The sequence below is a fragment of the Apodemus sylvaticus genome, chromosome 7 (assembly GCF_947179515.1).
Source record: "Apodemus sylvaticus chromosome 7, mApoSyl1.1, whole genome shotgun sequence".
NCBI classification, from domain to species: domain Eukaryota; kingdom Metazoa; phylum Chordata; class Mammalia; order Rodentia; family Muridae; genus Apodemus; species Apodemus sylvaticus.
This window is the reverse complement of record NC_067478.1, coordinates 77,833,701-77,894,648: the sequence shown is the minus strand read 5'-3', so window position 1 is coordinate 77,894,648 and position 60,948 is coordinate 77,833,701. Positions and strand designations below refer to the sequence as shown.

At 42.5% G+C, this 60,948-nt stretch overlaps 1 protein-coding gene across 1 annotated transcript; it reads right to left on the bottom strand.

Annotated features, from left to right (window-relative positions):
- Positions 1 to 1,396: 1,396 nt before the first annotated feature.
- On the bottom strand, positions 1,397 to 42,068 carry Pou2af2 (POU class 2 homeobox associating factor 2). The gene is made up of 5 exons (XM_052189480.1): positions 41,986 to 42,068; positions 31,516 to 31,625; positions 6,709 to 6,751; positions 3,222 to 3,520; positions 1,397 to 2,129 (listed from the first exon to the last, which is right to left on the bottom strand). Exons 1-5 carry the CDS (start codon positions 41,993 to 41,995, stop codon positions 1,728 to 1,730), a joined length of 864 nt encoding a protein of 287 aa, XP_052045440.1. The 5' UTR covers positions 41,996 to 42,068; the 3' UTR covers positions 1,397 to 1,727.
- Between the last annotated feature and the right edge of the window lie 18,880 nt (positions 42,069 to 60,948).

The window sequence follows — 60,948 nt, the reverse complement described above, 5'->3', positions numbered from 1 at the left end:
ATGCATATATACATACATATACACATAAGTGCTTGCACCTGCATGTGTGTGTGTGTGTGTGTGTGTGTGCGTGTGTGCGCGCATATCTAGAGCTGCCTAAAACTGGCTGTTGAGAGGAAGTCACCAGTGAGAGGTGGCTACACACCTCTCATTTATCCTTTGCTCCTACATGGGTACTCTCAGGGCAGGTGCTTTGAGCACAAGAAAGAGGGAGGCTCTTAACTTTAACATTTATGCTGGTATTTCATAAGCTAGGAGTAGTTTGCTGGGACTGAAAACCCCACCAGAAGATGAGAGGAGACATGCCCACTATTTGCATCTAAGTATGAGTTACTACCCATATTAGGATTTGTACACCCTACCTTCCTAGCTGAGGTAAGCAATAAGAAGACAGCAGAGGACATTTTGGGGACTCTCTTGAAGAACTGGGCCAAACTGGAACCTTAGAGCCCTTGGCAGAAAACAGGAGTCTTGGCTTCTAGGAGACAGGAGGGTCTAAAAGGTATGAGAAGGAAGTAAAGAAAGAGGTGTGATAGGAGATTGTAAGTGTCACCTACCGGCCTTGGTTTATGCATCCGCAATGTCAAGGTATGTGCAGGTCATTCATGATGGGCATAACCAGCAGGTAAGCACATACCAGCAGATAACCAGCAGGTAACCCGGGGAACATAACTCAACTCAGCAAAGGAATCCATACTGCCCAGACTTTCCTGTTTCTGATGGCAGTTTGCTTTCTTGTTTTTGTATATGGTAAGTGCTATACATCTCTTCCCAATAAGCCACAGAGTCTTCCTTTGCATAGCTGGAAAATATTGAGTATATTGTTGATGACCATTGCCTGGCAATATGTGCTTTCTCAATGTCCCTTTGCCTCTTGGTGCCCTGTTTGCTGCCCGCAACAACCTAGTCCAACATGTTCTTTGAAATAAATGAAGTGTTTTTCTTTGATCATTGAATGTCCATTGTATTCAGACACTTTGGTAGCTGTGATATTATTCCATTAGTCAGATACTGCCTAGTTTAACTGAACCTACCATTGATCAACTTTTATGGGGTGGAGGGATTCTGAAATAACATTTGGACATCTTGGATAAAACTTTACCTTTACAAAGCCAATCTCCTGACCTCATACTATTTTATTGACAATAAAGCACTTGAACCGGGTGCTATAGTTTTTTTTTTTTTTTTTACAGGGCCTTTACAAGTCCCTGTAATAAGGGAAATGTGTATAAACTGCACACTTTAAAGTCATATGATATATAAAATGAGTTTTGTTTTACATGCTCCAAACTGCATATACCATTTCCTCTTTCTCTTGCTAAATACACATAGTTTATAACTAATAAAAATTAGACAGGAAAATCATTATGTTTTATGATCTGCATAAAGTTTTTAATGCAATATAAGAAAAATAACCAGTGCCAAAAAATGATGCTTAAAAGGTAACAGAAAATTTAGAATTAAATGGGCTACCAAAGTTCTAAAGTGGCCTCCTTGTAAAGGTTGTCTCATTAGGATGGGATCCACAATATATTTGATTGGTATTGTAGTGTTTTGTAGAGATTTTACAGTGGATAGGAACAGTGATGAGAGCCATTGTCAACTAGCACTGACAGAATTGTGGCATAAACTGAAAATCCAGTTCTGGATGAGCTAGCACACCTAGAAGAATCTCTGGACACAGGGTCTAACTTCTATAAGGATGCAGAAGTCCTCTGGCATGCTTCTCAGTAAGCTCTCCGGCATTCATAAGAGCCCCAGGCCATATTGCCATCTTCTTTTGTCCAAGGTGAAGGATCATGAAGGGAAGAGACATCTGACCCTTCCTCTGGGGAGAGGGGCCCCACTTTGGGTGGGATGTCATTTGACACTGCCATGAAAGATGTGAAGGGGTATGGAGGTGGGGTAGGGTACCCTGGTGTGTGGTGCAGATCTTCCAGTGCATGCAGCGAGTAGGACTGAGCCCCAGCAAGGGTTGTCCCCCAGCCCATGTTCCTGTGCTGGCTGCTGCTTCCTGACTCCAGTTGGGAGAGGCAACTGGTGCTGGATGGCAAGGTCTGCAGGGCATCAGCAGGCATAGGGTCCGGCTGGCTGAGACCATCCGGTACCGTCTGTTCCCAGGAGTCTCTCTAAGAAAAAATGGCAAAAGCACAGGGATTATCCTTTAGTTGGTGCTCTGAGGATGCAGAGCTGCCCTGCCCTTGGACGGACGGAGGCATCTGGAGAACCTGTGCATGCTTTTGCTGCTTCTGAAGCCTGTCTTGCAGATAGCTTTTCCCACTGGTGTTTGACCCTAAGCCAAGAAAATCTGGGCTAATTTCTACTTGAGGATGTTAGTCTGGGCCAGACATTCCTCTGTACAGAAGCAAGGGAAGGCAGCACTCTTCTGGTTTGGATGAGTAGTAGCCTTCCAATGACATAGGCTCTAGAATGACCTGGGCTTAGGGCTCCCTGCCTGCTAAACAGTACTTTTCTTGGGATGGACTTTCATTCATACACAGTATCACCCACCACCCGCCCCACACTGAGCTGTTCATCTGTGAAATGGGGCACAGATTTCTTGAGCTGCTGCAGTCCTAAATGAACAAAAGTCCACAGATGTCCTTGCCACAGAAAAAGGTTAATTCCCGGTCCCACCCTTTTGGTTTAAAATTCCACCTTTAGCCATTCATTCTATTGTGGTGAAAGGCTTTGCAGTTTTCTATAAAAAGGACTATTAGAAGCTTTTAGATCTTTCTGAACTTAATTCTTTGGAGGGATCAAGAGAGAGCAAGGTAGGAGGGCTGTTGAGAGGAAGCTGGAGGAGACTGGTAAGGAAGTGGAAGAGGAAGCTGGCTAAATCTTCCAGAGCTTATCTAATCCTATCTGGAGGTGACTTCAACCTTTGTTCCTTAGCGCTCAGAGGCCTGAAGAAGTCTTGCATTAACAGCGTGGGGGAACCGTTTAGCCAACGGAATAGTAACAAAATGAATGTGAATTCTATCTTACAGGCCCCTACTTCAAAACCCTAGACTTTTGATGTCTTGGTTTTGATGTGATCGTTGAGCTGGACTTCCTCAGAAGTGCCCCAGCAAGGCCAGCCTGACCCAGCCCCTCCAGGTATGATCAGAGCAGCCTCAGGAATTCCCAGGTGAGTCATCTGGATGCAGCTTGGTTACCATGCATGAGTGCTGGGACCCCCCTCCCCACTTCCTCCCTGCACATGAAATAACCATACTCACAAAAACGAAATGAGTCGGGTCGCTGGGGAATGGGGGTGGCAAGAGCGGCGGCAGAGTCGAGGCACTGAACAGGGAACTCGGTGCAGGGGTCAGGGCTGGCGGGCGGTAGTCTCCATAGGGCTCTGCCAGGTAGGACTCCAGCAGGCCTGTGTGACTCTGCCCGGCTGAGGACTCGCAGGCAAAGGGCTTGGTCACGCTGGAGGTGTAGAGGTCATTGGAGAACTGTTTGCTGCTATGGAAGTCGGAATCAGACAGGAAAGACCTCCTGACACCATAGTAACCTGACATCACTGGTGATCCTGCAGCCAGATGAAAGAGAAATGGGCAAAAGTTTCAAGTAGGAAGCCCAGAGTATATGATCCTGCATTTGGTGTCGTACCCACAATGTGCCTGACACCATTGCTAACAGAGAAACCTCTGTGTCTTGAACGGTATGCAATATTATTGTATCACTGTTTCAAGTTCGAGCTGGCTTTAGAGGTGAATTCATGTTAGATGTACAATAACTTCACCTAGATAACAATTTAGCATGCATCTTTAAGGTCCAGATACTTCTAGGAAGGGGCACAGAGAGATAAGTTAGAGAACCCTTGGTATGGTATCCCAGTCAGCATTAACCGTCAACTTGACATAGCCTGGAAACAATTGCAAAGAGAGTCTCAAATGGGTGTCTTTATCAGGTCAGTCTGTGGGTATGGCTGTAAGAGACTGTCTTGATTATTAAGTGATGTTAGGTGTGCCCGCTGCGGGAGGCACTATTCCCTGGGCAGGTAGCCCTGGGCTGTTCAAAAGCTAGCTAAGTAGAAGCTTGTGAGTGAGTCAGCAACTAACATCCATCTATGCTTTCTGCTTCAAGTTCCTGCCCTGACTTCCCTCAGCGATGGACAGTAATCTGGAAGCTGAAATAACCCCTTTCCTCCTTAAAGGGGGTTTTGGTCGTGATATTTGTTGCAGCAACAGAATCAAACTGGAATATTTGGAATCTATGCCTTTTGATAGAACTACAAACATCTTTTCATAGCTTCTGAACTACATCCCATAATATACAGGATGGCATCCCACAATATACAGGACTACATCCATAATAAACAGCCAAGAGGCTGCTTCCGGGATTTTTACATCCCGTCATACATCTCTCTGGGTAAGATGATACACCCCTCACTTCAAGCCAGAGACGGGTGTGTTGTTTTTTGATTTTTCTGCACACCGATCTTCACCACCATGTCTCACACCTAGCCTGCATCAGGAGATGGCTTGCCCTGAGCCAATATGATTGCAGAGAAGCCAGTTTTTGAGGAAAAACAACAACAAAACCCTCTGACATTTCTGGCTTGGATAGTTCTAGTGTTATTTGCTGCCCCCTTGTGGTCAGACTGGATTCCCTTATTAACCTCTCCAGGACCTATAGCAGGTTTCTGAAGAGAAAGCTTGACAGCGGGTTTTATTAAAATTTTTAAATTTTTAAAAAATTTTTTTTAGGATGACCAGAGAGAAAAGCTGAAACTGGCACAAGAGTTTTATTTAAGAAAAGACCAATGAGATGGTTGGTGCGCTTGCACTCCCTGACCCTGCAGTCGTCTTGTGGCAGGGAAGTGTGGTTGTCAGGAATCCTTTTGGGGCACAGGCTCCAGGACCGTGTAATTTATCATTTTATATGTCCCATCTTAGACCTTTTTAACTTGCATTTGCATATCTTAAATTGCCTTCTCAGACCCTTGCAACTCACTTAAGCATTCATATCCTCAGACCTTTATACACCTTCAATTTCTTTCTTAAAGGACTGAGATGTGGAGAAGACGCCCCTCTCCCTCTTCCCTCCCTCCAACAACAAAGTCCCTTGAGCTTTGTCCTCCCCCACCCCCTTCCCCACCCCACCCCTGTCCCCAACTCCAGAAAAGAAACCAAGTTCCTCGGGACCCTTCCCTGGGTGACTTTTTCACAGTGATAGCCTGAGTCTCTTCCATCTAATGCAGAACTTTATATGCTGCTCCTTACCCTGCTATCTTCCCAGGGGTTCTTAGAGCTGCGTGGTGGTAGATCAGGTCTCACGCCACACTGTCTGGTCTGTAAAACCCGGGGTGGGGAGCACAATGCTGCATTCAACAAGCCATGCAGACGTATTCATTTGGGGGAGGCGCTCAAGTTCCCCACCAAAGCCTTTAGCGCGCTTCGGCTTACTACACTCTCATTTTAAATCCACCAATTTCCAATGGCCTATAAGCCTGTGGGCGAGTCAGCACATAAAATTCATCTATGCTTTCTGCTTCAAGTTCCTGCTCTGACTTCGCCCAATGATGGCTTCTGTGGAGACAGTTTTAATTATAAACACACGTTCCTGGGAGAGAAATTTGGGAAAATAAAAATTCATGTCATGAAGTCCCTTCCCACAGATTGGTGAGGGCGGTGACTAGGTAGAGGCTGCTTCCAGGGGGGTGAATTTAGAGGGGTGAATTTATATCTCTAATTTCAAAATAAAAACAATCATGAAGAAAATCCCCCTGCTTTCCCAAGTGTATTCATTTATTTTTTAAATAGGAGGAAAGTTCTAGAAGGCAGGAGAATGCAGAAACCCCTTTTAGTACAAAAGAGCAGATGCAACCAAATTTGAATGGACGTAAACGTGAGGGGAAAATACAACAGAGACATTTACATCCGTTATCTGAGCCACTTCGGAACATCTTTCCCCATGCAACTTGGAAAGTGTTAAATCACATTGGAGTTTGAGGTCTAGAAGGAGTAGTGTGCGCTGGGGTTGAGGGTATACAAGGAGACTTATTACTATTAAGAACAATTCCTTTTCCATCCTCACAGGACTGTGCAATTGAGACACACAGAAGTGACACAAATACAATACACAAAATCACTGTGTGATATGCAGGGGGTTCTTAATAAATGTAGCCCGAACCCCTCATGTCCCTTCCTCCTGTTATCTATAGTGGGCACATCACCTATTACAGTGGTCTCAACCTCCCTAAGGCTGTGACCCTTTAATACAGTTCCACATGTTGTGGTGACCCCCGACCATACAATTATTATCATTGCTGCTTCATAACTGTATCTTTGCTACTGGTATGAATTTTACTATGCAGGTTGAGAACTGCTGGTTAGATGTTTCAACACTATGCCAGGAGCCTGGTTACACTTGCTTTTGCCTAGAAGCTTCTTTCAGGCAGGAGATCAACAGGCCCACCTCTCAAGACCTAATCAACTAAGTTCAGGGTGATTCAATGAGATCTGTCTTCACTGATCAGTTTTTTTTTTCTCCAAGAAGCAAAAACAAACAAACAAACAAACAAAAAACTGAGAACATGATGTGCTAACAAAACATTGGAAGCTCTTGGCTGGAGACAGAACGTGGCGGGAGAGAGTAGTTACACAGCATGGTTGCAGCCCTGGTCTCTGTGGTTCCCCACACTGGAAAACAAAGCACATGTGCTCACTTGCTGCGTAAAAGCAAGTAAATTGCTTGTCGAGTAAAAGGTCTCACCTGGCATCTGGACGTACGGAGGCTGGGAGGGGCTGACACTGCCCTGGAAGACAAACAGAGTGCAGGTGGGTTTGTCTTTAGTTACAAGCTTGGAGTTAATTTTAAAATCAGGAATATATTTTCCAAACCATCCTCTTCCTTCCCTCTTTCCATCTGTCTCTCCCTTTCGTTTTCTGGGTGTGAATGCCTGCATATGCTTATGTGTATATATGTGTTTATATATATGTATGTATTTGTATATATGTGTATTTATGAGTGTGTATGTGTTTATTTATGTTTGTGCATATATATGTGCATTTGTATATGTGTATATGTGTGTATACATGTGTTTGTGTATATGTGTGTAATTGTATGTGTGTGTGTGTGTGTGTGTATGTGCATTGTGGGAGGGTGCCCATGTGGAGGTCAGAAGACAGCTTGCAGGAGTCACGTATGTTCTGCCTTCCAAGTGTTGAACTTCATCAGGCTTGGAGGTGAATACCTTTACCTACCGAGCCCCAACACTGAAGTCTTATCTTAATTCCTAGTAACTGCGACTATAACCGTATTTAGAAATAGGATCTTTCAAGGTGTAATTACTTAAATTAAGACGCAGTCATACTGAATTAGGATGTGGCCCCAATCCCAGATGACCGTTGTCCCTGTATGAAGAGAAGGGGACCTGGAGAGGTGGCTTAGTGGTTAAGTGCATTGGGGGTCCTTCCTGAGCAGGTTTAATTCCCAGCTCTCACATGGTGGTTCCCAAACATCTGTAACCCCAGTCCCTAGGGATCTGATGCCCTCTTCTGGCCTCTGTGGGTACTGCGTGCAGGCAAAAAATCTATCAACAAAATATAAAATGATTTTTTTTTTTTTAAAGAAGAGAACACTCAACTATACAGACATGGTGGGGGTTGTATAGAGACAAGAAAAATATGAATAATCTAACCTCATGATTGGAGGTCAAGGAATCCTGGTGAGCACCAGAAGAAAGAAGGAAGGGAAAGGGATTCTATCCCTGTAGCTCTGAGGGACCCGGGCCTGCTCACATTCCAGAACCAATATTTCTACCAGTTTAAGCTATCTCCTTTGTGCTTGTCTGTGCCTATAGCCAATGTTGGAGACTAATGATACAGAAAGGTAAGGAATGTATGACTGGGAAAGAGGGCTGATGTGGGTGCTGGGGATACACAGGAACACACGCAGGCAGAGGTGATGTTATACAGACAACAGAACGAAGGGTATCTAGATATCTTAGAATATTACAAATCTGGGCAGGCAAGTCAGCTGTGCAAGCACCAGGGGTGACTCTGGGTTTCCAGAAGCCATATAAAAACCTGGGTAGGCAGCACATGCTTCTAACTCTTGCCTTATGGGTGGGTGCTACAGACAAGTGTGTCCTTGAAGCTCACTGGCCAGCCATCCTAGCTGAATTCTAGCTTCAGGGTTAGCTGGAGAGTAACTGAGGAAAGCCATTCAACAGTGACCCGGGGCCTCTACATGCAAACATATGCATGAGCACACATCACACATGTACACAGCAGCACACACACAGTCACACATAAGATACAAAAAAATTAATATCACAAAAGCAAATGCTAGCTCCTAAATGGCCCCCAATAATGTCCATGGTATAAAAAACCCTTCCAAGGAGGTCAAGCATCCATAAGACCTTAGGCCAAGCTCTTAGCCTAAGCTCTGCAGACTCGGAGAGCTGGAGAGGTTTCACAGAATCCCATGCAATCACCGTGCATGTTTCCAATGCATGTATCCAATGTCCAACAATAGAGAACTCAGTGTTCTGGCTGTCTCCTCTCCCTCCCCCTCCACTCCCTCTCCCTATCCCCCTTCCCCTCTCTCCCCCTCCATGCCCCTCCCCTCCCCCTTTTACCCCTCCCCTCCCTCCCCTCCCCTCCTTCTCCCTCCTTCTCCCTCCCCCTCCTTTCCTCCCCCTCCCTCTCCTCTCCTCTCCTTTCTCCCTCCCCCTCTCCCCCTCCTCATCTCCCTCTCCCTCCCCTCCCCCTCTCCTTCTCCCCCTCCTCTTCCTTCCTTTCCCTCTCCTCCTCCCCCTCCTCTTCCTCCCTCTCTCCCTTTTCCTTTCCCTCTCCCCCTCCCTCCTCCTCTCTCTCCCCTTCCTCCTCCTCATCTCCCCCTCTTCCTCTCCTTCTCCCCCTTTCCCTCTTCCTTTCCCTCTCCCCTCCCCCTTCCCCTCCCCCTCTTCCTCTCCTCCCCCTCCTTCTTCCTCTCCCCTTCCCCCTCTCTCTCCTCCTCCCTCTTCCTCTCCCCTCCCCCTCTCTCTCTCCCTGAAGATCTCTGACTCTTTCTCTCTCAGTGGAAAGGAGTCTGCTCTCTTTTCTAATCATCTCTCTCTAATTCAGAATAGGTTTAACTCTTAATCCACATTGAGCTTTTTGAATATTTGAAGATAATCCATTATTTTCCAAATGTCTTGTTTATGTGTGTGCACATGTGTATATGTTTATACGTGTACTGTACGTGTGTGTTTAAAGACCAGAGGAGGTCAATCTTGCCCACCTTGATTTCTGAGACAAGGTTTCATTGGGATCCCTGGGGATCGGTGACTAAGTGAGGCCATTTGGCCAGCAAGCCCTGGGCATATTCTTGTTTCTGTCTTCCTGGCTTTGGATTCCAACCATGTGTGCCACCAGGCTTCATCCTGGACATCTTGAGGTCTTCATCATTCTGTCTGTCCGTGGCTCTGACTTTGAATTCTGTCTTCCAGGTAAAATATCATTATCATGAATATCTGTCTTCTGGGTAAGATAGCATCAATATCACTTTGTATGTAGGTGCCACGTGCTAAGCTCAGACCCTCATGTTTGTATGGTAAGCATTTTACTGACTGAACTGTTTTCTCAAGAGCACCCTATAAACTGCCTCCCTAGTCACTCCATCTGCTATAATAAATACTGCAGTCTGGGGGACTCAGTCCTTTATTCCACACTTCCGGGAACTGGGAATCTGAGGTCATGGCTTCCTTCTTTGGGTCTCTTTCTGGTTTGCAGTCTTCTCATTGTGACTTCAAGAGGAACACAGGGATCATATATCTAATATATTAATTACCTCTGAGTCCTTGCCTCTGAACCCAACCACATTGGAGATCAGAGGCCTCATCCTGGACATCTTGAGGTCTCAGTCATTCCGTCTGTCCATGGCTCTGACTTCGAATTCCATCTTCCGGGTAAAATATCATCATGCAACCACTCAGTGGCAGCATTGTATTTAAGACTGACTTCTGTAGAACCAACATGTCTATGTTTGAATCCCAGGTCTGCCTCCTTTTGTGAACTTTGGTTAGAACCTAGCCATGAAATGCTTAAAATAGCACCTGGCAAAAACAGCCAGGGTGTGCTACGTGGCTTACGTTATCCCTTACAGTCCCCTCTTATCACTGAGGAGTACATACACTATGCTATTCCTACTTACACACATTGATCAAGTTTAGCTTATAAATCAGGCACAGTAAAAGGTAGCAAATAACATAAAACAAAATTAATATAATATTCTGTAATAAAATTGCCCATATCATTTCTTTTTTGAAGTAATTTTTAGTGGAACAAGGCTGACTCAGTTTTAAGCACTGAGATCTTGTGAGAGTTGGCCTGGTAACTGAGAAATCTGTCTACTTTTGCTGTGTTGAGTGGGGATTGAACACAGGGCCTGTGTGTTGCAGGCAAGTACTGTACCATTGAATTAGATCCGCATCCCGAGGAGAAGGCTTCCAGTGACTAGAGCCCATAGCACTTATGGTGCAGATCTATCAGACAAAGAAAGGTAAAACCCATCGCATCTCGGGGTGGGACCTGGTGGGACAGCAGAGATTTTAGCTGCTGCTACTGTGGCTACAATGTAAAACATGAATTATTCATTGATGGGATGCTTCACGGAATACTTTAAAACTGCTGTTGGCAGTGAGATACCCAAACTGTGCATCCATGGGGTGAAAGGACACGTGCAGTACAGCCCTGTTTGTGAGACAAGGTTTTTCCTATGCAGTCCAAGAGGGTCTTAAACTCAGGCCCGTGCCGTCCCATCCCTCGTGCTGGGAGAACAGATGAGTACTGATACCCCTGGCTCAGTTAAGTGGCAGACAGGAACTCTTAGATATGCAGTCGCCAGAGAGGTGCAGATCAGGATCTCTAACATCTGTTTGACCAAATCATAGATGAGCTGGATTTGGCACCTGATACCGTCTGACGTTGGTCTCAGCCTCGTTTTTAGTGAGATTGGATTGTGGTGGGGTTGGAAGCTCCTCAGGTGCTTCTCTGGCTGGGTCTGATGTTGTCCCCCCATTCTCCACTTCTCCTCCCTTTTACTGCTCTGGTCAAGGTGGGGACAGGATGAGGTTATGAATCAAAGCTCAGCTGGATGCCTGGGTCTTTCTGACATTTGTAAGTCCCAGAGCATCATGGGTGTTTCTCTTCAGTACCGGCTCACACGCCTCTGTACCACGTTGGGCTGCAGGCTGCTGCTTCCTGTGACTGATGAAGATCCTTCTTCAATTCTGCTCTAAAAGTTCCCCCACCTTTCCCTCCTGCCACCACCAGTCCTGAACACACCACTCCTTTCCTCCCTCTGAATAGCCTTAATTATTACCATGGAAATACCAGGGCTGTTCCTGCCCAAACCCAGTTTTAATATAGGAGGTTCTACCAGTTATGACTCTAGTTATTTTTATTTATAATTTGACAAAAAAAGCCTCATGTGTTCTTTCCTTCTGTCTAATCTCGTCTTGTCTGTACTGTGGGAATTATACACTATTTCCATTCTTTATGGTCACCCATAAAACTTTACCATGCAGACTTAACAAGACCTGCAAACAATATCTAACACCTACTGAAAGACAAGAACCCAAGGACATTAATTCTCATTACCACTTTTCTATGGTTAGTTATATTCTTTAAGTCAAGCAAGTACAATTTAGACACCACTATTCTATTAAACAAATCTCTACTATATTTACTTCTATGCTTACCTTTTCTCTGGTTAGCATTCGCTCAGACTTTCTATGTAAGCTTCATCTCCCAAAAGCAACTTTCTATAAAATCCCTTAAATGTGTATGTGTGTGTGTGTGTATGTGTATGTGTGTGTGTGTTTAAAGTAATTCACTTCAGGTTTTATTTATCTGAAAAATGATTTCTTTTGACCTTGTTCTTAGAAGATAATGTTACTGATTTTATAATCAGAACTTTTTCGTATTTAATTTCTTAGCACTTTGAAAATATGAGTCCACTGTCTTTGGCTTCCATAAATCTGCTATTGCTCTTAAAGTGATTCTGTGTGACAAGCTTGCTTTTCTTTCTTTTTTTTTAAATATAATTTTTTTTCTGCCTTCCAGGATTGTCAAACTCAGCTTACATTGTCAAGAAGTAAGCCACATTCCTCTTCCTTCTGCTTGGTACAGGATGTGCTTTTTGTCTTTGTTTTTCTGGGGTTTTGCATCTTCCATCGGGTTCGGCGACCACTTTGAGCCATTGCCTCTTTAAACTTTGCTCTGGCAATCCTCGGAGATCACTCAGATACATCTTTATCCTCTCTCTATATTATACAGCCTCCTTGTTTCCCTACAGCCACGATTCTGCCTTTCTTCATACTTTCTAGAGATTGGTATAGATTTCTTCAGATCTTATTGATTGACTAATTATTCAATTGTAATTTGCTCCTTGACTCACATTTATTAAGCTTAAACATTTATTTATTTATTTATTTATTTATTTATTCATTTATGTGCATGAATCACGAGTGTGCACATATGTGTATGTGTGGGTGGAGGCCCCAGGTTATGTCTTCTTCAGTTACTCTCCACCTTAGTTTCTGAAACAAGGCCTCTGCTTAGACCCGGAGCTCCATAACTTGCCTAAACTGTAGGGCCTGCAAGTCCTGGGATCTTCCTGCCTTTGTCTTCTCTCATTCCTTGTTCTGAAGTTATACATGTGAGTTATCGTATCTGTGGGGTTTTTGTTGTTGTTGTTGTTGGTTTTTTCTTTTTTGATGCTGAGTATCAAATGTCAGGTTTTCATGTCAAGCACTTTACTGAGTCATCTTCCCAGATCCATATTGACTTTTGTTACTTTAAATTAATATTTTATATTTGTTTTTTAATAAATCCTATTTTAAAGTTTGCTCAGTGATTTTTTTTTTAATCTTAAAACATCCCGAAGGTAAGTATCATTTTTTTTTCTTGTTGTATTGACTGTGAGGCTGAGGTACCAGAAAGAACATGTAAGTTTCTTTCTAGGGTGTGTTGTGGTGGTTGGGGTAAGACTCAGCAAGGTCCTCTGATTTCAGAGCCCAGTTCTTCACCATCACACCAGGCTGCCTTCCAAGAATTCTAATTTGAAAATATAAATAGAAACACACCACTATTTTAGAAAAAAATAGCTTAAAGGAGAGTTAGGGACGTTCAGAGAAATAATAAAACCATCTACAAGCACACAGAAGTGTTGTATGGGATTGGATACTTCTGAGATGTGTGTGCATGAATGTGTGTGTGTGTGTGCACGCGCGCGCGCGTATGCAATTCTTTTTTTCCCCAGTGACTTTTCACTTAGTGCAGGCCCATATTTAGTCAGGTATCACATGTACTGAAATTCATAGATCTTTATGCAATTCTTTTTTTTCCCAGTGACTTTTCACTTAGTGCAGGCCCATATTTAGTCAGGTATCACATGTACTGAAATTCATAGATCTTAAGTATGCAATTTGATGTGTTTTAACAAATTTCAATGAACCCTTATAACACCATGCCAAAATCATGTTATAGACCACTTTTATTAAATTAGTATGTGTCCCCTCTCTGGCCAGGAACTATTCAGATTAATCAATATTAAAACTATTGTTACCACATACCTCTTCAATTCACCTCACAAAACAAAGAAGAAAGAACCACATGTAACTGGGACGGATCTGATGATCAGACCTTACTTTTCTCCATAGCATTCTTAGATTTCATAGGTTAGGAGAGAATAATGGCTTGGGCCAGACAAGCTTGCTTCCCTATGGGAATGGGCCACTCCCTTTATTCTTCGTTCAATACATTGTATCCACGCAGTCACTTTTTATCCTATCAATAACACCGGATTTAATTTTTCAGAGTCCCTTGCTTTTGACCATACAAGATGGTACATAATTTTTATTTTGCATACTGCAAACAACAGGATCCTGCAATACCAGGTAGCCAAATTTAGAGGTTTGTATTTGAATGAAATTTGCCGATCTGCAACTTCCTGTAGCTAGCAGAGAAGCCTCACAGCTGCCCCAAAAGCCCCTCCATGAAAATGAGTTAATTTGAACTAATAGGTCACCGAGGTAGTAAAGTGATAAGATTAGAGTTTCCTTTGAATGCATTTATTGCCATTTTTATGACCCTATAATATTTTTTAGGTGCCAACATAGGTGAAGGAATGCATTGGGATATATGAAGAAAGATCTCTCTCCCTAGCTTAATGTTTCTTTGGAGCTGTTAAATGCATTAAAAATGATTACAAAGTGTCTAAGGCATTTCCTTAAACTTAAAGATATTGATATTTATGCTCCAATAGTAATAACTATAACCATTTGTGAGTAGGTGGTCTCTCCAAGGGATTTGCAACATTTTACACATTTAGTTTCTTAGGATTATACTATCTGTGCATGGGAGGCAGGTCAATCTAGTGATATTATATCGAACTTTCTAACATTTTTATCTGAATTTAGATTCATGTTGGGCACATGATTTTCCACTAATTTTGTAATACGTGGAAAGGTATGTTGATGTCAATCCACTTTACCTTTAAATGGCTACCCCTGTTAGGTGGGGATACTTTCGCCTCACAGGAAATAAAAACAGGCATTGAAATCGGGTGCACCAATGTGATAAATATGCCGCAGAAGCAGGGGAAATGGGATGCATGCCATGATTTATATGGTGCCTACACTACCTCAAACATCTTCTAACAAATCTGACTTCTTTTGCAAACGTTCAAACTCATTTCACTTACAGACTGCGTATCTGAGCTATCCAACTAATGATAAACACTCCGTGATGATTAGAAAGTATGATTACGAGCATCTACAAGGTGCCAATTACTTCACACACTGCCACCTTAGAAAGTGGATATTGTCTCAGGCTCACTAAAGGAGATACTGAGCATAGGAACAGCTGTGTGACCACAATCCACTAGCCTGTGCAAAAGAGAACCAAGCACGAGACTCCAACCTCCCAAGTGCCAGTCTTTGGTGAAGTATCAAGGACATCATATCAAGCAAGTTCTGTGTCCTAGCTCCTCAACAGAATCACGGAGTTCGGCTGCCCTTGATGTGAAAAACCATCACAGGGCTTTGCAGGTGCCAGAAGAAAATTATCAATTGCTCAGATTAGGACCCACTTGCGAAGCCGAGCCACCTGTGAGAAAAAAAAAACACCACTACAGTTTCTTGGCAGCCCCTCCCCCAGGAAGTGGCATCACTGATCTACTCCTGAATTTAGGGTAGTGGGTTGTAGGTTGAGTTGACTGATTAAATATGGCTGAAGGGAACCGTGAGCTTCAGATTTTAGGCCTCAAGGGGATTTGAAGGTTGTTTCATTCCCTACCATTTACTTCCTCATAAGGAAGGGAGTCTAGCCTCCAGAAGGACTAGAGACCGCATGAAGTGAAAGTGGGGGTGATCCTGCCAACAGCCCGCAGCACCCGGTACCAGAGAGGCAAGGGAGAGTGCTTCCGGCCATGCACTTCACCTGAGCCCCCAGCTAAATGCAACCAACCGCATGAGTTGTCCCCAGGAAACAGCACATGAAGCTTCAGATGACACCGAAAACCGTAAGAAATGATAAATGGTTTATATGACTAAGGCCAAGGGGTTTATTAGGCAACAGTAAGTAGCAGATGCATAGCCAGAGAAATGTAGCTCAGGAGATACAATGGCTTGCTGGAGATTAGAAATCAGGCGAGTTAGTGTGCTCAGATGTTGACTGTGAAGTCTGAGAAGGGGCGAGGACGTTCCCTGTGCAGGGAATCTTATGAACTGAACCCAGAGGAGAAAAAGCTTGGCTTGTCTGCAAGGAGCGGACTGCAACCTGCTCATCAGCAGTCGGCACTTCCTTTTGTTGCTTACATACAAATATATTGTGTGCCCGTTGTGCTCTAGGACGGTGGTAATCTCAGAAACACAAAGAAGACATGGGTTTTGGAGTCAGAATGTAGATGGATCCATAGGGACAATAGCTGTACAAATGTGGGTGTAATTAGAGCAGAAATTAGAATAAGAGCTGAGGCCGATGGAACTGGTGCTCCTGTAGCTACTTCCTGTTAGGCATTATTAATGTATCATTCGCTTTTAGTGACAACTTTTATAGGTGTGTTTGTGTTCTCTTCATACTCTGCGGTAAGTGTCCTCACCAAACGCTTACCATTCATCCTTCAGATGATGTTCTAAGGTATCCTCTGGTCTATAGATTGGCCTATTCAAGGTCACATGACAGCCTGGGCTCTAATCTAGATCTGTTTAACCACAACTTGGTGTAGATGGAGAAGTGGGGACACGGATGAGAGTTGGGGGGGACTGACCGTCTTGAGAGAACGGGATTTGATATGTCATCATAGAGTTGGCAGCTGAATTTAGTCTGAAAGGATAAAAGGAAATCACCAAGCAAGTTGGAGGAGGACACGCCACTGTGGAGAAAGCCAAGGCTTGGGATGTTCTCCACAGCATGTGTGAGGTGTGGGAATGCGGAACAGGAAGTATAAAGACGGGATGCAGGTGAGGAGCTGGAGGAAGAAAAGGCACAGGAGCTCGGTTAAGGCTGTTGAGCTGTGCTGAGGGCATGGACTTTGTCCATCAGTGAGCAGTCAATCTTCAGGGTCTTTGTGGTGTAGCCACGGTGGAAGTGCTATTCTAGAACATGGACTCTGATGGTGAAGCCACCGGTGTGGAGTTGTTGACAGAGTGTGCAGCAGCTGGGGTCCGGGGAAGACCTGATGCTGAGGGTCTGGCAGAGTGTCAGGAGGCTGGCAGGTGACACCTCTGTCTGCGTCTGTTTGCCATCCTTTAAGCAGTTGTATGAGGATAGCTGACTCATGCCTCTAGGTGCCAGAGCTGTCCTGGCCACCAAACAGTTCCCAGGGCCTTTTCTCTTTTGTTCACCATTGACTATTTTCATACTGACGCTTGTGTACAGAGGGACTACCACATCTTCCCATCCCACACTAAAAAATCGAAGGCCTGTAAGTTCTTCCATGATCTAATTTAATGGTGCACTGTGTAGGTCTGATCCTACTGTCAGTAATAATGTTTAATTGTGGAAGGAATGGTGAATCATCCTTTGAGCACTTACCTTATATTTACGAAGCCTCACTCTGTGTGGAGTGGCTTCACCCTTGGTAACCTAGGCAACCGTAGGGACTACATCACTGATGTAGAAGGAATGATTGATTAAAGCTTTCAAAAGCACAGAGGAGGAGTGAAGAGCAAAAGCCACGTTGGGAAAGGAACTTGTGGGAACACAGATTTACTTGGTAATCACCTGTGTAGCTAGATGTGATACATTTTGAAATCAGTTAACCTGTTGTATCAATTTAGGTTCTAACCAGGGTTGCAACAGGCACCTGTAAGAATATATGTGAAACTGAATGTAGTGGAGATTTCCATAGATTTCTACTGTATAGTCTTTACACTTTCTACCTGTGTATTCTCTTTGGCAATGGCACAGAGGGCTGCCTTTGTAATTAAGGCAATTAATTAATAAATATCAAAATGGATGTCATCTTTATACCTTCATGGTTAATTTCATATTTGATAAAAAAAATTGTGATTCCGAATGTCTTCAGTTTCAGAGCCATGAGCTATTTTATGTCCCTTGGAAAGCTCACACAATTACGGAATTCCAACTTTTTGACGGGTTCTTAGAATTTTTATTTTAACAGCTCTCCTGCTTGGCATAAAATTATGTCCAGGCTGTGTCTGTGAGAAAGTGATTGCTGTTGCCTAAGTTACAAAATGAAACATATTTTTATAGCCCTGGCTCTTGGCGTGCCTTTGAAGGCTGTTTGTATTTATGCAACTAAGTTAGAGCAGCAAGAGCAATGGGAAGTATCCGGCTAGGAGGAGATTGCAGAACTGCAACCCCACCAGATGGACCGGCCATGGTTGTTTTGCTGTAAAACCTGATTATTTTTGCAAGCTGCATGGAAGAATTCTCCACCAGGAATGATTTAAAATTTCATGACATTTAAAAAGAAAATTCCACAGAACCAATAGAACAGCTGAGAAAATAAGTTCCCTATGAAAGGCTTGCTTTATTATTATTTAAATTTTTTCTGCAATTGTGCAGGAGCAGGTGGCTGGGTGGGGACCACAGAAAACTCTGGAAGGGTGGTTCGGCTCTCAATGCAGGGCAGGACAGTGGGCTAACTAAGGTTAGACAATAGGCGGTCTGGAAAGCCTTAGAAAAGAAAGCATCCATTCAAATGAAGAGCAACTGTAGCATGTGGATCCCTAAATTCAAACAACGGCATTGCGTTTACAAGGCATGAGTGCCCGGAAAATGGTTTTTTTTGGGGGGGGGGGGCTGGAGAGATGGCTCAGCTATTAAGAGCACTGACTGCTCTTTCTGAGGTCCTGAGTTCAATTCCCAGCAACAACATGATGGCTCACAACCATCTGTAATGGGGTCCAATGCACTCTTCTGTTGTGTGTCTGAAGATAGCCACAGTGTATTCATATAAATAAAAATAAATAAATCTTTTTTAAAAAAAGATTTAGTTTTAGTTTTTTTTTTAAATTATTATTTCTAGGCTCATGAGGGGACTTCCTCAGTGATGGATGCTGAGGGCAACATTCCAAACACAGGCTTTGAGAACAAGGAAACACTATGGGGAAGATGCTCTTCGATTAGATGTGGGTTTCCTCTATTAAGAACTTGAAAACTAATGGGGAATAAGAAATGGATTTTTTTTCTGTGGGAAATTTAGAAAAAAATGGTAATGCGAAATGAAGTAATGTATTAAAAATTCAAGTTTTCTCAATAGCTTTAGTAACCCGACAAACAAGAGGCGTTTCTCAAAACATAAGAGAAACAGTTGTAAGGGAAAAATAAAAATATAAGAAAACACAAAATTCCCAAACAGTAGCAAATTATTAAATACACATTAGCCATATAATGACAGTTCATTGTGCCCTAGGCAAACAAGATAACCTTACCGAAGCCAAAGCTGTTATAGGATTGGTTCCAGTTATGCGAGTCATAGAGGTGAGCAATAAACTTATTGGTTAATTTTAGGAAATCCGAGCAACTCGTGGGCTCTGACAGCGTGTCACTGACTTTTTCTGCACTCATGCCTTCAGAGCTTGGGGTACTTTGAAACTTTACAACCCCTGATTTCAAAGGACCTTTGTACATTGCTCTGTTCTTAGCTGTGAATTTATGTGATCAACTCCACACTTCTAACACACGTCTAATCCGCTTCTGAACTTCGCTTTGCACTGCTCCTTCCAGCCACCACTGCTAGTCGGTGGAATCGTTCAAGTGCGACCAGAGTTAGAGCAATGAATAAACGGCAAAGCTTAGAAGCTGTGTGTGTGTGTGTGTGTGTGTGTGTGTGTATGTGTATGTGTGCATGTGTAAGATATATCACACACATATATGGAAGATATAGAGTTCCATATAAGAAAAAGATTCCATTTTTCTTTGGCTGTAGGGTCTCAGGGAATGAGAGCACTGGCGGTCTTCATCCTCTGATCTCTTCCCATATTTCCATGAGAAAGTACGAAAGGATGGCTTCCTCTTTTTCTAGTTCTGTATTTGCTAACACTGGCTTTCAGGCATGGCCAATAGTGGCTGGCATACTCCTCAGGATCCAATGTGATCACACACATAAGATCTACATAAGATCCACACAAATCTCCCAGTATCCTAGACTGGAGGAGGAAGGAGCTCACAGGGGGTCCCATCTCTTCCCTGAGGACATCTTAATGAATCTATACAACTAATAGGTGGTAGGTGAGAAGATGAGACCTTTTCTTTGTAGTGTAACCATTGTTCATGTTTCTTTGTCTGCTTGAGAAAGCAGGAGCCATATTAACCCCTCAAATCCGAGTGGTAGCTACAAGAGGCTGCAGGGCATAAGTGCGTAGAAGAGAAAATTAGAGAGAGAAATGGGTTGTGTGAGCTCTAGGGATTTTTAAGAGAAAGGAAGCTTATCGATCTTTAAGAGAATGGAAGGGAAGCTTCTTCAATGCCCATGTGTGACATGAGAGGATTCTGGATCAAGAGGCCTTATACACTGGGCTTGTGGGCTTGTGGGCTTGTGGGTTTGTGGGCTTGTGGGCTTGTGGGCTTGAGGGCTTGTGAGTCTCATGAGATCTGGTGATCTAGGGGAGATAGGGATGATGAGTGTGGACTGTTTGTTAGCAACATATTCTAAAATTGAATTAGAGAAATTTGTTAAAAGAAATGAGAACCTTTGGGGAGTCTAGTTTCTTTTAAAATATGTTGGAATCATAGGAAAGGAGAGAATTGGACTTGGTCTTGGTCTTGGTGGGGCATTCTCAGGATAGTCTACATATCTGTTGCAATGATAAATATGGAGATCACATGTGGATTGTTGGGGGACATAAGACATAGTTGGAACCCATTATTTTTTATATGGAGTCTGAAGCTTGGTATGAAGACCTGAAAATTAGTGGTGACTCCAAGCCTTGTCCTACCTTGGTATGGATATATACATTTAAGAAGGCAGCATAGTCAATATAGTTGAGGATGTAGCTCAATTGGTTGAATTCCAGTCTAGCATGCAAGAAACAAAAACAAAAACAAACAAAAAAAACTGTCTCCTAGGTTTGATGCTAGGACTACAAAAACCAGGCATGGGGGTTCACACCTGTAATTACAGAACTCCAGAGGTGGATGCAGGGATAGCAGAACTACAGTCATCTTCAGTACCATAGTGAATTTGTAACCTGAGCCACATAAGAGCCAGTCTTAAAATTATATACATAATGGCAGCACATCAATCAGATGAAAGAAAACCTCTGGAGTCCCATAAATCTGGGTCTCAATGTAAGTTCTGTAGCTTTCTACCCAATTCTTCATTCTCCCACCTGATTTCCTTTGGAGGCTGCTCACCTCTTGTTGATAACTGAATATATCTTAAAATACAGAAATGAGGATATTTGTAAAGTCTCCATTTCAGAACTCAGTACTAAATAATAGCTATTGTGATTAGTCTTTGAGACAAGGTCTCATGTAGCTTTCAGCCCATCATGTAGCTGAAGACAACCTTGAGCTCCTAATACTCCTGCCTCCAACTCTCCAGTGTTGGGATAAACAGATATGTGTCAACTGTTAGAAAGGATAAAAGTCAATACAATTGTACCACCCATGCCAGTCCTTGTCCAGATATTAAACTTAGTGTCAGGCTGTTTGTAGGTTGTATGATTATTTTTGTGCTTTATGTGATTTTTTTTCCATATTTCTTGCAAATCCAACTTTTAAAACTCCAGTTTAATTTGAGGAAAGAGGATTTACTTTTTGCTTAAGGTTGGCCTTGGAGGTTAGAAATTAGAGCTTGGTGTGTGTGTGTGTGTGTGTGTGTGTGTTAGGGCATGAGTGGAACATGTTCTGAGGTCTGAAGAAATCTGTTGTGTTTCCCAGCAGGGAAAGGAGGATACCTTGAGCTGTGGTGAGTTCTGATCCCCTCCCCTGTACACCTCTCACAAGACCCTCTCACACCGAGGAGCAGTGGCTTCAGGAAGTCCTGTCAGGTCAGGAAGCTGCTAGCACATCCTGGTTTTTATATTCTCCCTGCTGTCTCAAGCAAGGCTTTTCTATTAAACAGATTTTATGATGAATAAGCGAAATCCTTATTTGAGAGTAGCTAAGGTTTGGGTTATTTAATATTGCAGAGTGAAGCAACTGGGATATCTCAGCTGTAGCTGTTAGGTTAGATGTCAACTGTCTTGACCTACAGGAGGGAAGAGGGTGACAGACACTGGGTCAGTGTCCAATTAAGCTTGCTGCTTCTAAGACAAGGAGTGACCTGAGCTACTCGCATACGGCTGGAGAAGAGGTGATGGGATAATGGGATGCTATTCAGCTACACAAAGAAGGAAAGCTATAATCATGGCAGCCAGATGGAACTGGCACCATTATGTTAAACAAAACAGGCTAGGAAGTCAAATACTACTTGTTCTCCATGACATCTGACAACCTTCACAGAGTCATCTCTTAGAGTGATTACCAGAAGCTGAGAAGCGCCAGCAGAGGTGCGTGCGGCAGGAAGGGAGGGAGAAGGCATGGCTACCGGATAGAAGAGTGCATTTGAGTGAACGAGGCTAACTCAAAGTCTCATCGTGCAGTAGAATCAAACTCTGGCTGGTAACTGACCGTGTATTCTATACAGTGAAATGAGGAAACGGCCAGTGCTGGACGGGTGGGTATGCCAGGCACACTGCTGATTATGTATTGCACATGTATATTGAACATGACAATGTGTTACAAATATGTATAATTATTCAGTTAAATAAATTAAAAACAATCCCAAACAACAAAATAGAATCCATTTCATGAAAAGACCCTCATGTCTGCCATTTTTCTGTTTCACTCACTCAGAACAAGTAATTTTTTTCTAAGCTACAAAGTTAGAGGTTTGACATGATTCCATTATATTAAAACAACGATAGTTACAAGGGTGGGAGTAATAACTTCCTGGCCTGCTCTCAGAATACCCCATAATCTAGGGTGTGCCCAGGTGAGGCTGGCACTTACTTCCTCTGGTGCTTATCAAGTGGTGCCATGTGTCAGCTGCTATAAAATCCATAAAGGCCTCTGCAGGCTGAGCATTCAGGATGTGCCCTGTGATATACCAGGTGCTCTGCAGACATAACCTGATTTCACATGTGTTACTGTCTATGGTGGGTATTGCTGTCCCCATGTCTATGGGATGAAACTGAGACTCAGAAAGCAGGACTCTCTCCATGGATGGAGTTTGAGCCTGAGTCTATAATTCTTAAAGAGAAGATCCTGGCTGTTCTGCCACACCGCCATTCATCCAGAAGGGAGAGGCAAAAAGCAGCCGGACATTGGGCAACTGGAGAAGAGTTAGGACAGCAAACAGTCGTAGTGCAGAGCAATAAATGTTAAAGTTGAAAATGCCATCTCAGGGACCAAAGGGGACATCTGAGAAAGTGTCTCAGGCAGGGCAGATAGGCATTTAGAAGGGCAACCCATCCTTCACACTCTCATTCACCCCTCCACACTGCAGGCAAAATGTCATGTGACAGACTGACAGGTGGACCTCTCCTTCCCCTTGACCTTTGTCCCCTCCATGTATCCTGTTGAATCACCTGAGCCAGCTGTCTTCCCTCAAACTCTAGCTGAAGGCACACTTCCTCCAGGGAGTGCTCCCCACCCACCCTGTCCATGCCTGTCTCTGTCTGAGCCCGCACAATGTTCACTGAGGTGCTCGAAACAAATCCATTCTGCTATTTTAATTTTCTTTTTCAAAGACAGTTCCTTCCCACACAAAAGAACTGTGTGATCTCCAGGGCAAGGGATTTCTCATATGGCCTTGCATTCTGTGCAACTTCATAGAGCCTTATATACAGTAGGTACTTAATAGAAACTGCATTTATTGAGTACCTATGGTATGCAGAGCCTTTGGAAAATATTAAATGTGACCTTTATGGTGACCTTGGTGGGGTTTAAGGAAAGACTAGGCAGCATTAGGAAAGTGTTTGTAGGTGGTAGACTTGGCTTGTGGATAGAGGTATTGCCAGTGAGCAGCCCAAGCTCCTCATCTTGTTTTTTTCCTGTAGAAGATGAACTTCAGATGGTTCCTGGGAGACAGTGATCTTCAACATGAACTGGAGGGTGCTGCAAAGTCAGGACAAGCTACCTCGCCAAGACTCAGACTCAGGTTTAGTTCTTTATTCATCTATGGTGTGCATGTACGCACACACACACATTTGTATGTGGTGTGCTTATCTGTGCATGCATGTGTGGAGGCCAGAGTTGATCTTAGGCCTCTCTCTTTCTCTCTGTCTCTCTACTTCTCTCTCTCTCCCTCTTTCTGTCTCTCTATTTCTGCCTCTGTGTCTCTCTCCCTGTGTATGTGTATCTGTATGTGTGTGGGGGGGCTTGTGTGTTTGTGTGCATGTGTGCACACCTGTGTTGGAGAGAGTACAGCTGCATGTGGAGGCCTGACACTTATGATGGGAACCATCTTTTGTACTTCTACCTTTCTCACCGAGGCAGGGCATCTTAATCAAATCCAAACCCAGGGCCCCAAACCACAGCTAGTCCTTAGAGTCAGCTCGCTCTAGGGACCTTCTTCTTTGGCGTTTTGAGCCTGGAATTAATGGGTAGCAGCTACACCTATCTGGCATCTATGCGTTCAGAGCACAGGAACTCTGGTTCTTATGCTTGTGCACCAAGCTCTTTATCACTGATCAATCTCCTCAGCCTCTTTATTATTATTATTATTAGTATTAGTATTAGTATTAATTTGAGATAGAGTCTCTTTACAAACTGGCTGTTCAATGAGCCTCCGTAATCTGCATACTCTCTCCTCCCTCCCTGGCCCCAGCCCTGAGGCTAGGAGTGGATACCACCATCCCCAGATTTTACTCAGATGAGTGGGATACATACTGACATCTTCATGCACACTCAGAAAGCACTTTACCCGCTGAGCCATTGAGGCCTCTCTCTAGCCTCTCGAGATCTGTTTTAAAGGCTAGTGAGATGAGAACATGTGAAAATTAATAACCAAAATAAAGAGGCTCAAGAAGAGGATAAACTTTTTAAGGTTTCAGTCTTCAAAATGAAATCCTGAGCTGTTAGTTCACAGGTGAAAATATGCAGAATTGGTCAAAAGGTCTGATACCTGATATAGGGGAGGAAGTTCATATAATTGTACTGTTGGGGACTTTTGCAATAGAAGTACATTGTAGTAGCTCTTGTCACAGAAGAATAACTGTATAGAATGATACTTGTGTGCCTGTATGTGTGTATCCATCTGTGTATATATGTTAAGACGTGGTAACTCTTAACTCACTATAGTAACCAGTTCACTAGCTACATGCTATCTCATAGCATCATGTAAATCTCAAATACATAAAATATAATTTACTTTGAAATGAATACTAGGCTTGGGGAGATGGCTTAATTGGTAAAGTATTTGTCCTGAAACCAGAAGGTCTTGAATCTAATCCTGCAGCCTGCATATAAAAATCTTGGTATGGTGATGGGAGTTTGTAATCCCACAGCTGGGGCAGTAAAGACTGGCAGTTACCCAAGACACCCTTTGCAGTCAGCTTTGCACAATTGGTGAGTTCTGACCTAGTAAGAAACAGTCTCACAGAGCTCTTAAATCACATTTAAGGTTGCCTTATAGTCTCTGTACACATGTGTATGCACACATACATGCATACCCCCCACATGTAAACCCACACAAATATGTATAAATATCTGTGCACACATAGAGACAGACAAATGCAAATAAAATTGGATGCTGTGAAGAGCAGAATCTTAGGAGATGGTTCAACTCTAATTGCTGACGAAGACATCAAGACTGAGAAAGGAGAATGCAATTAACTTTACAGAGCCACAGTGAGGGCCTGGAAGAGACCCAGGCAACAGCAGAGCTTCTCTGGGGGCAGAAGAGAAGTCTCAGGGCAGTCAAAGAAACTTTTGAGATAACATAATATATGGTTTCCGGCTATGTATTTTTCCTCCTCCTATTTTGCAGGAAGTACAGATGCAAATCACAGATCTGGATGTCACAGGTTTATATTCTGTGGGAGGGGAGTGGGCATGTGATTGGCAGAGGAAAGCGACACCTGGGCAGGGAACTAAACAAACCTCCCATTGTGGACCTATTGCAAAGGTAGTCCCCAAACCGAGCCAGCCAGTGGACATCTGTCTTGTAGTTAGTATTTCTCATACCTCTCTCATCAAAGAGCAAACATTTTCAATGACTCCAGGCCATAAAGATCGCTAGACGGTGTTCGTTTACCTGCTGTTCAGAGTTTCTTCCACGTTTGACCCACTGCCAGGATTCGTTCCTCCACTCAGAAGAATGATTTCCCCCCAAAAAATGATTAGGACGAATCATTAACCAAGACAGAGCCGTATCCCGAATGTCCTCGACAGAGGTTTAAGCAGCGGATGGAAGTGGAAGAACTCAGGATTGGGCAGAAAGAGAGTAGAGGTGTAATGACTAATATTTGAGAAGCAAACACTTGGAGTTGGCATGGAAGGATCTCACTATGTGAAAGTAACTTTTGTTTTACATTTATTTTATGCATACTTCAAGGCAGCATAATCCAAATATTTCCTCCGTGGAAATAGTTCTTGGCATTTCCTTCAGTTAAAGGCTTTCAAAACTGGAGCCAGATATTTCTGTTTATTTTTCCTTGTGTTTATGTAAAATATTAACCCAGACCTTCACATCTGCTGGCTATTGTTACTGACTACAGTATTTCCGTGGGTGTGCCCAGAAAGCTATCACAGTATCCACCAATCCGAGGGCGATATTAACCACCGGAGCCTGGTTCCAGGCCCTTCTTAGCCTCCCACATAGTACAAGTTACTCCCCTACCCTCGCACACAATTGAAATTCCAAACAGCTTTTCCTTCCCCCATCCTGCCAGCTGCAGTACATTCAGTGACTCTAGATGGATCTTTATGATTGCAAAAGAAAAACTTGATTAGTGAGCTAAATAGTCTGTGAATTGTTGACTGAATTTCAAAACAGAGCAGAAAAATTGTGGCAATTAGGCTTATTGCTTTTCTCTTTTATTCTGTAGATAACAGGGTTTATTGAATTTTGTGATGTGATTCTTAAAATGTTAAATGATTAGCTTTTATGAGTTCAATTGAAATAGTGTAGTTGCAAAAAAAATTCATTAGTCAGAAATCTAATTATATAGTTTTGGTGCCAGGTGTTGGCAAGTGGTTGTTTGTCTGTCTATCTATCTATCTATCTATCTATCTATCTATCTATCTATCTATCTATCTATCTATCTATCTATCCATCCATCCATCCATCCATCCATCCATCTATCTATCTATCTATCTATCTATCTATCTATCTATCTATTTATCTATCATTTCTTTACCCTGGCAGAAATCCAGGGAAATAGTGAAGAATTACACAAAAAAAAATGAGGAAAAAATATGAAGAAAAATTCACAATTTAAAAATACACAGAGTTGCTATTTGGCAAGCCACAGTACATGGGAGGAAAAAATAATGGAAGTGATTTGGTCAAAATCTTACTTGTTATAAGATTTTTGTTTTTATGATATTTTACAAAACTTTATTGCAAAATAAAGAACATGAAAGTCATTCTTGAGGAAATTCTTTTGTAGAGATAGAAAAGCTCAGCGTGGGTCACCCCAGAGAGTAGTCAGAAGGAGCCGGGAGCCACCATGGGCATCTAATAACTGCTTCTGGAAGCATACTGGTTGAGGGGACCTAATTTTTCATAATACATGCTCTAGTTTCCTAGGACAACTATAACCTTTCACTATTAAACAGTTTCTAAAACCATCTGAATGTGCTCTCCTGGTTCTGAAAGCCAGACACCCCAAGCCTGCCTAGAGGCTGTCCCTGCTATTGGGGCTCAACTAGGAATTTGTCTTCTGCTTTCTCTGGCCTGTCCTTGCTGTGGCTTCCATTCGGGAATCTATCCTCTGCCTCTTCCAGTCTTTGCGGCTGCTGGGGCTTCCTTGATGGCTGCCTCCTTGCTCCAGCCTTGCTTTACCTTTTCCTCTTGTATCTTTTCTGTATTTTCCTTTCAAAGCTGTCCTTACATCTGACAGCATTAAATGTCTACCCAGGTAAATTCCTCTCAAGCTCTTTAATCATGCATCGGCCAACAGGTCCTAGAGGATTGATATGGGGTCTTCGGGAGCTCAGTTGGGGACTTTGGTCATTGGCCTTTAGCTATATTGTCATCTGGATTTTTTTTCCTCATGAGTAGTTTCCTTACTACAAGCCCATCTGAGAGTGGAGACTCACTATGTCCTGGTGGATCAGTACTGAGGAAAGCAGTGGCCTCAGCCCTGCCTTTGAAATGGAAGCAGAGCCTGTGAGTGAGGGCCCAGGCCTGTGAGTGAGGGCCTGCTGGAGGCAGGGTTGCTCCATGGCTTCTGCTCCCTGAGTTACCTTCATAGGAGGCATAGAAGGAGGCCTTAAGAGTGAGTGCTGACTGATGGTACCATCCCTCTAGACAGAGTTCTCAGTATCTGAAGTAGGGAGTGGATAGTAAAATCAATTCATAGAGATGCTTAAAGTCCAAATAAGCTCACACTGGATGTTACACAGTTAATCACCAAAGCTTAAACACCACCAAAGTGAGAGCGAAGATTCTAGTACTGAGATGATACAATGAGAACATGGAGTTAAGGTTCCATGTACCGCCCAGGATGGCCTTGTTAGTACCACAGATGGAAGTGACTTGACACTACATGGAGTTAAGGTCTGTGTACTGCCCAGGATGGCTCTGTCAGTACCACCGATGGAGGCAGCATAGTTTTCTGTCTAATACTTAGTCTCTCATACACTCCCTTTCCCTCCCTCCCTTTCCCCTCCCTATCTCCTCTTTTTTTCATGTATCAAAGGTTATTGTGTTTTAGTCTATGCAGATTTCTTTTTAAATACAGAATTAAGACTCAGAAAATCTACCTTAAAAAAATAAAAGCTACATGTCTGTGTGAGGGTATGCTATGTGCGTGAGGATGCATTCGTAGACCAAGAGAGAGAGTGACGGGTGCCCCGGAGCTGGAGTTTCAGGTAGTTGTGAGCCACCTGACTTGGGTCTGGGAACCTAACTCAGGTCCTCCAAGCTGTTTCTCCCAGTATACTATATTCTCTGTCTTTCAATGCATATTTTTTCAATGCATCTTTATCCTGCTTTCAACATATTCATCTGTAAAATGTAAATGCAAATTTCAGATAATATGCCCATAAAATGAGATAACACACATACACACACAAAACCTAACTGTATCCTCATATAAATATTATAGGTATATATATATATAGGGGTATATATATATATAGTCTGGTTGTAAGCATTCAGCTTAATGTTTGGCTCTATGAATGTATATTTTTTATGCATATACATATCAGATTATTCTTTCTTCTTACCAGATTATTTGGTATTTAGCAGACTGTGTATGTGCTTCACATAACTGGTTCCTAGTTTCTCAGTAATTACTAGGCCAACGCCCATGGCTTAATTAGATAAGAGATAAGAAACCGTGGTGCTATGTGAGGTTAGGGCTCCTGTTCCTTATGTAACTCGCAATGCGCAAGAGAATTATTACTCAAGGAGGAACTGTTGAGACAATCATTTCCTAACTCGTCTCCACAAACGGGATAAGCCCAAGAACCTGTATTTTAAGATGAAATTGAATCATGCACTTTCGATGGATGAGTGCGGCTTTCAGATCTCATCAGCGATGTCTCTTTGTACGGTGGGGAGTGGTTACCACAGAAATTAAAGGCTGCCCAGAGTGCAGAGAGCAAGTGTGCATGGAGTGTTCAGACACAGACGGGGCATGATACGGCACCTCTCTCCCAAGGGCTCGGGGAGCACTGCAGTAGACGACGGGGTGGAGAGGCTGTGAGAGACCTGGCGGGACCACCGGGGCAGAACCATGTCCTCTGGGCAAGGCGGGATTGCTGCACTCATAATGCACAGCGGTTGTGTTTGCCTGCACAGATCTGGACAAATCAAGCCAGATTCACATCCCAGCATGGAAGGGAGAGGGGTTAACAAGCCCCACACCTAACAGGGGAGCTGTGGACAGACTATGGCTTCTTGGGGCTGGAGAGTCGGTTTTCTTTGAGTGTGGCCCTGATAGGTTGACTGTGCTCCGATCGATGCCCCAGATCAACTGAGGTGGCACAAACTGGACTCAGTGGGTTAGAGGGGAAAAAAAGAGAATGTAAAGTTGGAAGGCACACAGTAGATTTGGGAAGAGCCAGGGGAAGGAATTAGGGGTAAATATATCAAAATATATTATATGAAAGTCTCAGAGATTTAGTAAAATGTTAATATTTAACTACTGTAACTGACTAGTTATATTATTTTATTATATAATATAATAATAATAAAATATTATTATATTATTTTAACTTTTTAAAAAAGTAAAACTTAAAAACTAGAGAGAGAAAAAGAAAAATCAGACATGATATTTTCAGATGTTGGACAGGAAGCCCTTTAATTTTTTAAAAACATACATGAATTCAGACACAAGGTCCAGTCCCTGCCTTAGTGTGCTTACACGCACCTCTTTTCTACCTAACTGCACGTTTCCCTGGGACTTTTTAGAACTCAGACTTTAAAATTCCGTTGTTCTCTTGTCTAAAGTTGTGACTGAGTGTCCCTGCCATTTGCACATTGCAGTTGTTCATTTTGAGTAGATTCAGAAACACCCCCAACCCCACTCTCTCTGATTTCCCTCTCAGTCTGGTGAGGATATTTATAACACACTCTCCAGATGCTTCCGAGCAGGCACTCAGAGAAATACTGAATCGGGATCAGGCAAGGAGCCCAGCTGTTCAGATTTCTCTGTGTAAGCTAAGCTCTGATTGTCGGAGTGGAAGGGAAGAAGCTGTTTGAAGGGATGGGCAACAGGATGTGCATTCGAAGGTGGCCTTGGCTGCAGAAGTTGATTCTGAAGCTGATCACTTATGTTAGGAGTTTGCCATTGGAGCTGTGTTGAAAGTGGTGACCAACATGTCAGCAGGTATTCCGGAGGAAGTACTTCCTGTGTGCCCAGCACTAGATGCTATATGTGGCTGCTCTATGTATTCCTGGTCACCTACATGGCCAGCACTCAGGCTATTATAGTAATAGAATACGTAACATTTGCTTTTCGTGTTAGCTCTAGTCACTTTTTGAGACACGAGCATAACTTATTAGGCAGCAAGCAGAGCTACAAGTACAGATGTGACTGACAGACATCGACGACACTCGCTCCAAACCTATTGGGATTTATCGTGAATTACATCTATCAGATGGAGAATATAAGGTTTATGAGAGGGCAGACACATCCTGTTTCTACTGTCACCAACTGAAGTAGTCAGCAATTAGATCACAGAGCTCTGGATTAGTTGCCAATCACTAATGCACATGCCTTGAGGGGATGAACAGTAAGACATTTTTATGTTATGGAGAACCATGAAGATCACTTTGGGTGCCTCATTTCTTGTTGGATCCAGGGGGCGGGGGGGGGGGGGGGGGTTTACATACACAGATGGTCCCCAGCAGGTCAAAGTTCCCTCTCTATGAGTGTTCTTTCCATCACACCAGGTACCTTAGTAAGGAGGAGGGCTAGCATTGCATGACATGAGGGAGTAAACACATTCTATTTCCAGGGTCATATGATCAATAGCAGATGAATAGAGATATACATACTATTTCAAAAGTGAAACAACCAACCAACCAACCAAACAAACAAAGAAACAACCATTGGATAATGGGACAAGCAAGACAATGAATGGGGAGAGTGTAGAGAATAAAAATTCAAGTAACAACCTTGATGCTAGTAGACAAGTCCCCAGAGACTGTCATGTGGGTGTTCTCAATAGGGAAAGATTGTCCATCCTGGGAAGAAATTTAAAACAAAACAAAACAAAACAAAACAAAACAAAACCCAAAGCATTTTTGACATATGTCCTAGGTAAAGTCTTTTGAGAAAAGTCAGAGGCAGGGAGTGTGAGGTAGTGGTGTGTAGGTAAAGGAAGAGAGAGTTTGCTTTAGCAGAGGCTTCAACCTCAGGGCTTCAAATGGAATTGATTAATCAAATGGACTTACGTTGAATCTGGAGTTACTTGTCTGCCTGGACCGCTTTTCCGCCAGGAGATCTTTGACTGTGTGCTTCACTCTCACGCCCTGGTACACGCGCTTGCTGTAATCTCCTGGGACTTAAGCAAATGGAAAAGTCACAATCAGGCATAGATGGAGTCACCAGGCCAAAGGCCGAAGAGCACGGTCCTGGTCCTGTTTTCTCATTAGAACGAGAGGGATTTTGAATTTGATGTGGATTTGAAGGAGTCCTAGTTCCTGTTGCTTGATGAAAATCCATCCAAACTCCATGGAGATGGAAGAGACGCTCCTATCTCTCACACAGTAGCTCTTCAAAGTGACCCCTCTGGTTTTTACCTCTGCTTTGTCAAGAATCACTCCAAGAAGATTTACAATTGACTGGTCACAAGATCAAGGATCGGATGAACTCAGAATAATACCTCTGACTGCTCAGGAAGAAGCTAAACATGGATGGTCCAGGTTACTGTGAGACTGTATTCTGACTCTGGCATATCAGTATGGGACATGTGGCATAGGGCCAAATGGGTTGTTTGAAGAAAGTCAGGTGTTCTGTTTACTTCACTAAATGCATTTTGTCTTTGAAAAAATTGGTGATTGGGCATGAGGAATGACTGCTAAAATCCAGGTCAATGTAGGTTGGGTTGATGGATTTGTTAAACTACTTGCTATAAAAGTGTGTGACCTGAGTTTGGACAGCCAACACTATACAAGAAGCCAGGTACAGAGGCATGTGTCTGTGATCCCAGCAATAAGGAAACAGGCACAGGAAAATCCTCTGGGCTTCCTGGTCTAGCTGTGACAGTGAGCTCCAAGATCAGTGCGAGACTCTGCTTTAAAAAATAGCATGGAGAATGATGGAGGGAGATATCCCATGATGACCTCTGCCCTCCACCCACACATGCATGCACCCCCCCCCAACTTAAACACACACTCAAAAGAAAACCAGACCAAGGATAAAGAAGAATTATTGGTTTAGTTAACATAGTTTTGGGTGCTTATTATATGCAGTTGTTGAAAATACTATAGGGCTAGTTTATTTGCATGCACTATTTAATGTGATCCATTTTGCAAATGAATGAACTGAGCTAAGTTATCTGCCAAAGTCTTAACTAATAGCAATAAAGATGCAATTTAGACTCAGGTCAGTTTGTAGCCGAACAGCCAGGGAAAACGTTTCACCAAGAAGAAATAACAGATAGATGGATTTATAGAGAAACATCTTCCCAAGGGTCTGAAATTGGTCAGCATTATCTTAAGCAGTTGTGAGCTCCGTGAATCAAGCTGGTCAAGTAATTACTAGAGATCTTCTGCTTGGACCACCCTGGTGGTGTTCAAGTGCTGAATTAGTGGTTGAAATAGACGGAGTTTAAAATATTTTTTAAGCTTGAAATTGCTGTGGTAGGTTGGATGGCTGTGATCCACTTTAACTGAAGTGCTGCTGGCTTACAAGCAAATACAGCTGGGACAGATTAAGCGTCTCTGCATATGACAGAACATACCCATGTATACATATCTGAGGCACAGCCAAACTAATCTGCTTGAATTTGTAAACAGTCTAGGGTGTATCTGACATATAAATCAATTTGTGAATTTGTGTTACACACACAAAGAATGGAGAGAGAATGAGAGAGAGAGAGAGGGAGAGAGAGGGAGAGAGAGGGAGAGAGAGGGAGAGAGAGAGGGAGAAAGAGAGGGAGAGAGAGAGGGAGAGGGAGGGAAAGAATATGATCATAGGCAAGGCAATGGGTAGAGGGGTTGCTGGTTGAGCATCAGGAGTTGCACAGTCACATATCAGTCACTGGTGTGGAAAAATGAAAATCTTCAGCTCCATTTTCTTTGTGTGTAAATTGATTGTAATTTCTTCTTAGCTGTTTTCAGGGATTTATAAGGAAAATTAACCAGTACATCTGAAAATATTTTGAAGCTACATTCAACATGGTTTCAACAAAGTAAGATTATTTCAGTGGTCCTTTTTGGCCTAATTTTGATAAGATTTGGCCTACATATTTTTTATTAACAAGGAATAAAATACTTCTTTTTAATCATTATTTAGTATAAAGCATAAGATTTGATCTAGAATAGGTTGTGTCTAAATATATATTTGTTTATTTTTTGGAAAAGCCTTAGGCTATATTTATTAATTAGTTATTTATCCAAGATTTTCTGTGTGTCAGTAGAAGCTGAGAGAGCATATTATCTAGTGGAGAGGAAAATACATTAAAATAATTATAGAGGAAATGTGTCAGGTACAACAATAGAAGTCTTTCTAGAATATTTAGAGAAGCTCAGGCTGTATCATTTCCTTGTAGGGATGTGGGGGAGGTTGGGGGGAGGTGGAGCTGGGAAAGGCAGGATGAGATCTGAGTGTGGGCATAAAGAAGGAGGTCAGGGGAGAGTGATGCAAGATGGAACATTCCAGGTGTGGAAAGCAGGGTAGGCAAAGGTCTGCGAGCAAGACCTGAATGAGGTCTGAGAGAGGAAGTGGCCACATGGGCAAATGAATAGCATTCAACCATGATGGTTTTGGTGCACGGAAGGAACTAGGATTTCATCCTGTCAGCAATGAGCCATTGAAGGCTATCCAGCAAGGGCAGGTATGCTTCAGTTTGCATTTTAGATAGACTCTTCAGGGAACAGCATAGAGGGTGGATTTGACAATCACAAAGCCACAGGGAGATCAGTTTGGAGAACCCTATAGTGATTGAGACAAAAGGTCATTGGGCAGGTAGGATGCCAGGAGCAGATGTGAAAACTAGACGTAAAGAGGGTTTGGAATGGAAGATCGAAGAGAAATTTCCACGTTTCCACCATTGCTCTGGGACGTAAGTTTTAGAGCCCTCACGATACTGATGACAAACCAGGAAAGAGGAAGTAACCCCCAGAGGGAACATTTGACAGGGTCACATGATGAGACTCATAGGTGATCATGATCTGCATCTGGCATACTGGAATAAACAGGTTAGGATACTCTAAATGGTTGAAACAATTATATTGAAAACCCTATGATCCTGGTGTGTGTGTGTGTGTGTGTGTGTGTGTGTGTGTGTAATTATTGGCATATAGTCATAATACATACTAATAGCTTTCATAAAGATTTTTTTAGTGTAGATTGAGTTTATTAAGGGCATGGGGAGAGCAGTTAAGAAGGTAGTAGAGGCAGAGAAAGGCAAAGAGAGAGAGAGAAGAAGAAGAAGAAGAAGAAGAGGAGGAGGAGGAGGAGGAGCAGGAGGAGGAGGAGGAGAGGCAGAGGAGAAGAGAGAAGAGAGAAGGAGGAGAGGAAGAGAGGAGGAGAGGAGGCCAGCAGGCCAGCCATGAGCATGTGGAGAGAGGGGGGAAGGGAAGAGCGAGAGCAAGAGAGAGCAAGAGGATAAAGATGTCTATGTATTATGCACTTTGGCCTCCTCCCCTCACTCCCTCCCATTCTTTTCTCCCCTCACCTTGCTATTCCCTTTCCTTCAGTCTTGTTGCTATTTCCACGTCATATATAAGAATGAATTCATGTACCTACATAAAATCTAGGGCCCATAAATGAGGGAAATATACAACATCTATCTTTCTGAGTTCAACTTGCTTTTCTTAATGCAATGATCCACATTTGTATGCATTTTGCAGCAAACAACATAATTTAATTTTTTCATGTCGGAATAAAGTTCTAGTGTGTATCACTATATCCAGATGCACAGGCCTGGACTAGAAGATTAATGATAGAAGTCAGGATTGCATTCACAGTTGGAGATGTTTCAGGGCCACAAGAGAGAACTTTATGAAAAAGACAGGGAAGAACAGTGGGAGAAGCACCAGTAAAAAAATGAGGGACTGAAGACATCAAGACCTTAGGGACAGACATTTCAAGAAAGAAAGATGTAGTATCTACTGTCTGATGTAGTAGATTGACGAGGACAGAAGAACATCCCTGACTTTCATTTTAGTGGTTGGTATAAACCTTAGCAAAGAGATTCTGGAAATGTGGGGTATCCAGAAGTCACATGTTGTTAAGAGAGGGAAGGAGGCGAGGGGGAGGGGAAATTGTTCTTGAAGTTTGAAGGTAAGGAGTGGGAGAGGGCGGATGGTCATCACAGAGAAGTTCAGCATGGAGCGGAGGCTGCTTGGCTTTCCCTATCTCTGTACGCATTCAGGGGCAGCAAAGAATCAAGGATATGTGAGTAAGAAGTGTTTAGAGTGGAGTCAAGTGTTTTGAAAGAGGTAGAACGTGCTAGAAGTCAGACTTGAAGAAATGAATTAGGATAAAAGCACATGTTAGTCCTCTGAGTGGAGAATGAAGAGAGGTGGTGTTGGGACAGGGTGGTGAAGATGGTCGCACTATGGAAGAAGAGTGACCCCTAAGGGGAGCTTAATAGGGATCCTGATGATTGGAACAAAGGAGTCAGAGCTGGGTAGAGAAGTCAAGTTGAAAATATACATCTTGTGATGTCATTCTCACCATGCAAGTCCTAGAGCTTCATTCAGCATCAGCAACTAGGAGCCTGTCGGGGATGCAGATTCCCAGGCCCTGCTCTAGAGTCAGAAACACTAGGGATGTGGCCCAGCTCTCTAGGTGATTCTGGTTTCCTCAGAAGTGGCAGAATCTTGACTACACATACGTGGAAGGTCTGTATGGTGTTCTTGTGCATGGTGGGATGTGTATATGTTGGAAAGGCAGCTCTAAGCTTGGCAGTCACGTTGGACAACGGGAGGGCACTGTGGCTCACGGAAGGCACAGGCTCAAACATGCTTGGGAAGGAAGAGAGGTCCAGGCTGGATCCCCATGTGTTTGCAGACAGTCTTGACCTTGCTTTTCTCTAAAGGACTTTTAAATTGATTATTCGAATCTGAATTAACAATTTCTGTTTTATGGGCATGCCAAAAAAAAAAATCCTATGGCAAACCAGCCTTTTGTAAATAGTTTAAAATATAACCACATGGTAATTAACAGATGAATAGAGTTCACAAGACAAGATCAAAACTTTTCAAATTTTGTTTTCAATCAGGTATGTGTACTTATTGGCCTTGACTTAGTAGAAGTATGGAGTTATATGCCACAGGGGATATTAAACAAGTTTCAGACACACAGCAGAATCCCATTTCAGTGAGCCCAGTGAGACATTTCCATGTGTGAGGAGACAGAAGCAGAGTGCTCTTTGGATGTCTAATCAAAGGTTTGCGGGAGGACATGAGGCTGAGTGTGTACACAGAAGAATGTTCACAGGTTAGGAGGACAAAGACCTTGTGCCCTGCACACATGTGTAGGCAAAAGTGAAGAGACAGGAAGGAGCCATGCTTATGTGGAAGGATAACGCACTGGGATAGGTTTACTTTGTAATTAATTAATAGTTAATGAATTAAATGGCTTGTTTGTATAGTGAATGTGTGTGTGGATGTATGTACGTAATCCAGAGGGAATGTCTGCTCTACTCTCTCATTCCCTTATTCTTTTGAGTCAGGGCCTCTCCTTGAACCTGGAGTTCACCAGCAGCTGGCAAGATACAGCAATCCTCTTGTCTCTGCCTGCTTTTTATGTGGGTGCTGGGGATTCAAACTCAGGATTCCCATCTTGCATAGCAAAGACTCTTAGTTATTACATTTAAATGAATCTGTACTTAGATGAATTTTAAACAGTGACCCTGGGGCTCTGACCTGAGCTTTAGACTTCAATAGCCGTCTCTGGATGCATCTCCTGCAGATATCTCAACTTGGTCAAGTCCAAATAGAAACTGTGTTCTCCCTCCTATTTGCCAGAAAGCTTCCCTATCTTAGCTGATGGCGACACCGTCCTCACAGACCTTCACTTACAAAGCTCTACAGCCTCCCTTAACTCTGCTTTCTCTGGCACTCTGCAAACTCTACTTTAGCTATGCTTGACAATCCTACCCACGGAATCCATCTTGGCTCTTCATCTCCAGAGGAAATACAGTCCTCTCGTGGTGATTATTCGAGGAGCCTGCTAATGCAGTGGTTCTCAACCTTTTGGGGTTGGAAGGACTCATTTACAGAGGTCACTTAAGACCATTGAAAACTATAGATTATGATTCATAACAGCAACAAAATTATAGTTAAGAAGTAGCAATGAAAATAAATAGTCAGGGGTCACCACACCATGAGGAACTGTGTTCAAGGGTGGCAGCATTAGGAAACTTGAGAACCAGTGCTCTAATGGCTTTCCTGCTTCCAGCTTTCATCCCCGCCCTGGTCTATCCTCAGAGCAGTCAGGGCTGTGGCGTGGTGCAGGGTGCGGGTGGGGTGGTCCTTTAAAAAAAAGTCCAGTTGCATCACTGTGTGCTGAGAGCCCTACGGCACTTCCTCATTTCCCTGCCTCAGATGGCCCTCTTCCCAGGGTCCTCTGATCTCATTTCCTAAGACTCTCCCTCCCTGTGCTCGAGCATAGCGCTGAAATGGACCACGAGTACTGTTACCTGAGGATATTGCTACCTCTGAGCTGGAAAGTTAGTTCCTTTGTCCTTTACCCTTTACCCTGTGACCGACTGCCCTGTCTTCCTCTGTCCTTTGCCCCGTGACCGACTACCTTATCTTCCTCAGAGTCCAGGTGTAAGGCCATCTCAACGAACACATATTAAATGTTGCACCCTCCCCTTAAGACATTCCAGATTCTTCTTCTGTACTTTTATTTCTGTTTAGGATTCCCCATTTTACAAAGGTCCCATACACTTTCCGATTTAGAAGCTTATTGTGTATTTTCTGCTCCTTGCAGAAAGAAAAGCCCCCGAGGGTAAAGACCTCACTAGTGCACCCTGGTGCCTGCGACTGGTGCACACTGGGCTTCTAGGTGAATAAATCTCTGTTAAAAATTCTTTTCATTGATACGGTTAATACTAATGAAAGTGCTGAAATGATCAAATCAATCTCTATAAGAATTTATATTACTGGTTTGGTGAGATGGTTCAGTGAATGAAGTTGCTTACCACCAACCCTGACAACCCAATCTCCAGGTCTCTTATGGTAGGGCAGACATGACTCCTATAAGTTATCCTCTGGCCTTCACATGAATGCAGCACTGCGTCATGCCCCCTCAACCCCTCCCATTCATGCCCATGCTTAGATGTGATCAAAAATACATAAAATATAGAATGTCATGTATTGTTTAGTGATGGTAATTTGCTGTGTAATGAGTTGTTAGGCAATTTCATCCTCGTGCAAACATCATAGGGTACACTTAGATTAGGGTGGCTCTGATGTCACAAGGTGACATAAGACTATTGAACAACTGTCCTTTATGCATTTGGAAATGACTGAAACATTGTGCTCTGCACACTTGATAAACAGAGATAAAAGGAGCCACTGAAATACAGAACAGAATTATGACCATTGTTGTAGTTGTGGAAGATTTGAAAAAAAATATTTGAAGGATTAATCTAAGAGTGGGTTCTAGAACAGGTTAAGGATAAAAATACAGAGGGGTGGGAGGTATCCGGAAGCAGCAGGAATGACAAAGGACAGATTTAAGAGGCCTTTCAAAGTGACATGCACACACGCACATGTGCACTTGTGCACATGCATATATGTACACACAAACACACACAACAGATAGCAAACTATGAAGATTTGGGTAGGGAAAGAATATTTTGAATATGTTGACTCTGAGGTTGTGGGGATATAATCAAATAAAAGTGAATGTGTCCTGTAGCTAAAACAAGAATTTAGATCTGGGTTGGCACTGTGTATCTTTAACACTATTATAATTAGAGACATGAAAATAATGATCTCCATAGATGGATTTGCAATAAGAGGAGAGAGGGTTTTTAGTCACTGGTGCTTAGAGCAAGAGAGGTCCACAGAAGGACGTCTGTGGGAAATATCTAGAAGCACAGAACAGTAGTGTTGGATCAGGATGAAAGCACCAGGGAGGCGAAAGAAAGAGGGAACCTAGATAAGAAAAGATAATCAGCAACTTCAAGTGCTTGGTATCTAGTAGGTGCTCAATAAATAGTTATTATATGTATGTATGTATGTATGCATGTATGTGTATATATAGTCCTACAAGTTGTGAGATATTTAGATCTCTCTCATCTATCTATATGGATGGTATAGATAGATATAAATATAGTTGTAGCACTTTAGAGAAGTTGGAGGAGATGAACTTGAGAAAAGCCATCGGGATTGCCAAGGTTCTTAGAGTTTGGGTAAGAGTCATTTCCCGGGACACAGAGGCGAAGCCCTCGGTTTTGAGTGTCTTGGGAGTAAGCATGGTAAGGAAGTGAGAGTAGCCAGAAAAATGAGCTTTGCAGCCTCAGCACGGAAACCTGATCATCTGTGTTGACAACAGAATACACAAGTGCATTAACATTTCAGCAACTCAATGGCGCTTAGCATACATTCTTTCAGTCCCACCTGGGATAGCTTTATTTCTTTGGAAGAGTCTCTATTTCTTGTTTTGGACAGAGTGATATTCAGGGTTCATAAATGTTCCTGGTGTTTCCACTCCTACTCATTCCCACCCGCTCTGTGTGCTGTGTCTATATAAAGAATCTACACCTGCATCAGCACAGAGAGCCGGGAGAGTTTTTATTCAAATGCTCTAGATACAAACTTACATTCAGATCAGTTGTTGGGAAAACAAAGATGAGTGCTTCTAAAGAGAGAGCACGAACTAATTCAACAGTGGGGATTAAACCTTTAGCCTTTAGAATTGGGAAAGAAGTTGGCACTTGCAGGGTTGTAACTATGTATCTGTACCCAAATGTTTCTGTGACAGTGTCCCCTAGTCCCCTTTTCTTTGGAGGATTTGACCCACAGTCGACTTAATGGTGCTATTGTTTACATTTGTTTTTGAAAATTATCATTTCCATCAAAACAAACTCAAATATTTCAAGATTAATTTAATACTTATAATATTGGTGACCTTCCCCCAAAGCATTTTTAGTTATGTTAAGTATACATATGATATTTGAAACATATCCTTATTTTAGTACTTTAATGACATTTTGAGATGTATTTTCTTGCTTTCGAAATCTCTGGAGAGGCTGAGGAGGTGTTGGTGACATGACGTAGGGAAATGAAACGATCTGGTGAGAGAGACAACAGACCAGACCTCGCCTGCAGCTTCAGCAAAGAAGTTCCATTCTGAGTTCTGTAACCCGACAACAGCACACTGAAGTCAGTGGGCACAGCTCTCCTCACAACACTATATAGTTCTCCAGTCACTCAGAACAGTCAAAGTAAGAACACTGAATGGGTGGGTTACTGATGGATAGCCTGTGTGCTTGTGTGAGAGACAGGCACTGTCCCAGACAGTGCAGCAATAATACAGTGTGCTTGGTCATTGTCTGGATTAACTGTCCCTCTGTTGTACCTTTTCCTCATCCCACCCCTTGGCTCTGTCTTCTTCACTGAGGGGAAGGCAGATGCTCTCTCAGAAACACTGGTGGTGCTTGCTGCACCTCTATTAGAAACTTACTGTGTGTGACTCTGCTTCCACTCTGGGAAGAGGAGGCATTAGCTTTATTGGCAGGAGATCACCAGAGGTGAAAAGTCTCCAGGGTCATCAAGTCCAGAAAGGTTCACATTACTAATCAGAAAACGATGCCAAAGGCTCATGACATCATCAGCTTAAAGTAAAAAATGGGACATTTAAAACAGGAACAGTCAAATTACTGGACATGTTAGGATTGTGTGGAAGTCATTGCATCACACCATAGTGACCCACAAACTCTATCATCTCCTGTCACTTGCCTATTAGCTCTTCCAGAGGGAGCCCTGAGTGCTCCTGCTAGCTAAGGCGGCCATGTTGTAGCAGGTAGGTGCCTGAGAGCTCCACCCCAATTCTTAGGTTTTGGGATCAGATTTGAAAGAGATACATCACTTAAAATGCATAAAGTTATTGTTCAATGTACTTTATAAGGAATTTTAAAAGTATTCTTCTGTTGTTTATTAACACTTAATATGCTAACATTGACATCTCAACTTTGTTCTAGTTCAGATGGACTCTATTCTACACCAACACATACTAGTTCAGTATGAACAAACTTTGAATTCATGAAATGACTCTCAAGCCTGTTTCTTATCACATTGGCAGAACAGTCATCATTAACCCAACGAGTTTAAAGTCAGATGCCAAAAGAAGTTTCAAGCTCTGTACACATATGGATTTTTTCTGTCCTTTCTTTATAATTGAGGGCTTCCAAGACAGTGCTACATTTAACACACAGTTCCACTATTCTGGAAAAGGTTGTGTTAATATTCAGGTCATCGCTTCATAAGAATCATTTGAATAGGTTTTTTTTGCTTCAGAAAGAATATCCACTTAAAGCCAATGCAGCAAAATCAAATTTACAAGCGACACACGGTGACTGGAGTTATAAGAACATCACCAACAGTTGGATTCAGCCTTTGTCCTCATAGCCAGGTAGTGCTATTGCATTTTTACGTTTGATGACACTAAGATTATAGTGGGAACTAAAAATTAGGGTTTCTGAAGATGGTTTTTAATTGTAATAATCAACTCACCGCTGTCCATCCTGGTTGGTGCCACAGTGCCAGGCCTCTGAGAAATGTCCTTAGCGAGGGGTCTTGATCTCTTGGATAGCTCAGCCTGGTCCTGGTAGGAAGCCTTCTGCACACTGAGTGATGCTTCTGAAGTCACTTGCTTCAGATTTGATTAAATGCAAATCCGCTGGTGTATGTTTCTCTCCAATTTGCATCCCCGATGCAGATTATATATGAAGGTACTTTTCCCCCTCTCTAAGGATTTTTATTCAGTAACGAGTTTCCATTAGGACACAACTCTCTTAAATGTTTGTTATGGAAACAAGGTGGCTATTATTTGCTTCATGAATAGCAGTGGTGTTTTCTCATCTCTTAAATTAGGGTTTGGCTTTAAAAAAGTAGCATATTATATGAAAAATTCCATATGGTTCAGTTGCTACTGTATTTGTATTACTTATACTGTATTACTTAGATTTTTAAAAGCTGGACACTTTTCAAACATAGTTAAACTTTGGGAAGTTATTTTCATTTGCAAATTGAAGTAAAATCTCATACCATTAAATACATGCAGATCACTTTTTAATTTATAAACAAATGTGTGTGCTACTGCAGAGATTCAGACATCAAATATTTGTAAGCTGCCTAAAAAGTCTCTACAAAGTAGCCCCGAAGCTAATGATGTTCAATGTGGCACCTGGAGAACCACTTCTAATCAAAGTTCTTCATTAAAAAATCTTTTTGGTATATTATGCTATGAGTTCCTTTGGAGAAAAATGTAAAGAAAACAGAATTTAGGTATTTCAGCATTTCTTCACACATCTTTACCCACAGTTGCTGCTTAATATAGTTTGATTTTTGTCTCCTATTCTAAACAAGGTTAGAACTAGGCATCTTCTGAAATTCTTCCCCAATCATTCTAGATTTGTATGAGCGATGTCTCAGATTCACACAGGCACAGACCCTTGTGACTTGTATTCTTTCCTAAGCAGGGAAGTCTAGCAATCACACAGACTCATCATGTGTACTCTCAGTCAGTAATTCATAGTCATATTCTTTTGAACTTGTTATAAGTGGACTCCCCACTATCGCTATAGTAAACTCCAACAATCCCGTAGAGTCCTTAAAACACCATACTATTAAAAGAGCCTAGATTAATTGAAAAAAAAAATCCAATCAGAACACAATAGTCTTAACACAGTTATGAGGTTCTACTGCTGACAGAATGAAGACCAGCCTTCTTAGGTGGCTGTCAAGGCTGTGATCTGAATCCACCCTTCCTTCCTACCTGTCTGTCATTATTTCCTCCAAACGTCATAGTTTCTTTGGACCACTTTTCCCAGAATCACTTGTCTATGCCAGACTTCTCCAGTCAGAATATTAGGTGGTCATGCCAGGTAATTTACACTGTAGAGTCCCTTCCATGTGTTCTTAAATCCCAAGGGCTGATGGCCTCTACAGTAGGTAGAACTGATCACTCAGATGTTTGTTTTATTTATTTTTGAGAGTCTATTTTATCCTAGGTTGGCCCTGAACCTGCTATATAGGTGAAGGAGGAGACCTTAAACATCTAGTATTCTTACTTCCGCCTCTCCAGGGATGGGATTACACTCGTGGGCCACAGCTGGGTTGACCCTGTCTGTCCAGGTTTCTTGGGACAGTCCCCATTTATATTTATCACTACATGTCACCTGGTGTTCTTCTTTCACTCTCAAGAGAGTCTCAGTTTGGAGAGTCATGTGGTCAGGCCCCCGTGGTAGCTATGCAGCCATGCAGGCAGGGGCAGTTACATCTTAACTGCTAGTTAGATAACAGCTACTATGGCATGACCTCTATCTCGGGAATGTAGAACCGTGAACTCATGTGTAGCTTAGAGTTCATGAAATAAGAAAATCTTCATAAGATTTATTAGTCCTGATGTTGATGCCCCAACTCATTTCTCTAATAAGAAAACCAAAGTCATTTCCATAGGTCACTCAGTGCATGTTGGGCTTGCCTATGAAATAGCCCTTGCGTGCGAAAGCCAGGGTGACATTGCTGGTTCTATTTTGGGAAGTTCTGGAAAGTTTAGGAGTTTGGGTGTTGCTAAAAGATTTAAGTCACTGCAGGGTAGATCCAAGAATATTTTGACCCTATTCTTTTCTGTCTCTCTTCATCTTCTTCCTGACTACCATGATAAATGCTCTGCTTTATCATTCCCACCTCTTTAAGACCGCGGGCTACAACAAACTCTTCCTCCCTTAAATATTTTCGTCAGATATGGTGATGAAAAAGTTACTACACTGGGTGTGTGCAAGAAAACAGCAAGATCCACATCATTATGGGCTGGAGAACATAGAACTGAGTGAGGGACTGGAATGCAGTGTGGGGAGTGACACTTGGAGGTTTCCCTTGTCTCTATGTACTTAAACTTCAGGGAAGTGTTTATCATTTAAAAATTTGTGGTTTTGATAAACATCAAAATCTCCTCTTTCCTAAATGTTCAGTGTCCTGGTTTCATAAGCATCTATTTTAGTTGATGTTCCACGTTACAGTCCATCATTGCGAGAAAGTCAAGGCAGCGGGGACTTGAAGCATCTTGTCACATCACATCCACAGTCAAGAACAGAGAGATGCATGTGTGCTCACCAAGTTCCCAGCTAGCTTTTCTCTACTCTTATGCATTCCCAGGCCCCAAATCAGGAAGGGTGCTGCTCACTTTTAGGCTGGGTCTTCCCATACCAGAGAAAGCATTCAAGGGAACTCTTCACTGATGACTGGCCAAGCTGACCTAGACAACCCTTCGCTGAGACACTCTAGGTGACTGAGTCTAGGCTGTGCCAAGTTCACAACCAACCAACATGTTCAGAAACAATACCTTGCTTTACATCCTTTCTCCATTTCCTTTTCTTTCTCTTCTTACTTCTCCTTCTTTTGGCCTGTCTTCCTTTTCTCTCTTCCTCCCTTCCTCTAGAACCTCCTCTCCCATTTTCTAATCACTGGTATGGCTGTCAACTTGACTACATCTGGAGTTAACTAAAACCTAAGTGCCGTCCCTCATCGCGCTCCAGCCTGCTTTCTCTTTCCTGGCTTGTGGATTCCTTCATTGTCCATCAACATTTCTTTTCAGTCCACCTTAATCACCCTACAACTCTGATGTCCACTCCCCCCGAAGGAACCCTGAATGACTCCCAAGGCCCCTAAATGAAGACTAGGTCTCAACCTGGCATCCAAGTCCTCCCTGGTAACACAGTGACATCAGACTCTGCCTGGTGGCCTGTATTGCTCCTCCCATTCGCCCCCTACCCTTACTTCCATCTCCAAGCTCCACCCTGACTCGCAGCACTTTCCACTGCTGACAGCCTCGTCTTGCCCCTCCCAAGAATCTGTCCTTTCAGTTAGGTCTCCTATAGCAAGTGCCCCTGCTGTCCTGGATGGAGACAGATCCCCTCACATTTAATCTTTACAGATCTTTCTACTGTACCAGAACTCTATCCATTTACTGTCTTGGACTTCTCACTAGATCTTGAGTTCTAAGGATCAGTGTCCGTGTTGCCAGTGGATTGCAGGAGGTGTTCAGATGTTTAATGTAAGAAAAATTCTCTAAATGAAAATGAAGGAAAAATGTCTCTGAAGGATTTTGCTCAGACAAACAGAACACAAACAGCTTACTACCTTTGTGAACTTCAACAAGAGAGAGACTCTTAGACCCCATAACCCAGGGCGGCTTTGTCACAGCGCCATAACCTGCCCAGGAAGCACATGCAGGGGAATGAGCTTTTTAGCACAAAGTAGAGCTCGCTTGGTCCTTCTCTGGGACTCTAGCCAGCTGTGTAGAGCAAGTAAGTGAAGACCGAGAGGTGTCCCTGTGAGCCCGAGGACGTTTAGATTTTCTCTTCTTTAACTTTTTACTGATTGTGTGTGTGTGTGTGTGTGTGTGTGTGTGTGTGTATGTGAATTTCATACCATGCACCCAATCCTACTTATCCCCCATTCTTTCCTATCTGCCCTTGCAACGACCGCTCCCCAAATAAGAGAGAAAACCATCTTGTCGTGGAAGCTGTACTGTATCACAGTGTGTCACACTTTTGTTCACACATCTTTACTTGCAGATGTTCAGTGCGATGAGTCACTGGTCCGTTTCCCCAGCTTCTGATTTCTGCTACGCAGTCAGTACTAGATCCTCACCCAGACTCCTCTCAGAGACTCTTGTTGTTGCCCTGCCTCATGGAGATCCTGCAGCTTTGGGTCCTGCGCGAACAGCTTAGGGGGATTTTCAGTGGTCTGAGCTGTTTGTTATTGGGAAAGAAAGAGAATCTCACACACACACACACACACACACACACACACACACACACATTCATATTCAGGGGAGGGAGGGAGAGGAGAGAGAAAGGGAGAGAGAAAAAGAGAAGAGAAGAGGGAGGGATAGAGACAGGCAGAGAGAGAGAAGTGGGAAGAGAAGGGAATGATGTAGGAGACGGAGGGAGAGAGATAAATGGAGACAGACAGACAGACAGACAGACAGACAGTCTGTTAACTGTGGCACATCTGACACATAACTAGGAGAGTCCCAACATGACTGACCAGTGAAACTTTATGGTCCCTGGTGAAACTAAGCTTTCAGTTCAGCTTGGAAAACTTGAAAAACTTAGAACAGAGGCTGTGCCCTAGTCAAGGCAAGAGAGACCTTGAAAGATAAATGCAAAGGCTAGAAAAAGAAAACAATGTAGAGGACCAGCAGGGTATCTGCAATCAGGATGGATATGAACAGGAAGGAGAGAGGGAAAATTGTCACATTGCCCAGATTGGCCCGAAAGGGAAGAATTATGCCTTTCTCTGCCTTTGTCTGAAAGCTGGGCTTTCTAGGGCCTGGGCGTAATGAAGCCAGGGGACAGATGGAAACATCTGAAGGCTTGTTCATGGAAAACTATGGAGTACTTGCTCCAAGGTCTCTAGGGGCAAGTGGGAGCATCCCAGTAAGCTGTTTGGTTTTCTGGGCCAGAATACTAGTACAAATCCATGCTAAACCACCCAAGATTGGCTTTCCCATTTAACTGTCTCCTCTGCAGCTGACATCAGTCAGGAACATTACTTAAGAGTTCTAGAAGTTTCCTCAGACCACACCTCCAGCTTTCCTTTCATAAAGCTCACCATCCAATGCCTGACCCAGATCATCCTCCTGGTAGAGCCTTGGGATCCCCTGACCTGCCCACTCAGCCTTCCCAGATGGGGTGCTTAGAGCTCCGGCCCCAGATGAGTTGTCTCAATCCTGCTGGGCCAGGCCCCCCAGGGTGCTCCTTAAAATGTGTCAAGGGGCAAGAGTTAATGTTTGCCAGCACTTGAAACCATAGGAAGAGGACCCTTCCTTCCCTAGAATATTCTGAATAAGCCCCACAGAAATCTGTGCTCTGCTAAGAATGAATTTTTTTTCTGGTTTGTCCTCCACCCGCTGCGTTAGCAGTCTCTGTATGGACTTACTTTCCTGTAGGTGCTAAGTAGGTGCCACAGATATTCAGGATGAGTCTAAGCTTGAAGAGGTATTTGGCAGAGAACCCGTCAGAGTATGTTACTAAGGTGTGGGGTTTCGATGGCCTGCAGTCCCTCTTCCTGCCCTGGAAGATCTATTTCTCCTGTCTGCAGCACCCCTGATGTACTTCCAGCTTTAGCCACGAGGTGGCGCCTCAACTCTATTCGTAGCTCACTGGAGGATTTATATGGCAGCTGGGCTAACAGTAAAACCTTTCTGGTAACTGCAGAGACAGGAGACATGGAGGGTGTGGACTCTTTTCTTCCTTTAAATTCTGAAAAGCAACGTGAATGGTCCATCGTGGCTGCAGGAAAGGAGGCTATTTCCCTGTTCACTGCAAAGCAGTCCACCCCCTTTCTCTACTGTAGGAAGGGAGAAGATTGGTGACCAGGTGTGGCTGTTGAACTGCCTGGCTATCATTGATTAGCATGCTCCAAGTGACAGACTAGATGGGACCAAGCAAACTCCAGCCCCCCCCCCCCCCAGGCTCTGGATTATCATGGGGACATTCACAAGAAAGTATCTAGCCTTTTCTCCAAGAAGGAGCTCTGGTATGATACGCCTTCTTGCCTCTGGTCAGGGACAGCCCTGCATTTGAGGAACGGCAGCCTGTTCTTTGGGTTTGAACTTCTTCCCCTGACCTTTGGGATACAGAAGCTCCTCAAGATAACACCCAAGGATAGCTGCTCCAGGTTCCCCCTGACCCTTGCCCTTTTTCCTCTTGCACATCTGTCAGGTTTTTCCTTTTACACACACACACACACACACACACACACACACACACACACACACACGAATCCTGCTTTGTTAGAAATACAATGCTTGAAATCACTTTGTTTGAAAGTATTCATAAAGTGTTTCCTCTGGCCAGGTACTGTGCTTGTAGGCTTTGTATGTGGTGAGATGCCTCTGCATTTACACCCATCTATCTATAAGGAGGGCCTGCTTTCTTCTGTCTGTGACAAATTCATCAGTCCCTGGAGTTAGTATGGGACATGAACAGGTAAGCAGAGAGGCAGAGAGTGCTGGATACAGGAGTCATCTATTGTGTATCACACCCTAAAATGGCATTCAGACTACCTCCGTGGTCCCATTGGAACTCACATTGGGGCCAACCTATACTTTTCTTCAGAACTCTCTTCCACTTACAGATTTGTACTTTAGGGACCGCTGACTGGTTGTTGGAGCAAAGTAGTGGCTGGAGAATGAAGGGGGACAGAGCCCTCCCTCCTGTCATAGGAGTTCTGGGTGTGCCCCTCCCGGTGGGTCAGAGGAGGGTTCTCAAGTCTTGGGCGTCTGTTTCTTGATGCTAAGTGGCTGTCAGCTTTCTTAGCTGGGGACAAGGTTCCTTTCTTTCTTCATGACATAAAAGGGAACTGAGCTATTCAGATAAAAAATGAGGCCAGGGCTGTTGGCACACACTTTTAATCCCTGCACTCTGATGGCAGAGGCAGGCAGAGCACTGTGTGACTGAGAACAACCTGGTCTTAAGAGAGGGTTCCAGCCAGGGTTATATAATAATATTCTGTCCAAAAACATGTCTATGTATGTATGTATGTATGCATGTATGCATGTATGTGTGTGTATGTGTGTGTATGCATGTATATATGTATATGTATGTATGTATATATGTATATATGTATGTATGTATGTACGTGTGTAGAGAGAGTAAGTTCTTTGGCACATAAATTAAAACCATTCTTTGACTCATTCATTTCTGATGAACAGCTTTGCACTTTGGGTTCTGTGGTGGAAACATTTTGTCCATTTTGTTTATTTTTAAAGCTTTTGCATTTTTTCTGTTGAATGTTGAATGTTGTTGGGTGGCTCCTCTCCTAATGTCCCACCGCGGACACCAGGGCCATAGTTGAAAATGATAGATAGCAGCTGCCTTCCATGACAGAGAGCTGCCTGGCCTTGTGACCAGGCTTCTGAGGGAGCATCAGATGTTCCATCGCCTCCCTCTGCTTGCTTCACTCCTCCAAGCCTAGGCAAGACAACTAAAGAGGTTGGGACTGTGTGTCCACCTACAACCTATTGTGACAGAACCCAGAACCAATGGGGTGGAGTTTGGGGGGGGAGGGCTGGAAGTGAGGACATGGTCCACTCAGCTCCTCCCACATGGATGGGATTAGCATCCTTATTTGCTTGAGCTCCGGGAAACTAAAAGGTCCTTGTGTCCTTCAGTCTTCTGGCATGTAAGTGCACAGCATTTACTTCTCCTGCCACACGAGGTGACAGCAGACACTAGTGCTTGAACTTGGATTAATCCAGCATCCAGGACACATGGAATCAACATCTAATCTTACTAAGTTACCCACAGTAAGGCATTTTGGAAAATCGATGCACAAATATGAAACTGGGGGTGAAAACCTGAGAAAACTGGGAGCGATAGCCATGCCTGTAGTATTTCTGCTATGTCTTTTCTCTGAGTATGGGGTAAGCCATGCCAGGGGAGGCTCCCAGAAAATGCAGACCACCACTTGGCCCCTAGTTGGATGGCTTGCCCATCCCTGATTCACTTACTTGAGCAGGGGAAGGCATTTCAAAGATGGCAGGGCTAGAAGAGGGTATGGCCAGCAAGACAAGGACACAGATGGCTCCTGTGCCCTCTTGCCCAATGCTTACTTCCCTTGCTTGGTCAGTGGTCACTAACAGTGACCTTAACCACCCAACTACAACTCCCTCTTCTGTTGTCCCTAAGATGACATCAGTTTAATCTAACTTATAGAACTCTCTTGTTTGGCGGTGATGGTCATTTTGTGTGTTATTCTCCACATTGTATCCTGTATGAACATTTCAGATTGAGTCACAATTGTTTTCAAACAGTTTTCTTTCAAAGAACATAGCATCATGGGTGGGTAAGGTTAGCTTTTTTTTTTTTTAATTGATTGGAAAACCACTCAAAAGTGTTAACAAGTGTTTTCTGGGGTTAATGTGTCTTTTTCCCTCTGTAGTTTTGCATTACCCTGGAATATTTTCCCTTGCCCACTTCATACTAAAACAGGCATAGACTCAGGGCCTTCTGTCTTCACAGGATAGAGGAGGCTATGCTGTGTCCAATGTTGAGTTTTCCACCACTAAGGACTAGGTAAGCCTGGAGTTAGGGGACAGGGAGGAGGGGTGGACAACAGTGGAGCACTGGGAGTGAGAAGATGAGCCCCAGCCGTGTCCAGGATTGCAGATGGAGGTGGAGGATGGTCCTCCGCACCTAGCACTCCACCCATTGTCTATGCAAAGCCTGCTGTTCACAGTTCTGGGAAGGCTCTGAGGATTTTGGTATGGTATTGGTGAGAAAGGAGTACCACAGGAACCCTGGCCAAGCTGGTCAGGACTCTTTAGGACTGTTCAAGATCATATTTCCCTCTGGGAAGCCATGTGAGGTTGTCCGTCATCACACACTTCAGTGACGTCCTCCCATGGATCTGCAGGTTGGCCTCTGTTCTGGATCATTCTGGGGCAGCCATGCCAGCTTTGCTGGTCTCAGTGGATGACTTAGCTGGAAGCTCAATGGTCCAACTTGTGGCCCCAAATTTTTGTGATCTAACCTGAATTCATGCTTAATTGCATTTGTAGAATTTGCTAGTTATAGTAAATATGGTATATTTACAGATGTAGTCTGAAGTAGTTGAGTCATTGCCATTTCTTGAATTAATCTTAAGGTAAGAGTTATACTTCTATACTAATGCACATTACAGAAATGTGGAAGATAGGCGTCTCTCTCATTTGAGGTCTTTGTAATGTAGCTGGAGAGTAATCTACAGAACTAGTAGGCTTGAACTTAGCTCTATCTTATGATTAGGCTATCTCACAAACACTTCTTGGTCCCTGGATCTATTCCTGGATCTATGCTTATTCTAGAAGCACAGAAAGATTATTAAAATTAAAGGTCCAACCAAGGCAACAGATATTATTATTAAAATGAGGCATAAGAAAAGAAGTATGGAAAAATTTAAAAGTTAATGGTTAAGAATGGTGTCAGATTCCTATATCACCTACCCAAAGAATGTGGGGCTAATGTGAAGAAGTTAAATTTTAATTAAATGTATAATTTATTTATTTTTATTATTAATTAAATTTATTTATTTATTTATTTATTTATTTATTTATTTATTTATTTAGAGTGTGTGCTCATGCACAAATACCATAACACAAGTGTAGAGGCTCCGAGTACAACTTTGGAGAGTCAGTCTTGCCTTCCAGCATGTGGGTCTAGGGGATCAAATGAATTAGGATTCATACAAAGTACCTTTGTCTAATGAATGATCTTACTGACCTGTTTATCCGTTTGTCTGTATATTTATCTGTCATTCCTTTTCTCTCTCCCTCTCAGCCACTACTATCTCCTCCTCCTCTTCCTCTTTCTTACTTTCTATTACATCCTGTCTTGTTGCACGAGAACAACCTAGCAGGGCTGTCAGGGGCTTCAGGTGTTCTTCCGTGTGTGTCTTACAGTAGGGAAACAAAGGCAGCTGTGGAGAGTCTGTGTTGGGTAGTTCAGTGGGAGCAGCCTGCTGGCCCTGAGAATCAGGACTGCTAAGGTTCAGCCTTGAGGGGAGATGGAGGATAACAGCTACTTCCTGGGAGCTGGGGTGGGAAGAGTTCTGCAGGCAGCTCCTGAAAGACCCTGGGGAAATATCTTTTGAGTCTTAAACAGTGACTCCCTAGAGAGCCTGAAGCCAGTGAGCAGAAGCCTGTGCTGTGCAGCAGCAGCGTCTGATTTGGTAGACGCAATGTCTGCCCTTCGGCTTCAGCCTACGTAGTCCCAAAGAATTAGTGACTATGGAGAGAATTTGCAGTATGGCAGAGAAAGAGCTCACTTTCTCCTGAAGCCTTGGGAGGCTTCAGTGAGGGTGGGGGAGGACGGAAGGTGGGGGATGACTAAGATGGAGGAGGACTGAGATGGGGGAGGACTGAAGGCAGGGAGGGCTGAAGGCAGGGAGGACTGAGGGTGGCGAGGACTGAGGGTGGCGAGGAGTGAGGGTAGCAAGGATTGAGGGTGAGGAAGAGTGAGGGTGGGGAGGACTGAAGGTAGGGAGGACTGCAATGGGGAGGATTGTGATGGGGAGGACTGTGATGGGGAGGACTGAAGGTGGGGAGAACTGAAGGTGGGAAGGACTGAAGGTGGGGAGGACTGAAGGCGGGGAGGATTGAGAGTGAGTAAGAGAGAGGGTGGGGAGGACTGAGGGTGGGGAGGACTAAGAGTGGGGAGGACTGAGGGTACACCCAACAGCTTTAGTCCTCAGGATGTTTGAATGAAGGAGCATTTTTGACATCTCTGAAGGAGCCATTTATTTTCCTCACTGTTTGGTTTCCTCATCTGTAAGATAGGAATGCCAAAAGCTAAGCACACCATTTTGGTTCTTTGTTTTAGTTTTTCTTAGTAAAACCTTTGAAACATTTTAATAATTATTATTTTTAATTTAATTTTGAGAATTTTATACATGATTAAACTTTTTAAAAAATAAGTTTTTGGTGTATGGATTACATAGTGTAGCCATCCCAAACACCCCTAACTAGTTTTCTTATTTTAACATAGGATATTAATGTGCTGTATTTGTTACAATGATGAATTTACTATCTGACTGACTGGCGTACACATTTAATTCTGATTTTCCTTTTAGAGTCTTGATGTTCCCTTTCTACCAGGGGCTTGGGCCTGAGAAACCGTTTCACCTTCAGCGGCCATGGGCCCTTGTGTTCTGCTCGGCCGCGATGGACATGACTCCTCTTGGTTGTGGGCTCTCCTCAGACACCCTTCTTTACAAAGGCCCTGTTGATCTTGAGGCGAGCTGGTGGGGATTTTGTGAAATATTTCTCATTGATTTTACCTGATACTTTTCTCGTAATGAGTCTGGAGTGTTTAGGGCTGAGAGAATAAAAGGAAGACAGGCCACACAGAGACCCAGGACCAGTTTACATGGCATTACATCATGACTACATACAATGTCTTCTTTTCTCTAAAAAGCAGAGTTGCACCCTCCTTCTTAAGGGTGCTAGCACCATAAATTATTTGGACTTCTGCAATGGAAACTTGTCTCCTCTCTGACATTTATTTATTTAATCAGTATCGACTTTATTTACTGGACAGTTAGAAAATACTTTGTGCCAATAATTCCAAACTCTCTTACTGTGTTATTCAAATTGTAAAAGCTTTGGTCACTGAGGTTTTTCTACTCATTGATTCTATGTCTCTGACCGACAACCTCCTGTGTATGTGTGTATGTGTGCACATGTGTATATGTATATGCACATGTATGTGTGTGACATGTGAATACATGTGTATACATGTGTGTACATGTATAATTGTGTGCATGCACATGAATACCCGTGTTTACACGCACATGTGTATGTCCATGTGTGTACATGTGTGCACATGCGTACATGTGTACATACATACATATGTACATGCACATGTATATGTGTGTACATGTGTATATGTGTATGTCCATGTGTGCACATGTGTGTACATGTGTATATGTGTACATGCATGCATATGTGCATGCACACGTATACCTGTGTACATGTGTGTACATGTGTTTATGTATATGTTCATTGTGTACATGTGTGTGTAAGTATGTGTGTGTATATGTACCATTTTACTTTTTGATGTCTTCCTTGCCATGCCAAATGTGCTTGTTGCTCCTGGGCTCCCTCCGTTGTATCTCTCTGCATTAGCATTTATGACTGTATTAAGCTAATCATGATCTCGGACCCATCTCTCTCATCCATGACCACTTGCACTATGCTCATCTCCTTCACAGTTACTCACCTGTAAACTCCAACACACCATGCCAACAGTGAGGACAATCGCTTCTGTAACTACCATCTGCTTACTTAACTGTTCATTTCATGCATATGTATACAGTGATTTCAAACTTGTTAGCCCATAATTTGATGGGAAACATCTGTCGGTCAAAATGCTGTAGAATCCTTTTACATTAGTCTTACATAGGCCATGGCTTGCTTTCTGTAGCTGTTTTCAGTGAGGTGGTTTCATACTTGCTGCTAGACTGTTTGGTTACACAGTACTTCATGAATTCTCTTGATCTCATCAATGACTTTTTTTAAAAATCTGCATACATTATGGTTGTCTTTATGCTAAGAAGTTCTCTGGAGTTTTGTAAAAATCATAACATCATGTGTCTGCAATTTTAGTATCAGAATATTTATACCCCCCTAAAATCTCCCTGTGCTCTACCTGTTTGTTCAGCCTGCAGACATTCTCAATGACTCTTTGGCAACTAGTAATATACATTTACATTTTAAAATTTTATTTTTAATTATGTGTATGTGTGTGAGAGGTTGTACAAAGAAGCAAGAAGGAGGAGTGGGAGTTACGAATGGTTATGAACCACCCAACATGAATTCTTGGAAATGAGTGAGAAATGTATGTATGAATGTATGTATGAATGTATGTATGTATGAGTGTATACATGTATACATATGTGTATATGTGTGTATTATATATGTATGTGTATATGTATATGTGTATGTATGTGTGTATGTATATGTGCATGTATGCATGTATGCATGTACATATATGTATGTGTATGTATGCATGCATGCATGTATATGTGTGTATATGTAAATATGTATATATGTGTATATGTATATATGCATGCATGTGTGTATGTACATATGCATGTATGTGTGTGTGTATATGTATGTGCATATATGCATGCATGCATGTATATATGTGTGTATGTATGTATATGTAAATATGTACATATGTGTGTATGTGTGTATGTATGTATAGTGTCTATGGAGGACTTTTCAGACTGGCTCCTTTGCTGGGGGTATACATCTATAAACTGCTCATGTCATTTTGTTTTTGATACCACAATTCATTTTTGTTATGGGATCAGATTCTATTCTATAGATTTTTCAGCTTATTTATTCAACCATTAAAAGATATCTTGGTCTCTTCCTGGTCTTTTTGGCAATTATAAATAGGACAGTTATAAACATTTGTGTTGTGGTTTTTATGTGAACATATTTTGAACTCAGTTAGATAAACAGAGGATTGTATAAGGCTCTATTTGTTTTTTTTTTCACAAACTCAAACTGTCTTCTACCGTGGCATTCCTACCAACAATGAAATGAGAGCTAGTTGACATCCTTGCCAGCCCCTTGTTAGTTTCTCTGTAATATTTTAGCCACTCCAGTACGTGGTGTTTGCAAATAATGGTGAGTAATATTTCATATGCTTACTTACTATTTATATATATATTCTTCTATAATGTATATGTTATGAATCTTGTCATTTTAAGTTAGATTGTATTCTTATTACTGAATGTAAAAGTTCTTCAGCTATTTTGAATACAACTTCTTCAGCATATGTGTGATTTAAAAAGAACTTCACCCAGTGTATGGTCATGCTTTAATTTCCCAACAGTATTATTTTAACTAGAAGAAGTTTTCACTTTTTCTAAATTCCAACTTATCTACTTTTTCATAAATTCTAATTTTGATGTGTCTAAAAACTCATTATCAAATCCAAGATTATCAGATTTTTTAGCCCATTTTCTTTTTAAAGATTTGTATTTTAAATTTATACCTATGAACTAATTTGAGTTAATTTATTTTGATTTTATTTTTTTACTAAATTATTTTATTTATTTAAATTCCAAATGTTGTCCCCTTTCCAGTCCCCCATCACAGTTCTTTAGCCCCTCCCCTTTGACTCTAAGAGGGTACCCTCACCTACCCACTCATTTCTGCCTCACCCGGCTCCCAGCTTCCCCTTTCCTGGGGCATTAAGTCTCTACAGGATTGGGTACATCCTCTCTCACTGAGGCCAGACAAGATAGTCCTCTGTGATATATATGTCAGGGGCTCTCAGAGGTCCAGGTTAGTTGATACTGTTGGTCTTCCTATAGGGTTGCCACCCCCTTCAGTTCCTTCAGTCCTTCCCCTAACTCTTCCATAGGGGTGCCTGACCTCAATCTAGTGCTTAGCTGTAAGTATCTGTCTCAGTCAGTTGCTGGTAGAGACTCTCAGAGTCTAGCCATGCTAGTCTCCTGTCTGCAAGAATAACATAGAATCAGTAATACTGTCAGGGTTTGGTGCCTGCCCATGGGATGGATCCCAGGCTGGTCACTGAATGGCATTTTCTTCAGTCTTTGCTTCATTTTTGTCCCTGCATTTCCTTTAGACAGGAACATTTCTGAGACAAAAAATTTGAAGTTAGGTGGGTGGCCCCATCCCTCCCCCAGGGGCCTTGTCTATCTACTAGAAGTGATCTCTTCAAGTTTCTTCTCCCCACTGTTGCACATTTTGGCTAAGGTCATCCCAATTGAGTCCTGGGAGCCTCTCACATCCCACATAATTGAGTACAATCTGTGGAAGAGCCAACCTTTTCCTAATGAAATTATCTCTCCTGTTTCTGAGAGCAGTTGGCTGTATCTATGTGAGTCTCATTCTGAACTCTGTTCTGTTGTCATCCTTTCTGATCCTGGTTTCTATTCCATCAACAGTAATTCTTGACTTTATGGGTAAAACCAGCTACTTCTATCATCAGTGTAGACCACATGAGTTTAAGGTACTTATTGACCGATGTCCTGGGCTGGATGCTTGCTTTCTGAGATGAGATTTTATTCTGTTCTCTCACCCTACATGAATGGAAAGCTCAGAATCCTCCTGAGTTTCCAGGTATTTCTGGGCAAAGCTTCACTCACAGAGGCATTTCCAAGGACACCGAGGATCAGAAATAAGGCTGGTTTAAACAAAATCCCACACAATGCATTTTTAAAGATATGCACTATATATAATTATGTTGAAACTCACGTAACAGAATATTTTTGTTATTTCAGAGTCTGATTGTGTCCCTTCAAGTATTAAGACTCTATCAAAGAAACAAAGCCCTCGGAAATTCAACATAAAACATAACAGATGAATTGCAGGGCACTGTATTTCAGTACTAAATATAGGAAAGGACTAGTTTGTGTTTCCTTTCCTTGGTATTATAGTGATAAAACCTAGACAGAGTAAAGTAGTTATAAATAACATTTATTTTCTAACATAGTATAAACTTTATCTTGCTTTAATAACATTACAATCTATCAATTACCAGCCATTTCCCAGTGTTTGTAGTTTTTCCAGACTGCGGGTCTCACACTACATCAATTACACTTTGCATTGTAGAATGCAGTCATAATTTAAGGAATTTCCTCTCTTATCTAATTTTATGTCCGGGACAAATTATGATGTGCACTCTCCAACATTTCCCCCAAGGTTAGATCATGTCATGGATGTTCTCAGGAGGCTTGTGTACAAACTCTAGACTCATATATAGCTTCCCTTGATTGGTGGGGCAGAGCCGTCACTAGGGATTTACCTGAGCCAGAGTGATGACTCAACAGGCAGTGGTGCTCACTGCTCATGCCAACGATCTAGGTTCAAACCCCAGGTCCTCCATGGGAGAGAGGTTGGATGGGTTTTGGCAAGTGGCCCTCTGATCTACACATATACGCCACCTAATCCAAATAAGTAAAATGAAATAGAATAATTTACCAAAATTATCCAAATATCTCAGAAGATAGTATTTGCACTGTTGTCTGATTATTTATCATGGTTTCCATTTAGAAAAAGAATGTAGTTGTTGAACTTGCTTGCCTTGTACTTTAGTACAGAAGTAAATGTATCTTGCTATGGGAGGGTGTTGATTTAGCATAACTAAATTTTTTTCTCCAAGTTATTCAGACATTGAACTAAACAACACTCATCTCAATCCCTAAATTCTGCCAATGTATCATCAAAACGATCATAGATAATGAGTTGAGTTTTGATAAAACTGTAGCTGTCAAACCTTCCAGGATTTTAACCTCTTGGAAATTATTTGCTGATGGCTGACTAAGGAAGTAAAATGTCTCCTGAAAACATTTTCAGTTTGGAAGCTAAGTGGGATCACACAAATGTCAGTAGGCAACTTAGAAAACACTGTTGTGGATTTTTTGTAGATATTTGTGTTTTCTGTCAGTGTATCTGTTAGATGTCCTTTTATAAAATTTCTCAAATATCAGAATTTGACCTAAGAACTTTTCAAGACTAGGAAAGTCCTGGTGTCTTGTTCCTTCTGATGTTTCAGAAGAGGAATCAAGTTGAAGGCAGATCCCATAAGGGTTCACATGCATCCTCTGAAGCCAGTGCTTCAATTCCTGGAGTCATTTCACCTCTGACTTCCAGACCCAGCCCACAGGGTCCTCTCACAACTGGATTACTTCAGAACACTGCAGACACCAGGAAGACTCTTGAAGAGCTGAAGAGCTTAATCATGGACTCCGGTGCTCAGGTTTACAACCTCTCCCCCCCATAGAAGAATACCCAGCTTGTCGGTCACAATTTATTTAATCTTACTTTCAAGTAACTTAATTTCCTAGGCCAAGATGGGTCAGCATTAGCAAATTCAAAACGGAGAATAGCAAAGCCCTCTGGAGGCTAAGAGCCTCCAGAATAAAAGAAGACATGAGCTTGAGATCTACACAACTGGAAACTTCCATCCAGCAGTAACAGCTGGATCATCAGTCTTTAAGTTCACGTTTGCCATTGCTGTGTGTGCCCGATTGTGAAACATGGATGGGATCACTCAGGAGCCTTGTGGAAATGAAGAGATGTCGCCAAAGACGTGTTTCTGCATGGATGCTACTTAGGCTCTGTGGGATTGCTAAAATGAATGTGGATAAGAAAGATGTTCCAGATACACATCCCATAACTGTGTAGCATCCCAGAGTGTGTGGAGAGCTACCACAGCTTCCACTTTCTGAAGACCAAGGCAGATGGGATGCTTGGAAATTATAAGAAGAAAATTAGATTAATCTATCTGAACTTGACCTCAGGTCAACAGTGAAACTTTAATCATCCTGCATCTACTGCCTTTAGAAAGGAGGGCAAACACCCAAATGTGTAACAGCTTTCCAGAAACTGTTTCAATCCAAGTAGTTGAAAGTAGGAAAAGTCTTGGCACTTAGAGGCGTAAAATTATTTGAAACACTTCATTTCACAATGATGTTGAATAAATACAGCGTTACTCTCCCTAAGTGAGGCCAGGTGTGGAAACAAATTGCTTTTCTTTTTTTCATTGAACTTTTTAGAGGGTTGCATGTGAAGATTATTTCCATATAATACACAGTGCACAGGGCATTTGGCTGCTATTTGGTACTTGTGGTCAGTACTAAATGCTTGAGAAATGTACCTTATAAATGCATTAATTTCATGCAAATTTTAATCTTTGGTATCTAATTCCAATAAAAGTAATTGAATAGCTGCCAAACATCTTTACATCTTTAATATTTTCCTACATAGACAACATTTATATTGCTTGGGGGATATTTGGAATTCTAAAGTTATTCCAGGTTTCCATTCTTGTTGCCAAGAATTAGCTGAACATATTTTCTTTAAAAAAGTTACCTGTTACTTACCTTTGCTTTGTTTCAAGTCCCTACTCTCCTTTTAAAAATGTTTTAGTTTTGTGCTAGGCCTGGTGGCACATGCCCTCAATCCCAGCACTCAGAAGGCGGAGATAGGCAGATCTCTATGAGTTTAAGGACAGCCTGGTCTATTTAGTATATTCCAGGACAGTCACAGCATTAAACAGAAATCCTGTCTCAAAAAATTAGTTTTATGTTTATGAATGTTTGCATACGCGTAAGTGTGTGCACCATGTGTGTATGATGCCTACAGTTCCAGAAAGGAGTGTCAGATTCCCCTGGAACTGGAGTTACAGATGGTTGTGAGTGGCCATGTGGTTGCTGGGAACCACACCCAGCTCACCTGGAAGAGCAGCATTGAGCCATCTCTCCAGAGCCCACTCTCTTTTTAAAGTAATAAATAAAACATAATAGGTGCAAATATCTACTTGTATAACAGCAATCTCCCTACCACCTTTCTTGTTCTAAAAAAAATAGTCCTTATCCGATTTCCTATTTATTCTTGTTTGTATATGAACTTCTACTTCCATGTGCTGCTATATCGATAAATCATAATCTACTCTCCATTTATCTCTTAATAGACATTTATATATTTTCACTTGTATAAACTAGACTGAAATGAACTTTGAAATATTTCTTATGTCTGTGGGCATGTGTTTAGAAGTAGCATTTCTGGGTATGCTTCTCTTAACTAGCTGTCATACAAAATTGCCCCACGTTGGGTATAGAAAGGTCCAATTTCATTAGTGCATGGTAATTCACAACTTATAAGTTTGTATCACTAGGCTCATGATTTTGAAAAGTTTGCCAATCTGGTAAATAATGAAATGGACAGGCTTTGTGTTAATGTGAGTTTGATAGATCGCTAGTCACGCTGAACACCACTTTGTAACTTTGCCTCATTCAAGTGGTTGTTGAACCCCAGCTGATGATAATAAGTTGGGAGTGTCTCGAATGTCTGCAATCAGGAGCTGAATTCTTAATACCAAACAAAACAAATAATGACCACATGTTGAGGGGCTGTCTGTAGTGGCCAGAGACAGAGGCCAC

Bases quoted from the DNA above. Each gene is read 5' to 3' on its own strand.
- Pou2af2 (XM_052189480.1), bottom strand. The intron at 6,752-31,515 runs GTAAGTCCATTT...TTTGTCTTCCAG, and splicing joins CAAGTAACTCCAGATTCAAC to GGCAGTGTCAGCCCCTCCCA. The intron at 3,521-6,708 runs GTGAGACCTTTT...ATCTGGCTGCAG, and splicing joins TCCGTACGTCCAGATGCCAG to GATCACCAGTGATGTCAGGT.